Source organism: Centruroides vittatus, unplaced genomic scaffold (genome assembly GCF_030686945.1).
Source record: "Centruroides vittatus isolate TY-2023 unplaced genomic scaffold, ASM3068694v2 contig_3170, whole genome shotgun sequence".
Classification (NCBI taxonomy): Eukaryota; Metazoa; Arthropoda; class Arachnida; order Scorpiones; family Buthidae; genus Centruroides; species Centruroides vittatus.
In genome coordinates this window covers 76,707-148,795 of record NW_027122039.1, presented here as the reverse complement: position 1 = coordinate 148,795, position 72,089 = coordinate 76,707, and the positions used below count along the sequence as shown (strand labels likewise).

General features: G+C 30.0%; 1 protein-coding gene across 4 annotated transcripts; it reads right to left on the bottom strand.

Moving 5' to 3' along the window:
* Nucleotides 1–23,105: 23,105 nt before the first annotated feature.
* On the bottom strand, nucleotides 23,106–53,777 carry LOC136973421 (zinc finger protein PLAGL1-like). 4 transcript variants are annotated; one of them, XM_067268140.1, is made up of 3 exons: nucleotides 53,706–53,777; nucleotides 53,211–53,619; nucleotides 23,106–28,777 (listed from the first exon to the last, which is right to left on the bottom strand). In XM_067268140.1, the coding sequence occupies exon 3, from the start codon at nucleotides 28,598–28,600 to the stop codon at nucleotides 27,350–27,352; it is 1,251 nt and encodes a 416-aa protein (XP_067124241.1). In that variant the 5' UTR covers nucleotides 28,601–28,777; nucleotides 53,211–53,619; nucleotides 53,706–53,777; the 3' UTR covers nucleotides 23,106–27,349. The 4 variants fall into 4 exon arrangements, with proteins under 4 accessions (XP_067124241.1, XP_067124242.1, XP_067124243.1 ...); XM_067268141.1 differs by having other exon boundaries at nucleotides 23,106–28,772; XM_067268142.1 differs by lacking the exon at nucleotides 53,211–53,619 and having other exon boundaries at nucleotides 23,106–28,772; nucleotides 53,706–53,760.
* Between the last annotated feature and the right edge of the window lie 18,312 nt (nucleotides 53,778–72,089).

The window sequence follows — 72,089 nt, the reverse complement described above, 5'->3', positions numbered from 1 at the left end:
ATTTTCATTTCTCTGAAATGTTTAACAATGGAATTTTATAGCACCCGTGTTACTATTATTGATTAAATTGATTTGAATTTTGTATATATTTTTGAAATTTTGTCATTTCGTTCGCCTTCGAATATTGATTTCAAACTCAATTTATTTATTAAAAGAAATATTTTATATATAATTCAGCAGTTATTTCAATTTATAAATACAGTATGATGGCGCTATTTAAATAAATATCTCAGTAGAGAGAAGCCGAACGTTTACAATCTTACAAGCTAAATTATACATAGACTATATAATATATCATCGCTCATTTTCTCAACGAGAACACTAGTGGTCGAGTGGATAAAACCTCCGAACACTGGCAGTTAGTTTCGAGTTCGCACCCCTCCAACGGACTAGCCACGTGGAGTTTTCCGAATTTTCTTAACTTGCCTAATATCTAAATGTGAACCAGTTTTTCATAGAGAGTAGCCTACTCTCGAGAGGCATTCCTCTCCTTTGTGTCACATCATATTCTCCTCTTTGAACATTCCTTTCTGATTCTTAAGCTCATTGCCCCTCTCTCTTTCAAGTATTCATCCATTCGCTTTATCATTTATGGATGTTTATACATCTTTTGTCATCTCCCTATAGTTCATTCTTTCAATGTATCCAATCCAATACAGCACTGATTTCCTTCGTTTCGCACTCCTCCAGTACATCCACATCTCTAATACGATTAAAAATAATGATGATAATTACGTTAATTTGATTATCATCCATATTCTAAGCAAGAATACAAATTTATACACTCTTATAATCATCCCTCCGGGTGATGAATCGGTGTCATTCGATATTATGTAGGATGATAGTTGAAATCTCTGAACGAACTGTTTAATTCTTTGTATTAGAAGGTTTACTTTTTTAGAGAAAAACCAGAGAAAAGTATGATTATATCATTTCCAATTTGACAACGATAACGGCGAATGTGTTACGTTAAGAAAGACGAGCGAAAGTGAAACGAATGAATATTCAACGGGGAATTGTTCGAGGGAGGGAATCAATTGAAAAGAGAACTTTGTAAACAATTCTTTCTTTTCAATTAAATTACAGTAACTATTGTAAATACTTTCATCTGAATAATACATATTTCCTCTGGTCACACAGAGAAATTTTTGACACGAAGCGTAACACGAGATTTATACGAATTTATTTCCTGTTCTAAACAATTGCATTAAAAATATCGTTCACATTTTTTCGAACAGGATATAACTAAATTTTCTGTTAAAATGAAGCACTTCTGTAAAAAAGTATACAGGTATATATAATATTAACAATGATAAGGATAATGTTAAAAAAAATCAAGTTGGAGTTGGATAATTAGGTTTATAAGAATGCTAAAGATGAGGAAATAAATGATCAACGTAATACGAGTGCGATGAATATAGAGATGAATGGTTAAATTAATAAGGATGCTAAGGATGTGGAATATATTGATAAGGATGCTAGGGATGTGAAATATGTTGATAAGGATGCTAGGGATGTGGAATATGTTGATAAGGATGCTTAGGATGTGGAATATGTTGATAAGGATGCTTAGGATGTGGAATATGTTGATAAGGATGCTCAGGATGTGGGATATGTTGATAAGGATGCTAGGGATGTGGAATATGTTGATAAGGATGCTAAGGATAGGTTTATAAGAATGGGAAAGATATACACATGAATAGTTAAGTTAATAAAGATTTGAAGGATAAAGAGGATATATAAAAGGTTAAATTAATAACAATGCCTAAGGATGCTAAGAGGAATATGGATGCTAAGGATGCTTAGGATGTGGAATATGTTGATAAGGATGCTTAGGATGTGGAATATGTTGATAAGGATGCTCAGGATGTGGGATATGTTGATAAGGATGCTAGGGATGTGGAATATGTTGATAAGGATGCTAAGGATAGGTTTATAAGAATGGGAAAGATATACACATGAATAGTTAAGTTAATAAAGATGTGAAGGATAAAGAGGATATATAAATGGTTAAATTAATAACAATGCCTAAGGATGCTAAGAAGATGAAGATGGCATTAAGAAATGATACAGTGGCGATTATTACTGATATGAATACGTCATCAACTTCTTTATAAATATCATCCTTAACTTTATTACAGTATACTGATTATATCATCCTCTACAAAAATTTTTAAATAATATATGTAGAATTTAATTAATTTTTTAAAAAAATTTTAAATGGTTATATGATTAGATTATACGGTTAAATAAACAAATTAAACTAAAATAATATAAATATTAACTAAGTCGAAAGAAGGTTAAGAAAATACATCATTCGTAAAGTAATTTTTTTTTTTTATTATAAAATACTTTCTAGCAAAGTTTCACTTTTATAATATTTTATGCACGAAATAATTTAAGCCACTGAGATTGAATATGCAGACGACCGTATATATTTGGAATTTTTACATTTCGTGTTCAGTATTCAAGATTCTTTGATTTTGAAATCAAACTTAAAATATATATAAAATTTATTATATAACATTTTAAAAACTTCTTTTTTATTTGGGATTTTGTACAAAAAAAGTTTTGAAAAAGTTCAAAAAAACTGAAAAATTTTACGTAAAAATGAAGTTATCATCCTCATTCTTAATTAGGAAAATGTTTTAAATTACAATCTGTATAAATATAAATGTAATAATTTGAACGATTCTCCATTTATTTTCCTTAAAATTACTTCCTATAGATAGTTTTTTTTTAATTTATTGTGAACTTATCGTTACAGTGAGCGATTTTATTGTCCTTGCTATTTTTATAGAGTGTAAACACCAGGCTATATATCACTTCTGCTATGTAATAACTAAATGCAATTGCACTAGAGGGTTTGAAGGGTGAAGGGTGGTTTGGATGTCACGCACTCCAACCCTCCCTTCGTATGGAGGAAATTCTTATTTTGGGTCCTACATAGCTTAAATTAAGTCGTAAAGCGCCTCGACATCTGTGAAAAACATTTTGTCTGATTAAAATACTCAAAAAAGGAAGCAGCTGGACACTGTCAAAAAATGAGTGGTGAGGCTTCTCTGCATGACCCCGCTTGCTGAAGGTCACAAATTGTAAAGAAAGAAGAGTAATGGCATATTTTATTTTGTTTCAAATGAATAGTGTTTTTAATGTGAAATACTACAGTTTCCGAAGCGTGTAAGCATAATAAGCTTCGTAGAAGCTCACTATGAAGCCAGAGTTTCATAGTGTTTCTTCGTAGTGTTCTAGTCGAAGAAAACAATGACGATAACGTATTCAGTTATACGAAATGGTGTTCTCATTTATGAAGAAAGCGGACGAATTGCACGTTAGACATCTCGGAGAAAGCTTTTCCACTGCTCAACAATCGTATACAACAATATTGCGAATCATTCAACGAATAAGAGAACGTGGCAGCTTGTTAGGGCAAGCAAGATCAGGGCATCAAGTTCTGCACGAAGATATTTTGGCTATTACCCCTGTATATCACACGCTGGCACATAAGATGCTTCTACAGAATTAGGGCTTTCACGAATGACAAGTACTGTACCAATGTATCACCATACCATATTATCGTGTTTTGGTATGGTGATACATTGGTATCACTATACCAAAACACGAGTATGGTACACACAAAACTAGTATAGTGAAATTGCGGAGTAGCATTCGAACTTTTTAGTGATAAACTATTTGGATTGAATCTTGGTTTACTCGGAATTTTATGATAAACCGTCGCAACATGTATCACTGGGATGCTCAATACCCAAATGTGACAAGAGATGCCCGTGTCATTAAACAGTTTTCTTATCTAACAACCCGAATATCGAACGAGACGTGTAACACTTACAGACATTTTTCGACGATTAACATGATGACCTACCATTGTGTCGACTGCAAGAAGCGTGGTTTCAACGTAATGGTGCACCAGCTCATGGAATACGAGCCATTCATCACTGGCTTGACGACAGATTTAGAGAAGAATGGATAAGATCTCGAGGATCACCGGAATGGCCTCCTCGCTCGCCGATCATCATCCTTTTTTTTGTGGGGCTATTTAAGGGACATTGTTATTCAGCAGATTAGTACTTTTTTATAACTTGGTTTAGGTTAGTTTTGCGAAAAAATCGTTTGCTATTCCTGCTTATCGTAGCGGCAAGCGGGGTTTAGCGAGCAGCCAATTGCTGAAGCTAATCTTCTCCAATATATGACATCATATATTAGAAAATATTACAAAATTCACATAACAGATTACAGTGGATACAATTCCGCTGTGTTCTTTACTGTGAACTGTTCAGATACATTTTAATATTTTAATATTTGGATCGTACCAAGCGCAATCTTACACCTCTTTACACAGCTTTACGTAACTGTATACAGTTTAAACAACCAAAATACCTTTTAAAATATAAATATTTTAAAGATGTTTCTATTATTATATCCTAATCTTTTATAGAATAACACGATAATAACAAAGGAGCAATGTTTCTTTAACATAATAGGTAATTACAGAGAATTGCCATACATCAAATCACTGATCTGTATACATTTAATTGATTTAAAAAAAATTATAAACAGTTTAATTCCGTGTAAAGTTACTTTTGATAAAAATATTTGCAGAAAGATTATCAAGTAAGAGAAAACAATATCCAATTAATTTGGTGTAGAATATGGAAAAGCCGAGTAATAATGGTGAATATGCTCACATGTCCGGAATATTCATCCTAGTGTATGATTTCGTGCGGTTTTAATTCAATTTTGCTGACTCTGCTCGATAGTTAAAATGAAAAATAAAAAAAAAATATAGAAGAAATTCACTTGAGTCACGATTTTTTCAAAGATAGATACTTTTAAATTTTATTAACCGAAATAAAAGAGAATTTTGAAGAAAGATTTCAAGTTTTTTCGATATCGATTCGGTTTTCCAAGTAAAAAAAGAAGAGAAAAAAGAACTGTAATCATAGTTTTTACCTCAATTAAAAACCATTCAAAATTATAAAAATAACCTTTTTAATATTCTAAATATTAAATTTATTTGGTTAATGTAACCCTTGGTGCCAAGATGGCGACTCGTCTCTGATTCAGCAAGAAAACAGTGGGACGAACGTTCTAACCTAACCTATTCTAATAATTTGGTTGCTAATAATTATGGTAATTTATTAGAATAGGTTAGAACGTTCGTCTCCACTGTTTTCTTGCTGGAATCAGAGACGAGCCGCCATCTTGGCACCAAGGGTTACATTAACCATTTATTTAAATATTATATATTTAAATAGTCTTTTAAAGCTTAAAACATTAACATATGTATAGATATTCACGCTGATTTTATACACTTTTATACTAATTATTATAAAATTTATAAAATGATATTTATTTTCTTACCATTATTATTATTAAAGAAAATTACCTTTCAGTAGAGATTTAGCAACGAAAAATGCCAAATTGAAGCAGTCTATACAACTTAGTAACAAGGAAAATTGTAGTTTATGTAGATTTATTATTAATTCCAGTATCCATTTTTGAATATTCTGAAAGGGAAATGTTTTCTTATCAATAACATGCATGCATCGTTCAGCATAAAACTCAAACAAAAGAAACTCTGGTAGAGATAACAAGTTTCCAGCTTGTAATTATGAGTAATTATCGTGTAATGTAGAGATAATGCAACAAACGATACGAGATGAACTGAATGAAATTTTCTGTTATTTATTATTTTAAAAAGTCATCTGAATTATTCAATCGCCTGTATAAAGGCAATACTTGATATTTTTATTATTAAAAGGTATAAAATTACGAGTATCTTTCTATATAATAAACAAATGTTATCGACTTATAACACTACAATAATATTTATGTTACTGAAATGATTATAGAATAATATTATAACTAGGAAAATGTACATTTTAACAATTTTCAAATCTTATAAAAGTACTTCTTAGCAAAGAAATTATCGACATAAAAAGTTTTGAATTCTTAACAAGAAAAAAAAACCATTCTTCTATCTTTAAACCGGTTTATTTTTTATTTATGATAAATTCGTGAAGGTGTGTAAACATAAAAACACGGTTAAACGAATAGACAAACTGACGCACGTAGCACTAGAAGCTTAAATATAATATATTTTTTTATTTTAAAATTCTCCTCTTATTATCTATTTGCATGCACATTGATGCATATAAATCACGAGGATAGATGCATAACAGAACTATATAAATGTATAGAGATATATCCATAGTATGGTATACATATCTTTCTATACGCATACGTGCTGTATATTATCAGATAATTGCTCGATATTGCACAGTACATTACTTAAAGACTTAAATCTAGCAGAAAAATATATAAATAAATAATAATTCCGATAAACAATTCCACAATAAATCGATCTTAATCCTTTAAATCCAAATTATATTCGCATGGGTAGTTAAATACATGATCCATGACCTAAAGTGGCCCCTTTCTAGTCAAACCACCTCAAAAACAACTTTCGAAATGAGCACCTGTCGAAAACACTTCATATATTTTCAACGATTACAAAATATTCCAAATGTATCTATTGTAGTAACTATTATTAAATTGATTGATTTATATCATGTAAATAATCAAAATATACAAGAAATTTGACTTTTATAACACGCTTCGACTTAAAATGAATCTGTACTCTTACTTATTCTGGCTTAAAAAATATATTTATTATCGTAAATTGAGTGACGAATATTCATTACGTCAGTTGCAAAAGAGTCTTTAGGGCCTCGCGTTACGAGTCTATAGCTAAGGCCTCACATTTTTACACGCATCATTATTTAGTGGAGGGAAAGGGCCTGTTATATTGTTAACATAGGCCATAAGAAATGTCATTTTATAGGAAACTGGATACGTAGGAGATAGAGATTAGGTAACAATAAACAGTATACAAGAGATTAATTGTAGGTCCAAAGTATTCTTAATACTATAAAGAATATATCTTTCTCTATAAGATAATATTACGATTTATATATATAAAACACTGTACACTATACATTCAGTAATTTAATCGGGTAATTTGTACAGTTCTGAGAACATTATATGAATATTAAGCGATCGAAACTTTCGAAGAAGATTAACGACTTCTTTTGTTTTCGTTTGATGTGTAAAGATAATCAATAAAGCGTCTTAAAATTGTGTTACATAGTCTTTCATTCTCAATTTTCTTCTTCGTATCTTATAAAAAATTTAACTAAGAAAAATAAATAATTAAGTTTTATACGACGGATTATGTCGTAAAGTTCATCATCTCCAACCTCTCGACGTTCATACGTCGTTAACGTGACCCTTTCCGGATTAAAAACTCTTCACTTGATGGCGATCAAATGATTTTTAAGTTAATTTTAAATCGTTTTTACTCTTTTCTTTATATATTTATTTAGCTATTTATCTCTACATTATTATAAAACAATAATAAATTACAAACAAGTCCTTATATTGTCATTAAATTAATTATTTCCAGATCAACAACTACTGTATACGTTTAATGTCAATAAAGTGATATTTTTAAGGTATTTTCTATAAATACTTAATTATTATAATTATAACATTAAATTTTTAAAATAACAAAATATATATTTATTAAAAATTAAAAACTTTCAATCGTTTAATATTTAAATTTCAACTAATTTCTTCTAATGATTATTTTTAATTAAATTGTATCTCCTCTTAATTATTATTATTTTCTATTAAATTAATAAATATAAATGCTAAATGATTCCAGTTTTTTTTAAGTGTTAAATTCGATCGATTTATTAAGAAAATATTTTGCCATTTCGAAAATTTAATATTCAAGATATAAATATATTAAAGAATTGGAATTATTTTCTCACTTGTCAACTTATAAATCTTCATTCAATAACATTATAATATATATATTTAAGTTAAAAATTCTGTTAATAACTTAATATTTTCTATAAGATTTTTATAATATTTTATTATTTAATATTTATGCTTTCTATTTGAAATAATTAATTTTATGCAAGATCTTATATAAAATGCCTGGATACATGCTGAACTACAGCATCAGTTCTTGACTTTTATAATACTTAATATGTTTTTTTAAGTAATTAAAATAAAAAACACGTTTTTTTCTGCTTAAAAATCTATAAAATATCCACATAAGAGTAGATACTAATGACTAAGAGAGAGGAATGTAATGAAGACTAAGATAGAAGAGAAGGACTAAGAAATAAAGATATTTCTCAATATTTATTTATTTTTACACTTAACTTCACTAATACTAACTTTTTTATTATTATTTAATATTTATAAAATATATTAGAAATAATTATATTATCTTCTATCCTATATACCAGCATCTTCTCCAAGTGTGCTCGGAGGTATCTTCTTCTATAAGATGCCTCGCAGCATGCTGAATATATCATCGAATTTTAGTTTTTATTATAAGTAAAATATATTTTTTTATTAATTAAAATATATTTTTATCCACTAAAAACGTTCCTTTACTCGAAAATGTTTATAAGAAAAGAATAAAATATGATCTTCTGTGTGACTGCAAAACACAATTAATGGCGGATATTTTGACATTTCTTAAATAATTCTTCACTTTAATACTTAAAATATTACTTTTATTAATTAATATATTTATTGAAAAATCGATTTTAAACGATCTCTTTACTAGAAATAAGTCATTTTATACGGGATATCTTCTATATCATGCCTCGAACCATACTGTGTAGAATCAATTATTAATTTTTTCTAATAATTAAAATATGTTTTTATTAAGGAAAAAAAAAAAAAAAAGAATGTTATTCTGTTCGGAAAAATCCATAAAAATCTCATAAGAGCAGGATAAAAGATGATTGGATCATACCAATAACTAAATAACGCGATTAATTACGAAGAAATTCTTAATATTTCTTCTCTTTGACCTACTTTAAATGTGTTATATCCGTAAATAAATTCGTATTAATTACAATTTACTTAAATTATAGAAAATACCGATTAATTTTAAATGAATTTTAACTTAATTTACAATTAAATTGCTTTAAAAAGTAGCGTTAAAGAGAATTAAACGTATACGTCATAATGCTGATTTATTATTATTATTATTATTATTATTATTATTATATTTTTTTAAAAATTGGATTCTTAAATTTAATAAATTAAAACACGATTTTATTTTATTTTATTTTTTTTAATTTTAAAAATAAAATAACAATTTTGTGTACGGTACATTCACGTAACACGTATAAAATACACTTTAAATTCTTTTAAAATATAGGAAATAATTTATTAAAGTTTCGATTAAATTTATAAATAAAATTCTTTAGATATATTTTTAAATAATTAAAAACTTATTAATAAATTTTATAATTTAAAAATATACAAAGAATTCCATTTTATAACACCGTAAGAGTCAATCTGCGCATAAAAATAAAACGAATAAAATAAATGAACGTAATTTAAATAATAATAATTAAAAAAATGGTTGAAATAATAATAAAAAAAATCATTTAATACCTTTTTTCTCCTCGTTTTCTTCAGAAGAAAATCGAAAGAAGACTTTTTGATCTCATCATCATCCGCCAAAAAAGGATTCTTCTGACAATTTCCATTAACGACGTCACATATAACGGTGTGGCGGCGCAACTATCCATTACTCTACCATTACCATTCACTCGATATATAAATAAAAAATTAGTTTAATATTACAATTTTAAATAAGAATATTTTAGTATTTACTACTTAAATATAACGAATAGATAACACAGTTAATTACAGAAATATTATTTATATAGAATCTTGTGTATGTTGATGTGTGTATATGTGTTATGTGTAGGTAACACTGCTTTAGCAACTGCCTATTAAGTTACGGGTATGCAGGAATTGTTAGGCGTTACGAAGGGGTGGTGGGGGTGTTTACAAAAACGTTACGTAATGCTAGGGTAACAGAAGAATTTATTTTTGTTACTGAAGTGTTGTATACCTATTTGTACGGTATACAATAAAATAACGTAACGTTCTGTACACCGTGAGGTGTGTTATTCTTTAGTGCAATTAAGGACTGGATCGAGGATACGTGTTATGTAATTTGGAGGTGAGTATGTGTGACAGTGTTACGGAGCGTTACGTGTGTGAGATGGTAGTTGAAAAATATCGTTACGTAATTTATGGACGATCCCTTAAAGTAAATGATTTAATTAAAATTTATACTATTTTAGCCATTTTTTTTAAAATATGGTTATTAATTGATGCGTACTTTTTGGGCAGTCCCACTATCGTCCGTCCGCCTGTCTTTCCTTAATCTCGAGAATGGTGTTAGATAAATTAAATTCGAGTGCAGATATGGAAAGATTAGGGGCAGGAAGTCCCGATTAACTATATACGAACTTCCGATGAAAACCGAGTCATGCTATTTCCCTGAAAGATGTTAGATACGTGACCGACACGATTCTATTGTTAAAGGTAAAGTATGTTGTACAGGGGCAAGCCAAAATTAATTTGAGGTGGAAAGCATATAATTTAAATTAAAAATTGCAGGCTGGCATTGTGACAATGTCACAATAAATAATTGCTCGTTATTAATTGTTTTTAAATGATATAAAAGGTTTTCGAGTGAAAGAAGAATACCATTTATATACTTACCGTGCATCTTATTGTGTTATTTGTTAGATTCTCAATCTTTATCTGTGATGAAATTATGAGAGATGACATGGAAAGCGTGACTATCGTCGACTTGTCATTTCGTTTTTTTCTTCCCAACTGCCATTTCTTCCACGTTTCTTTCTTTAAATGTCACTTTTGCAAGACAGAAACGGATAAGTTCCTTTAATTTCGAGTGCCGTTTCGATTAATTCAATTCTTAGAAAATAATTATCTTCCATTAACTTTTTTAATATTTTAGACGTGTTAAAGAAAAATATTCTTATACTGTGAAATTTTATTCTAAATTCGATAATGTTATAATTCTAAATAACGAATTGATTAGAGTTTTGTTTGAAAGGAGAGACGTTTGGATCTAATTAGAATCCTTTATTTACTGTATTTTTATGTATGCAAACGTTTAAATATTCCTGCGTGTGTGCTGTGTGCATTTATTTTATGTATATGTATTGAATGTATTATACCTTATTTGTGTGTGTGTGTGTGTGTGTGTACTGTATACGTTTTTATTCTATTTATACGTATTGAGAAAAGTGTATATACAGGTTGTGTCTGTGTTTTTGTTAAACCTATTCTCAATACCTCCTAATATTTATATTTGAACACACCATTCCACATGCCTATGTTGTGTGTATGTGTATTGTTTATGTATGTATGTTTTTATCGTTTGCTTTAAATCAGATTCTTTGTAACACAAGAGTAGTTCTCGTTTATCTTGTGAGATTATCAATAAAAAATTATTGAATTGAATGATATTCCCTGTATAAGCATTAATGTTACTCAAAAATACTTAAATCAAGTATTTAAATGTAGTTGTGATGCAGCTCACCAGTAAAATTAACACGCAATTTAATATAAAAAAAAATTACGAAAACTTAATTTTATTTTTTATCATCAAACTTTAGCGAATATATTTTGGATACTTATTACATTAATAAATTATAGGCCTACTTTTTAATAAGACCAGGAGAAAAAAACGAATCTCTCACTACATTCAATGCAGCAAGTTGTATTATAGACTTACACATGAATGTTTTATAAGGTAAATTCATAAAACATAACATATTAACTTTTTTTTTTGTCAGTATCTTAAGAAAAATAAGATTTTCCGGAAAGAATCTATCAGAACCATTATTGTTTCATTAACATCTAAAAGGAAATTCGATTAAGTTTGAACATTTTAGTCGAAAATTAAAGAGAAAGCTCCTAATAATTCGCTAAAGGTCATTTCTTAGCGAAATTTTAAAGGAGCTTTCTTAATATTTAATTATTAAATCTATAAATCATATTATCTGAAAATGAATAATGGATATTTATTACGAAATCACTGAATTATTGAGTAAGTGATAAACAACAAAATGAAATCTATGGTCTAAAATATATAAATTATAGATTCTAGCGTGCGATGTGTGTGCGCGCGTGCGCTAAGTGTAGTTTGTATTATTAGCTCAGTGCTGTGTACTATTTGTTTTTTATACTATATATTATGTGATATGTGTTATGTAGCTATATTGCATGCTTTCGTGTTTTATGTGTGTGTGTACACACACAGACACATAAAACACGAAAAGAACACACACACACACATTATATATATGCTTATGTGTACGTATGTATATGCAAAGGGAAAGAAAAGAAACCAAACTTTAGATAGAAATTCGTTAGTTTCAGATTTCTCTGCTAAACACGCCTGGCTTCTATTTTGCATTAAAAAAGTATATATTTATTAACAATTATCTTATTACACTCATCGACATACCCAGATAGAACTGTCCGATCACTGCAAAACTCAGCATATAGCTATGTATCAGATAAACATATACAGTGTATAATTACAGCTGTGGTCCGATTGCTCTCCAGGTAATGCCATCAGAGTGCATTACTGTATAATAGCTACCCAATTATCCTATAAAAAGTCTCAAAGATTCTCACAATATTCAAAATTTTCAAGGAACTTGGTTTGTAAGTCTTCGAATGTCAGGCATGACCCAGATGATGGATGTTAAGGGCAGTGGCTACGTCAGGCCATACACGACGAGCAGGCTCTAAAAAGCATGAACAGCTGCAACGGTCTCTTTGTTCATTTAGAGACACGTGAAAGCCTCGCTACAGACTCCAGTCCTTTCCGGTACCATTGATAGGGTTAACAGAAGTACATTTGAATTCGCATCACAACATCGTCAGCTTCGTTTGTGGTAGTGGCAACCAGTAGTGAAGCATGGTCTATTACGGACTGGCAGCACGAAGAATACCAATTCTGTTTAGGAATGGGGAACCATCGTGTTAAGAGTGTGGAGTACCATTGGTGAGCGCTTCAATCCCGCCTTTACTCTTGAGCAGCACACTACCCATACTATTAGCATGCTGATTTGGGTAGCCATCGCATACTACAATCGGTTATTCCTACTAGTGATACAATGGATTTTGATAGAAAAGCTGTACGTCCTCGTATGTTGCCTTTCAAACAGCTGTTTTCTATCAAAATAGTGCTAGGCCTCACATAGGGTTTCCCAGAATATCTCCGTCACATTGCCACAATTCCTTGGCCTACTGGTATTCAGATTTGTCGCTCATCGAACATTTGTAAAACTGGAGGGAATGTCGGCTTCGACCATTTACGAATGTGAAAAATCTACAGCGGCAGTTACAATATCTGTAGTCAAATCTGTCGCAGGATAGAGTCTTTATATACCTCCATGCCTGCATGTATCCAGGTAAGAGAAGGTCCTGTAAACTAAAGATTGCTTTTATATTGCACCGTTGTTCCACAGGAAATTGTTCTTGGAGATTATTTATTACCATTGTCGTAGTGACAATGATAATGTGATTATACAATTAAAGTTTCAGTCGATTCCAACGCCCCTTCTTGTCGTGTAACAAATTGTTCCTTGAGCAAAGTGATAGACCGGTTGCAAAAAAGCATCAGATGAAGAAGATCGGGATTTGCAATCAGTATTATATCTATCTACTGGTTGTCGCTTAACGCTGAGAAAAATCCATGCCTAGTAAACGAATATCTTGGAACAGTTGTTGACATTACATACAAAGAAGAAAGGAGCAACTAATGGTAAAATTCGATAAGTATATAAGACCAACTATAAGAAATGGAGCATTTCCTCTTCTTCCTATGTAAGAAAAATGGAAGAATAACGATGCAGATTTCACAAGAAGACAATTTCCAATCTCGGTCGCATAATCATTGACCATACTCGTACACAAAGCTCAAGGATTAACACTGGAAAAAGCAGTAATTGACATAGGAAAAAAAAACAAAAAAAAAACGTTGCCGGAGAACGGTCATACATAAATCTAAACAGAGTGCGAAAACTAGAAGATATGATGATAAATTTATCTTTCAATATTAATAGAATAAATAAAATTGAAACTATGAAACAAGTACAATACTAGAAAGAGAACGTTTTTGAATGCATAATTAATAAATAAATTAATTTTTAAACTTTTTGTATTTACATTCAAAATTTTATTATACTTTAAAACTTATGCTCAGACTTAAATGCTTCGCATTCATCTATTAGGACAAGAGTCATAAAAAAGTGAAAAAGACTTATAAGAAGGAACGTTTAACATTGAGTTCTACGATAGGACGGCAGCCATCTTGTGGACAAGATTCGTTTTGATTTCAAACTCATATTTGAAAGAAAATTTTACGGTTTATACAAGGTTCTGAAACAAATTGAAACCAAAAATAAAAGGAGAAAATATCAATAAATCCAACCAAATTAATATATCAATTTTGAACGTTTTGGACAAGAGACTTTTAAATAAACACTTGTATAATATACTATACTAAAAATGATTTTTTATTACAATTTATTCTGAAGTTTCATTAGTGTTAGTAAGAGTTTCATATGATGTATAATAATAAATATTTATTATTATACATCATATGTATTAATAATAAATATTTATTACTTAATGTATTTACAAATAAACAGATGTATTTGTTGCACAATAAACACACATTACTTAGCTGTTACATTATTTTTCAAAGATTGTTTACTAAAAAGAAAATTTGTACATTATCTAATGAGAATATATAAATTAAATTATTCATTATTTAAACTATTTGTAGAGTTTATAAAATCAAAGCGCACTGCAAAGATTCTAAACATATAACATCTAAGAAATTTATATACTGTATTTGAATTATAAATAACTAGCAGGTAGGCAAAAGTAACGATAGCAAAGATTAAGATTATTACGTTATAGTCAACGTTACCCGTTTTCACAGAATGCAAGAATTGGGCCCCCGTTTCCAGACTAATTAGAAAATTTTTAGATGGGTCTAAAAGTATGTTCGATTTCCCGCAAAAACGAAAAAAACTGCATCTGCGTCTTGCACGTCGCTTTCTCTTAACACTTCCATCGTTGATGGAAGTGTTAAGCCTTAATCCTGTCCCTTTCCCCCGTGGGAGGAATTTCGAAAAATTCCTTCTTATTGTGCGTTCTCATGACGTACCCTGTGTACCAAATTTCAACCTTCAACTCCTAACCGTTAGGGCTCTGCGCTGATTATTATTAACTCGTCTCGATTATATATATAGATTAAGATGACTAATGGAAGGCAATACGCATAGCTTCAGAGTCATGCAGGGAAGCCGAATAGAAATCAACATAGACTACTTACACAGAGAAAAATGATCTATATTCCGAATGGGATATTTATTTTGATAAAGTAGTGAAATATAAATAAGGAAATGCATTCGAAAAGCAATTTTCATATTAGTTGCATTGTTAAATTTATATTAGATGTCTCTTTAACTTAGTCGTTAATATATTCAAAATTTTTGTCAAGGCTCAATATGTGCAACAGAACTTGTATAAAAATTAAGTGCGAGCAATTTTTAAATATTAGAAAGCCAAGATATATCTAATTTTAATCTCAAAAGCTCAATAACCTTGTTAATTTTCACCCTACTTGAGTACTAACATTTCTTCCATATCGAAATGACAACTACTTGAAATTTAAATTCACACATATTTTCTATTAGTGCTTTCTCCTTTTCATTTTCCCCCCTCTCTCTTTTACAATTATCAGTAGTATATTTGTACTATTCCAAACCAAGTGTTAAAATTAAGCCAATAGTTATTTCAGAGTATCTTAGTGCCATAACTTTTATTCTTTTCGGATTCATTATCAAAAATTTCATTTATTGGAACCTATCGCTGGTACAGTATTATTATTATTATTTTTATATCTGACGGGAGGGTCGTGTTCAGACCGTTGGTGGAATATGAATCCGCGACCAATTACCAATTCAGTAGTTTTAGCTTCTGGTGAGCCCTGAAAAATCATTATAAGTCCCCGATAACCGTTTTTAGCTTAATTGCTTTAAGGCGGAGTTGAGAAATTCTCTTTCACCATGCCCCGAAGCGATTGTTAAATTTGGGGTCACAGTGTATCCAATGGATCTACATACAAATCATTTACAGAATTTGTCGAGGATTAAGGGCAGAGGAACTAGTGCATGTGCTTCCTATCCAATCATTATTAAATGATTAGACAGGAGGCACGTGTGTGTGTGTGTATTAACACTCAAACACTTTTATATAACTTTATACACTTTTTAAATTGAAAATTGTTCCGTATGTGCAATAGAACTTGTATAAAAATTACGTGCAAGATTTTTATACAGGGACTCCGTTTTATCAATAATGTATAGGTCTTTCAAGATTTTTCTATATAGCATAACACTATGCATACATACAGATACAAATTATATCGTAAAGACATTACTGATGGGTAATATTATTTAATTTTTTTTGACATCTTCCAATAATTTTTTTTTCAACAATCCTTTCTAAACTATTAGAATCATTGGCCATATTTTCTATATTTAAAACTGGTAAAACAAACTATTGTATGTAGAGAAAGTGTATATTTGGAAATTTCGATAAATGTTTCGAACTTTTCACACTACTAATGCGACATTTTGATCAATTTAACGTATCTTATAATCGAAAAATGGTAGATACAGCACAGGAAAAAATTTGAATGTGACAAACGCACGTGACTAGTACACAGGCAACGTTTGAGTTCATTCTTCAGTTACTAATAGCTTCATCCACTGGTTTAGGAGTGAATGTAGGTGCAAGATAGATTTGGCTCTCCCCTAATATCGATTCTAGTTACGTTATTGTCAGAGAAAAACCATAAATGTTAACTTTTACGGTTTTTCTAACCGCATCTACTATCATCAGTGTGTACAGTACGTGAACTTTCTTTTTAAATAATTAAAACATAGAAATCTCTAAAAATTAATGTTTTGATAAAATTACAAAAACTTACGGTTGTTGAGTCAATTTGACACAGTTCTATGTATTTGTAAAGTATAAAAAAGTATTTTATTCCAATTAACTTCAATTATTATTTTGTGTTTGATTCTTATTGGCGTAATTTATAATGTAATAATTAGAAAAAAGAATCAACAATTATCAATCAATAACCATGCTTTATTTATGAAAACAAGCCATTAACAATGACCACCTTCACCTTTTGGCAGGTTTGGTTACAGATTTTGTACTGTGCATATTCAGGTATTAGTGCAAATGAACTCAACTGTATAAAGAATTATTATATAATATCTAAAAAATATCAATTTATCACCAATAAGTGTGGTTAATAGGTAATCATATTAAACCTATCATTAAAAAAAAAAAAAAAAACATATCCTACTCTCTCACACGCTATTCAATTTTTGTAGGACAAATTTTCCATTTATAGTTTAGGTTATACTTTCCTCTAACTCCATTACATGAAATAAAGAACTAGTCCATCTAATAATTGAATATTTTACCATAGAAAAATTCCACTAAAAAAAAAAGGTAAAAAACCACTTTGTGGATGAGAAGCGAAATCTGAACAATTCGGTTGATACCATCCACTAGAGACAGTTGAGATCAAATGTACAATACTTAAGTTTGGGTAAACTACACTGTATCAAGGCACTTAATATTTAATTTACATACTTTTGCTGATCTTATAAGACTATACATCAGACAAATAAGACATCTGTATCTTCTATTAATACTGCATAACATTATGGAGTTTGTACAACAATGGTTCCCATTGTAATATACTTGAAAAAAAAAGATTAAAAAAAATTAACAATAAAGTGATTTACTATCCACATACAATAGGAACAGTTGCATTTGCCGCTGAGAGAAGTTTATGTCCAACAAAATTCCTGATATGCCACATTCTTAAGATATAATGGCTTCAATTTATACCTGTTATGTTGGACATACCTTTCCCTCATTTGCATCGGGAATTAGTGAGACATTGCACATTAATAGTGTATGAATTTATTTATGAATTCAAATTATGTATAAAATAGTTTTTTTTAAATAATTGCGTATTTAAAAAAAAAATAGGAGAAACATTAATGAACGTAAAAAAAAATAATTTCCAAATTACACCAAATTTTAAACTAGTTATAACCTGTAAAAAGGATCTCTTTTATACATTTGCAATGTCTAATTAAAATCCCGATGAGGAACAACATGAAAATATGACGACGAATCTAACAATTCACCTGATTACAGCTGCGAGAACCTTTATCTGAAACGTATCATTCTGACTTCTTGTTTATGTTAATTCATTCTTTTAGCTGTTTTTCTTCTTTTTTTCTTTGTCAAACCTGATTTTGTTGTACCTTACACCCATGTTCTAGGCTTATCCCAAACTAGTAACTCAGCGTATACACACAATACCCTAAAAAATACAACCTATAGCTTCTTAGTAACCATTAAAGTCTAACTACTGCAAACCCTTGACAATACACCAGTAATGGACACCACCAATTCATGTTTACAAAATTGACCAATCACAGGAGCTCTGTCCATCGGGTTTTCTTTGGATAAAAGAAAAAATTTTCGATGCAGAAGTGAATTTGGACATTGCAAACAATTATAACAGAATTTATTTTCTATCAAATATATCAGATTATCAATACAAGTATTTCCCAATTGGCATGCCAAAATTCATTTCTGCCTCAACTCGCCTATCAGTCACCTAAGAGAACAGTAGCCATTCTGCCAAGGTGTCAGAGAAGGACGTGTTGACCCCTCATCATATGAGGAAAAAAATTTAAGCCAAAAATACTTATTATTAACTTTTTGTTTGTTATTTAACATATATAACAAATGTTGCAAGTTTAGATAATATTAAATTTAGCAAATTTTAAAATTTCCATTTTCCTTCCCTCCAAATAATGGCAATAGAGGCTTGAAGCCTTTTTTTTTTTTAAAATGATGCATACACACATCATTTAAAAAACATGGAACTGTTTGATGAACAGAGCTTTTCAAGTTAAATCTCCAAGAGATTATAAAACCCCAATCACCTTTACATTTTCATGATAGTGTTGGAGCATTTATTTATTATATCCCCATCGCACCACATGCCTGCATCACTCTACACACACAGAGTCCATTTTCAATAATGTTCGTTGCATTGCAACAAACGAAGCATCAAGTCCGACTCCCTGTTTTACTATAAGCTTCTTTTTCTTCTTAAAACAAAATATAAATTGTCCACATCAGCAGGATCGCTGCAAACCACTCGACCAATTTCCTCTTTTAATAATCTTTTATATCATTGCATTGTCATAATTCTGTTCTTGGAATGTTGCAGCAACAAACTGCACATTACTTCTCACGTATCATTGTCCATTGTCATAATGTCTTGGCATAAACTTTATGGACCAAATAGGTCAATCTGACATCTTTTCACATCATACAAAACCTCATTTCATAGTGAAGACACATCAGGCTTTTTTTTTTTTAGAAATTTTTATAGGCATAGAAAGCAAAGACAGCGAGATAAATTTTTCTCTTTTTTTTCCAATCTGAAAATATTCTAATAATGAATACAGTTAAAAGGCACTTTGAAATTTACAAAATAGAAAAACAAAATTATTATTAAAACCAAATTCGGCTTCACATTTATCATACCAAACCATGTTTTAACACTGAACACATTCTGACTGACTTTCTTTATAACCAGGTAACAACTGTTTCCATATAAAATAAATGAATTAAAAAAAAAAAAAAAACATTTGACTATACAAATAAAGAGCAATTATCCTAAAGTCTTTCTCTGATATCAAAATCATTCAATATCGCCCGACTTTCAGTAGACTAATTGCTATTTATTCACATAATTCCATTAAAAATACAAAAATATTCATCAGTAAAATAATGGATAACAAAAATATGGCATTCTGTATAAAGGCTTATTAATCTTTAAAAATTCACATAACATATACAAATGTCACTTCTTATTAAGATTTACAAAGTTGTACAGCTCAAAATTCTTGAAGAATTTAAAATTTCCGTAGTTATTATGCATAAAAATCACAGAAGTTTCTTTTCTGAAGAATAAATGCACTTAGAAATGCTAAATAAAAGCATTAACAAATATAAACCCTCTGATATGTAATTTTCATACATCTTTACACACAAATACTTATAAACTATAATGCACATTAATAGCGAAGGAACTGAACAACTCAGGAAGCTCAATAAAAAGTGACAAAAAACATAACAAGAGCTATATCAAAGTGACGCAAGGAAAAAAGTTAAGTCACCAAGACTTCTGAGGTAATTTCTACTATGGTCACCCAGTTAGCAGCTATTGTTATTAGCATATACATATAGTATATTCATGTTGAGGTAGTTGACTATGATAAAATCCAAATATATTTTTCTGATGCACTTTCGATTGCAATGAATATGGCATTGGCACAGAATAGGAACAACAGAAGAGAGCTAACATCAGAAATCTATATAATTAGATGCCTAACAAAAAGAAAACGATGATTCTTATTATTATTTAGTAACAGCTGCCCTTCAATATTTGGAAACGGCAAAAAATATTCGGAATCCTTAAAAAGTCTTCTTTGAGCAAAGTTTAAATCTAATTTTAGTTTTGAAAATTAATGGAATGCAAATTTTGAAAACATCTAATTTGTTCCAAACTATGCTTATTTTGTAGTAGAGAATTACATTATTTTTGAAGTTATAATTTTTTTTATAAAAAGTGGAAGTAAAATTCCCAAAAGATCAAATTTTAGTGTAAAAAAGTGAAAGTATTTCAAGTACAATAAAAATTATTTTTACTGTATATTAATTATTTGAAATGAGTTGTTTCTTAGTATCTGTATATTAACTAAACAATCCACAATGGCACTAACAAACAAATTGTGAAATTCAAATACTAGCAAAAACTTAAAAATGAAACAACCTAAAATTTAATCACTGTTGGATAAGTATATAACTTTTCCGATCTAAATTTAATAACTTCATACATTATGATTGTATCTCTTATTGAAAGATAAGTATTTCGTCTCTCTTCAAATATTTTTGAAATTTATATTTTCTTTTATATGCAGCTGCTGCAATATTTGTTAAAACTGAGAAAAATTGAAATACTAAAATATTTGATAAAATGGAAACTGTTTTTAAAAAGTTGCACACAATAAAATAATTCTAAATTAAATATTCTTAAATTAATTAATTAACACATAACAAATTTTAAATGAATGATAATGTTAAAAATAAAATACACTTTAAGAATCTCTACTGTTAAATAAATGGACATAAAGATAATATATTTTTTCATATTAAGGATGAGAGACATATTTAGTGTTGTGCTATCCATGAATACAAGAGAATAGTGTTTGTATTCCCTTGTGCTTATATGCAATGAATGTACTCAAAATTTGCATACAGTCGAACCTCGGGTTTCGAACTTAATTCGTTCCTAGAAGTTGTTCGAAAACCGATTTCTTCTTAAACCGAAACAAATTTCCCTATAAGAAACAATGTAGAATAGATTAATCCGTTCCTGACACCCAAAATAAAGCCTTTTTTGTTTTACCTTTTTAGCTGTATTTCATGTGTAAAAATTCATACAACTGCAATATAATACTACGTATTATCTATACCTATAGCTTTTCTATATATATATTTAAAGCAAAATGTTCCATCACCGCCAACCGAAACCGAAACCATCACTTTACAAAAAAGTGCTATAAATAAAGACTGGACTACCCGGATGAAATACAGTATAACCAAATGAATCAAGTCAGACAACAAGTACTTTATCCACACTTTTCGATATATTATGTTTCAATTGCTTTGTTTTTAATTTTAATTTATATTACGCAAATGTCAATTAACGCAGCTTTATTAATTAATTTAATTTAAATTAAATTGCGACGCGTACTGAAAAACGGTAGTAGTATCTTACCCACATGCGCATTGAGATCATTTGAATAACAATATCATTGATGGTTTGTGTCCTGACATCTAATGACGCGAGGCGACCTCGACTCCACTAGCTTCTTAATAGGTAGTTCCGTCGTTGGTTGGTTGATTTCTTTAACACAGGAAGTATAGGGAGTTGACCATCTGGGAACGGCTCTTGTGACTCTCTGTGGACTCCAAGTAACTTGTTTAGCAATTGAGTTATCGTATGATAACCGGGGCAAATATGGCATTTGAAATTTTGTTCGTAAAGCGAGGCGTTCGAAACCCAAGGTTTGACTGTATTGGGTAAATACTATAAGGCATTGTTTTGCTACCTTTATGGTAAATCAATGTTACATATTTTTTGCCTTTAATGTAGTTTTAAGAGGGTTCATCATGTCAAAACAAATCACCTTAGTTTAAAAGCTGAATAATGATAAAAAATCTTAAATGGGTTGATTTCTTCGGATATGATTGATATCAACAAATTATGAACTACAAAATCATAGCTAGATTTTTCTGTCAGGAAGAATTCTCTTAAAATAATAGAGATAATGCCACATTTTGTTTAACTTAATAAAACTGTTATGATAAGAATGCATTACTAAAATTCAATTTATAGAAACTCATAAATACTAAAAATTTCTGTGATCTGAAACAAAAGACTGAATTTAATCATTGAATCTGTAATTACATGTAGAAAAATTCAAATTTAACTATAAAGCTTTAATAATTCTATGAAAATTCTGTCTTTAAAACATCTGTGTGACCTAAGCCTGTAACTTGTTTATAGAACTGTCATCGACCGGTTCACAGTCTGTGTCAATGATGTACTGATGCAGGAGAGATCTGTAAGTAATAGAACTAGGGCTCTGCTTTTATCTGCTTTCAGTACAATGATGTATTCTTCAGCCAACCACTTCTTGGTTTTTCATAAATTGTGCCAAAAACTGCTATTTTGGGCCTGTTATTTATGGAACGAATTTTGAAGGCAGCTCTCCATCTATAGCATTCTTTGTAAATATCTTTCATACGAACAAAGAGTCTTTTGATATTAGGCATCACACCTAGAAGTCGAGTTTGAGATCTTCCTTTATCCGCAGAGGGTCTAAGGGAAGGCATTTGTTTATGTGTTTTTGCAATAGCAAACACCTAAAACTGCCCTGCTTAATTTCAACTTCTTGGCAAGGGATGTATGTGTAAACTGTGTGACCTGAGCCTGTAACAGTTTACACATACATTCCTTGCCAAGAAGATGAAATTAAGCAGGGCAGTTGTTGCCTCACCAGACAGACCAAAGTTATTTGCTTTTAACTGTTTAAACTCTGAAAACTTTCTCTTACTATTTAGCTAGAGACTATTGTTTGTACCCCCAGGCTATAAGGGAAACTTCTTTAGCAAAACCAGTCAAACAACTTTTCCCATCGGCTGATTTTGTTTTAAATGGATAAGGCCGATTTTGTGTTTAGAGTTAAAACACTACTTCTGTGTTCATTAATAATTATGAACGGAGATGTATCAAATTATTAAGTCAAATTTTTGAATAATTCTAACAATTTTATTTCATTATATTTATTATTCATTAAAGTTAGCCTTCTTTATTTGTTTTGCTTTGTTAATAATTTCTTTTGTTACAGTATACTCATGACAGTTGCTATCAGTCAGTTTATTGACTTTCACTGCAATTATTAATGACAATGATTTTTCTGATTGCGATTTATTTTCTATCTCTGTCTTACTTTTTCTTTCATTTCAATAATTTAATTGTAGAGTTTCTTAAAGTATATTTTCACTTTCATTTTTGTTTTCTTTTATCTAAAACTCATCATATTTAATTGCACACAAATTAAGATTCATTACTTTTTTCAAGGCAATCATATTCTGCTATGTCAACTTTTAATATCAAAATAACATAATCATTTAACTCTTAAAACATTGTACTCTTATCATTTTATCCTATTTTAATAATCACTTTCACATTCAAAGCTATCATAATCTATTATTTAAACATAAATAAAATGATTTGAGTAGAATGTTCCTTATGAATTAAATCAAAAGTCATTCATGTTATAAATACAGAAAATGAAACGAAATGAAAAATAAAATATAAAATTGTAATCTAATGATAATTTAAATATACATAATTAATCAATTGATGAGTTAGTCTTTCAAGATTATAACTACATTAATCAGAGACAAGACATTCAAGATGTTTCAAAGACATGTGTTAGAATTTTGTCTTCAATTAACAAGTCAATAAAAATTCACAGAGAAGCTCAGAACTAGAACAACACTGACTATTTTTTTCTTTAAAACTGATAAAAAAAAAACTCTGCAGGAGGAAATTATTGTTGTGAAAATTTTACAGTTTTAATAGTTTCCCTTTTTACCCTGTTGTTTTAAATACTTTGTTATTCCAGCAGTCACATATAAATATCATTTCAGTTTTAACAATTGTACAGTATGGACTGAAGAGGGACAAACAGCCTGAAATGCATATCCATTCCATTGTACAAAAGTAAGTCTATTTTATTCATCTAATAGGATTCCTGTGTGATAAGTTCTACTTAGCAATTTTGTGCCTAATCCCACCAAAGGACAGAAAGAATAAGACAACAATCAAGTATTAAAAAATTATTATTGTATATACATTTCACTTCATTTTAACATTTTAAATTTTCCAACAGTGATCAGATTATTGGCTGTTCTAGATTATGAATACTGTAACATTAAATCACTCACTAAATTACTTATATTAGAAAAAGGAATTAATGAAATGAACACAATAACAATGATTACATTATATTTTCATATCATCTCGTGAGATATTTCTTTCAAATAGTACTAAATAATTAATTAGTCTTTGATATATATATTTATATAAAAATCTTTCTGATAGAAAAACATTAAAAACACATGCACAGGAATATATATTACAAATCAGCTCTACAGAAAGTATTTTAATGAATAAGAGAATAACAAAATATAAAGTAGAATTTAAGTAGAACAAAAAAGTAAGATAAGATAGGAATTGTATTTATTAGTGGTTAGATCATTTAGATTGTATGAATACTAAAAATAGAAGTGACTAGGTTTAAAAAAAATTACAAACTAAATGTCTCAAGTGGAGGAAGAATAAGGAAAAACATATGTAATTTAATAATAGATAAAATTGAACAAACTGAATAGGAAATAAGTTAAGATCTTGTGATTCTAAACATAAGAATCACAATTTCTTGCCCCATTTGCTAAAACTGACTAATTTGATCTAAACAATGAGTACAAATACTAAGAAACAATTATTATTCAAATACTGAATAGTATAAAAATGGCAGTGTGTCCACTGATAAAAATATCTATATATATATAAACATATATCTATTTTATATAAATTCATTAAATTTCTCCCTCTATTTAATCTGACTATGGGAGTAAACTAATATTTTTGTACCATCTTTTATATTGTTTAAGCTGTTCTTGGTGTAAAGGACCACGGCTAAGTTTTAAGTTGTACTATTGATATCTTGCATTGAAGACGTACGTAACATTTAAGTTTCAAATCAGACTCAAAAACAAATTAGTTCATGTTCACATACACATTTTCCTCATTCTTTCATACAATCCACACTTTTGCATACACACCCACATATACACACATGCACACATTCAGTCTTGCATTTTTCTTGCATTTGTCGACAAATTCAAAATTACTTAAACAAAACTTATTTTTTACGGAATGAAAGTTTATAGGAAAATCTTACATTTTATATTTTTAAGTTAAAATAACTATCTAAGAATTTACAATTAATAGGATTTATCTAAATTAAATTATATTTCATAAACAAAAAAATTTTCATAGATCAATAATGAGGAAATTACTTATGAAAACAAAACTTTAAAATATTTCTTATTTATCTTATTGACATTTTAAGTATTAATAGCTAACTAAACATAAACAGCAATAACAATTATATAAAATTCTATATGGTAATGAAAATAATCTAAATTTAATTTCATAGATCTATTATAAAGTTGGCAACTAGATTTAAACATATTTTTTAAAGAAACAAATTTTTCAAACAATGAAACAGATCAAAATAATTGGCAGCTTTAGACAATATATATATATTTATCTATTAAGAAACTTATTTAGCTAAAAAATCAAGGAATAGAGAGAAAAAAATGCTTGATGTAACAATCATTACATTAATTAGAAAAAAAAATTCTGCAATAGGTTTAGAACAAAATTTTATAACAAAGATATAAAATTTCTTCATAATTTCTTATAACTGTTCCTTAGTCAGCATGAGTTAAGGAATTTTAAATTTGAAGATCTTTAAGCAATAATTCAAATAAAGTTTAAACATTAAAGTAAAAGTTGGCTGACAGTATTTACATTAAAATACAAAAAATATATATATTGAAAATACAAAATTGTCATCATCTTTCTTTTAATTTTAATTAACTATTGTTGTGAATTATGGTATTGGCATGATCACCAGAGGATGTTTTTATCCATTTCATATTTTTTGTAGAGGTGCAGCTCAAACAAAAGGTTGTTTCTGTAAATGAAAACTGTTTTTGGATTGTTGCTAGTGATTGTAAATGATGAAACAGAAAGATGACAATTTTGTATCATCAATATACGTATTTTTGTATTTTAAAGTTTAAACAATTTTCACTATTATAACTAAAGAAGAAAAATATTTACAGTATTAATCATATTACTATAGTATTAAAAAAATATAGAAATTTTTACCTTTGCTTGTACAGTATAAATCAGTTTTAAACAGCTACATGTTAAATAAATAGAAATTTAAACTATTCTATAATTTACTTGAAGGCATTCATTAGCAAAATTATAGAATATATATTAAATTAATCAATCTGTAAATAAGCAATCAGATCCAATATCATTTTTTTTTTCCAGTAATTGCCAGATCTAAGTACAAAAATTTAGTTTATTCCTAAATTTAGCAATGACTTAAAAGTAAAAAGATGTATTAATATAGTCTATGATTTTGTGACTATAATTTTGTATAACCTTTGGGATAATCAATAACTTAATTACTATCGGTAGTTGATAATGATCAATTACTACTATATATAATATTGGTCCCCCCAAAACTTTGAAATAGAGTCATCTCAATTCTATTAGTAATAAAACTTAAAATTATTAGTAAAACTAGTTAAAACTTGAGTTAAATAACCTGTATAATTGTCTAAAAATCATAATAATTTGGCCAATAAAATGAATAATAATAGGTATTACCATCAGAGATAAAAAAGAATTCTCTCTCTATGAATATATTCATTTAAAGTATATATATAAAATTTTTAGGCTTTTTTTTGTATTTATCATTGAGCAAATTACGTCATAAATAGTAAGAATGATGTGACCTTGACTCTAGAATAGTAAACATCATTGAAAAGCCTGACTAAAATGAGGTAGGGAAGGATTCCCCATGTCTAAAGACACTGGTGGGGAGAAGGATGGAATTGCATTGCTAGTAATTGATGGTAGAACTCCATCAGTAGCCAGGCCAGGCAATAGATTGGAAGAACCTGGCATGGTGGTAAGGTAACAATTGGGGGGGATCAAATGAGGTAGGCTGGTATTAAAGGATGTATTAAGTGGAAGATATTGGGAGATAGGCATAAGACTTGGTGTTATTTCTCCCAGCCTGAGTAACCCATCATTATCGTCGGTGCCAATTGAGCCAGAATTTCCTCCTGACAGCAGCCCATCGGACGATGTAGTGAAACAACTTTCCTGTTTCATTGCTCCATAATTTGCATCTTGCATTAGAGACATCGGAGGCAAACTACATGGTGATTGTGGAACATTACTAGTCACATCTGGGAGAGAGAGAGGAGCTGACATAGGACTTGACTTATCACCATTATCAGGACATAAAGGTCCCCTAGACTCTGTTGTAGCTTCTACTTTCAGTGGACTACCTTGATGAGAAATAACTTGATGGGCACCGTGGCTTTTCTTGATGTGCCGTACTAGATGATCTTTCCGCCCAAAACGCTGGGGACATAATTGACATAAAAAATTTCTGACACCTGTGTGAACTACCATATGGCGCTTAACATCTTTGCGAGTAAAAAAAGATCTGTCACATTGGTCACATTTAAACTTTCTTTCACTTGGCCCCTTTAAGGCCCTAGATCCAGAATGTACTTTCAGATGATACATTATGTCCTCCTGTGCAGCAAATATTTTCCCGCACAGTTTACACGACAGATCTCCTGCTTCTGCAGCATGGAATGCCAAGTGTTTTCGGAACGATAAAAGAGAACTATACTTTTTACTACATTGGTTGCATGAGTGTAGTGCTTTATTAGGATTATGAATTTGGAGATGATTTTTTAAGTGGTCCTTCCGATGAAAACAGCGCTCACATACAGAACACTTGAATCTTCGCTCTCCAGTGTGAATGAGAGCATGCCGCATTAATTTAAATTTAGATGTAAAACTTCTTCCACAACTTGGTTCGGAACAGCAGAACTGCTTCTCAATATCCCCATTGTCCACTAATGTTTGGTGTCCAAGAAGTCCTCTTTGGGTGTTCCTCCCAGATGTGACCACACGACTACAATGTGCAATTGTAGGTATTCTGGCATCGCCACAAGTTGCCGTACATTCGTCGTCTGAATCTCTCATCACAAAAGCATTTCCTCACGCTACTGTGGCATGTAGCAGTGACCTTCTACCCAGATGTCACACTTATTTTTCGACAACACTGCCCCATGGGCTGCTGAACAGTTGTTAATTCCTCCTCCTGATGGGTTGACTGTAAGTTGATGGGATCCCTGAGTATAAGTTCATTCCTGAACTACACTGAAAAGAGAAAATAAAATAATTTTTAAATAAAGATAAAAAATAAGTAAATAATTTATTTATATATAATTTAAATATTGAAAATTTATTATTATAATAATAACTAAAATCATAATGCTTTGCAGTAATTGAAATTTGTATAAAAACAATATTTTCAAACATTGCATATATTGTTATTGTTCTATTCTGTTTATATATTGTACTATGTGATTTATAAAACAAATTAACAAAAGATAATATCACTATTATAGCATCAAACTAATTAACTTCAAAAATATTCTAAAGTATTTAATCCTCTACTTTTAGCAACAACTGTAAACAAATAGCAAACTAGAAACTAATCACTTTCAGACTGAACAATTCTTAATATATGACAGACATTTTATTGATTTATGTATTCTTTTAAAAAAAAGTCATATAAACACCCTTTTCAACACAAAAAACAAAGTATTTTTGAAACCAGATTCCTTAAAAAAACCATTTCTGACTATAAAATATGATATGTAAGATATTAGCTTAAAATATCTGACAGAAGCTTAGTTAATAAACCAATATCCATTACACCATCAGCCATCAAAAGACAGACATCTTATTTCCATCTGAGAAATTTTCAACTATTTTTTTCATAATAACTTCTATTAAGAGGATAGAGTTAGTCTCTCTATCAAACATATCTAACGCATTTAAGTTTGTAACAATAGAGAAATGTACAACTTCTCTACTTTTACAAACTTTTTCTATTTGTTCACATATTTTTGGTTTATCCCAAATCACTCCTTAACTTGATCATTTTCTTTACATTGTAGAAATGATTATTTCAACACTGCTGTTACACCTACAAATATGGATGTCAAATATATATTTCTAATCTATATCATTTAAATTACTTTAAACAACAAAAAATGCCTTTAATTACTTTTTACAATACTGCTATTTGTTCTTTTCCAGATTTTTTTTTAATACACAAAATCAACATTCCACTCTTAGCAATGATTGTTTTCTGACTTAACACTTGGTAAGACTATACATTGAGTTATAACATCTTCTAAGTCATTTGAAACTTTACTTTTTCCATCTGAAACTTTATATTATGTAAACAATATCATACTTTTTCAAGTTAAGCAGAAGACATTCAATAGAAATTATGGTATTTTTTGTTCTAAATTTACTTTTTAATTTTTATAATATTTAGAACAAAGTTTAAGTAAAACTACAACAGAGATATATCATCAATAAGTGACTCTTTTGTTAAAACAGAAGTAAGCAGCATTTAATATGCAAGGCTTACAGCTTACACTGTAAGCTGATTAAGGTGAAAACTGGCCACCTAAGGTTAACATACTTTTTATAATGATGTGTATGGTATAAGTTAATGCATAGTTTACACTTGCTGCTGCTAATAATGCTTCATTTAATGTGCACCAATAAATTACATACAAACATTTCACACTAAGTCTGGAAAACTACCCCATGAAAAGTACAATTTTTCTAAAGAATAAACCATTTACATTAACTATAAACCAGATAGAAAGGCTGTCAAATGTGAGGTAAGGACTATGTCAATATGTAATTTGGATTACTTAAATGCTTCAGGAACAAAATAAATATTGTTTAACTCTTCAAATCTGAAAATATTTAAGTGAATTGAATGTTTAGTTGATTGGATGAAATCAGATTGACCTGTCCATACACATTCAGGTAAACCTGGCCTTAGTAGGTTTAATAAACAGTGTGCAGAATATATGACAGTAGTTGACTCATCAATAACTGAACTTGTACCCTTAAGTCAACTTAAATGGGATTGAAAAAAACTGTTATAAACTGCTCACTTTAATATTTTGTTAGGATTATGAAAGCTTTATGTTATCTCAACTTTTCTCACCCAAAATGTAATGTCAGGTGTCAGAAAAATGCACTTTACAACTGTATTTGGGCTCCTCCGAAGTCCCACTTCAGGTGTTGCAGTTTCTTTGATGGAACACCAATTTAAAATAAAAATTCAAATATTCAAAAAAAATATTGAATCATATCAGTATTCGTTGAGAATGAAATGGATTTAAAAATGGGAGGCATGTCAGAGCATCTGCCTAAACAGTATGAAAAAAATAGAATACAATGCCATAAGACCTACAATAACTAAATACTATAACTCCAGTTTGTAAAGGGCCTGCCAAGCTGCCAAAAGAGAAACTTCCACCTTATAATTGATACACATGTTGGTTTAAACTTGCCTTAAAAATTTCTAGCCTCCAAAAATCTAAGATGGTCAATATGTCGTGTTGTTCTGAGGACATTAGCTTGTAATTGCACCTCTATATCCAGGTTAGAGGTACATATTGACAGGGATGTAGATAGCCATGAATGCTTTATGTCAGCAGCATGCTCTTGCAGTCTTTTCTCCACCGGTGTTTTTGTGGAGCCTATGTATATGAGATCCCTATTAAATCTCGTATCTATCAGAAGCAAGCAACACACCATCCTCGGAAGCTTAAGTAGGGTAGGTGGGTCTTTCACATTCCTAAGGAGTGTGAAAACGATATAAATATAACATACAGGAGATCTTCTGTCTCTTTTCGTGGCTACAGCATTAAACACAGACTTCAGACAGTGGTGGAAAGTTAGCACGTGATGGTCCTCTCTATTGTGTTGATTAAACTTGCCTTAAAAATTTCTAGTCTCCGAAAATCTGTGTGGGATGATGTCTCAATTCCCTCCTTTGTACAAGAGCTGTTATGTAGCACATCTATTTCTGCTGGGGATCACGTTGGTCTCTAGCAACCTTATCTGCTTTCTTACGAACTATTGATACACTGACTAGATTTTTTGTGCACGTCCACTCATCGTGACATAGTGAATTGGATGATGGGGTTGTAGCAAATTAAGTGTGCCAGTTCTAGTACCTGTAAGTGGAGTGTGTCATCATTAACAAGTTGGAACAACCAGTCATGAACGGCACAGAAACAGGAAAAGTTCTATCGACGGGTACAAGGTCTTCAAGTCCAAAATTATTGGGTAGCCTGGAGGATTAGCTAGTCCCATGTTGCATATCTGTTATATCAGTTCATATGGGCTATAATGAACAGTATAAGGGTAATTCTGTAAATGCTGACTGAGAAGTATGCAGAAGTATGCAGATGTACAGTACTTCTTCAACAAGTGGATAGGGGATCTGGTTTTGTCCACTACTGGATGAAGTTGCTGGCCCTATTTGTGGGTTTTGGCAAAGATAAACAACTGTGGGACATCTGGTGAGTCCACTTAACATTACACAAAGGCCAGGACAGCGGCAATGATGATTTAGACACCGAAATTGACATTATATGGAGGGCCGACTCGCTAAAACAAGGGTCAGCAGGTGAGAGGTGAGTTTAGATTGCAACACACGCAATCTGTAACATTATACAAAGGCCCTTATTGCAGCAATAACGATTTAGACACTGAAACTGACATTATATGGCTGTTGACCTAGCTAAAGCCAGCTGTTCAGCTAGTTTAGTACAGGCAAAATGCTTACCTCTAGCTTGTAGCTTATCAATGAATCCATGTTCTATGCTTTTGCAATGTGTCTGTTCTATATACTGTTGCAAACCCTGTACATAGGTGTCCCTTTTCATGACTACGAAGGACTTGCTCTTGTCAGCCCTGATGAGAGTAATGTTCTTTCTTTGTAACCAGAGGATAGTTCTACATAGGTTATCCCTTAGTTTCACCACCTCCGGTGTTTGTTTCTTGTTACCGATCTTCATAGTCACCATCCATCTGTAACATTTCTTCTATGTGACAGAGATTGTTTAAAAGGGTTTCAAGGTCCGGTAAGAAGGATCCAGTATCTTTACTGGAGAGAGGAGGTATGAATATCGGTCCATACTTTAGTACCTCTTGTACAAAGGAGGAAATCGAGACATCATTCCCACACAGATTTTTGGAGACTAGAAATTTTTAAGGCAAGTTTAAACAGCATGTGTATCAATTACAAAGAGGAACTTTTTCTGTTGGCAGCCTGGCAGACCCTTTACAAACCAGAGTAGGACCTATGGCATATACCCGTACTAATGCACAGCATTGTATTCCATTTTTTGTAATGTTTAGGCAGACATTCCAATGCCTTCCATTTTTAAATCCATTCCATTCTCAATGGATACTGACATGATTCAATATTTTTTTAAACATTCACATTTTTGTTTTAAACTGGTGTTCTATCAAAGAAAGGGCAATGTTCACCTGAAGCAGGACTCAGAGGAGACCAAAAACAATTGTGAAGTGCATTTTTCTGACACCAAACATTAGGTTTTGTGTGAGAATTGTTCAACATCTGGTGTAAAGTGTTCTCTATTGTCTCAACTTTATTCCAGATGTTCCTTAGTTTACTGTAATAATTCTGATTTTACTAAATACCGAACCTGTTACCGGTGTAATTTGCGTGAAAAATCTTCTTTCCACAAACGTTTTCGAGCTTTCCAAACAGCTCTTCTTCAGGTAGAGAAAAAAGGTTCCGACGAAATACTTCGAAAAAAGACGAAAAAAGAACGTAGACATTTAAATAAAAACGGAATCTAAAAATAGAATGCAGATGTTTAAACAAAAAATTACGGAACTCGCATATCAAACGAACATTAAGGTGGACATGCGCATTCGTGCGCCGATGTTGCTATTTATAGATCGTTGTTTATGAGGGCCTGCCACGCTATAGAAAGATTAATTTCATCCTTCCGATTTATACATGTGGTCCGATGGTTAGCCCTACAGATGGATATAGCTTCCCGCCATTTTAGTTGGTCCAGGTGGGGCGTAGTGTCGATGATGTCAGCTTTGTCGAACTCCGGTTCTATATCGGGATTAGATGCAAAGGTGGTTAGGGCCGTGGTGTACCGCCCGTGCCGAAGGTCCGCCTGATGTTCTTGCACTCTGGTATTTAAAGATTCGCTTCGGTAAGCCTTTTTTCTCCACCTGAAGAAGAGCTGTTTGGAAAGCTCGAAAACGTTTGTGGAAAGAAGATTTTTCACGCAAATTACACCGGTAACAGGTTCGGTATTTAGTATTTCATCCCCGGTGTCGGAGTGAGGAGTAATTTTACTTATTCTGATTTTAGTATGTTATTAGTAAATTATCACGATACATTCATTATACAGATGAAATTGTCTGGTGTTTGATTTGTACTCCCAATAGGACACCAGACAAGACCCATTAAACTGGAAGGTCGGCAATCCTAGCTGTTACAGATAGATTAGGTTAGTTATATTGATCACTCAAGAATAGACGATGATTTACCGGAGGCATTAAGGGAACAGAGAAAGAGAGAATACATAGCATCCAAGCATTTTTATTTGGATCACAAGTAGCTGATGAATGTAGTTATTTATATGTCAGTTGCATTATTTTTAAGTCAATTACATAGCATGTCCACCAGTGGCCAAACCTGAAGTTTTCTCCAGTAGCCTGAATAGGGGCCAGTTACCCTTAAAAAGTCCTCCGTAAAGGCATCCCCTAGGCAGATCACCCAAGTGTTGCATTGCCATAACTTAACAAAACAAACAAACAATTACATAGCCAATCATGCAGTTAAGGAGAACTGCATTATTGACTATGTATCAATAATTGATTTAGCTTCTTACATATCAAGCAAGCATGTTTGCTAGAACACAATGCCAACAGGATACTAAGCAAGAGAGACTATAATTTTCTTTATTATGTAAATATAAAAACATACTAAATGTACAGTACTTCTATCAATATCAGCAATATATCAGTCAGCAAAATCAGTCTCCATGCCCCCAATGATAAATAACATGGTCATGATTTCTGCCTGACTACTAAAATTAATAGAAGCAACCTAATTTGATCAAAGACAATTTATGTAACTTATTTTTTAATATTTTCATACAACTTTAAATCAGAAATGATAAAAATAAATATTTATATTTAATGAGCAATTATTTATTGAGAGATTGTCACAATGCTAGGCTGCAATTTTTAATCATATTTAATTTAAAATATATGCTCTCAACCTCAAATTAGTAGTGGTTTTCCCCTTGTACATCATACTTTTCCTTTAACAACAGAGTTGTGTCGGTCATCTATCTGGCATCTTTCGGAGAAAATTGAAATAACATTATTTCTGGTTTGCATTGGAATTCTGTATATAGTTAATCGAGCCTTCTGCCCCTAAGGTTTCCATGTCTGGTCTCAAATTTCATCTGTCTAACTCTGTTCTCGAGATTAAGTCAAGACGGTTGGACAGACAGCGGCAGTCGGAATTTATAGGTCTACAATTTTTTAAAATTGCAGCTCAATTAGCAAATACTAAGAAAACCTATTAGCAAAAAGTTAAAACTAAAAAAAAAAAATTGTTATATTAATTAGCTTTTGATCCAGAGTTTCTGTAGTTCTGTGATAATTAGATAACTTCTTCACAAGTCTATCATACAAAAAGGGAAACTACTTTTTAATGGAGAGTCATTTTTGTGTGTTTTATTCATTTTTTTAAATACTAAATTTTACCCTCCATATTGACCAATTCTAATTTTATTTACACCAATTTTTTACATTCTGGTTTTAACAGTTTTGATTTTCAAGTTCATCTAGATTTTATAAATCAATAATAGTGTTTTAAATGTACTCTTCTTTTTATTAAAAATATTGTGAACATCAATCAAAACTGACTGATGATGGATGGTTGCAGCCTGAGCATTTCTGTTGAAAACAATAAAAATGACTCTCTTTTAAAATAGTTTCCCTTTTTGTATGATAGTTCTATGAAGATAATATCCAATTATCAAAGAACTACTTCATATATATTACAAAAAAAAAAAAAAATGTATAAATATACAAAAAAAAAAAAAAATGTATAAAATCTAAAATTTAGAAAAATTGAAATTTATAAAATACCTGACAATGATTAGTTAACAATTTATCATATGTTAGATGATTATATAATCCCAATTAATCAATCACTGTTAACTGGCTAACTTCAGAATCATTCCATCCTTAACAAAAAATAACCTAACTCTCAATTTTAAATGACATGCTTGAGATCTTAAATACTAGTACTGTACTGTCAAGCAAATAAAGCATTTTGAGAGTTCACATCATAACAATGTAATGGTTGCCTAGCTTATGGCATCATTTCAGTAAATTATGCTCTAAATTAAGCAACATGAAATAAACTATCAGCAGCCTCTTCCATCATGTACTCATATTCGTTGCAAAATCTCAATTGTACAACCTCACTTACAATGAATTTCATTCATCAAAAAAACTCAAAATAATTTATAAAGATAAGTGATCATACAAACATATCAGAAACTCATATCTTGGGAAATTATTAAAAAATGTTAACTCGGCATCTGGTATGCCGACAAACCGTTAAGCTGGCATGTCAAGTTCGTCATTAGGGAAGTTATCAGTGCACTAGGCCTGAAACCCCGGGGTTACCAGCATGACGATTAAACTGCAATTAAAAAATAAAAGTTTACACAGCCACTTATAACTGGGTAAACTTGATATAAAAGTCACCAAAACCAAATAACCAGCAGAAAAAAACAGGATATAGACAGTAGCTAGTACATGTATATGATTAGACAATAGCTAGACATTTGTTTTGCTAGAATTGTGAAAATGGGCATTGTTGTACTGGAAAATATAGGCTCTTTTTGTATTTAATGCAAGGTTTGTTCTTATCTCCTTCTTTTAAACATTCTCTCTCAGAAAAAAAAATTAAAAATTAATCAATCTCTTCTATTTAGGTGTGTGTAATAAATTTTATATCCACTTCACTTATCCCTATGATCAATAAGTATCAGGAATAGTTCAATAAAATGCAAGATTTGAATGTATTCATCAAAATTTATTTTGTCCCCTTCAAAGTAATCCCCCCATTGCAATGTGGTTTTGCCAATTTCTTCAATCCTCGAAACATGTTTTAAATTCGTTTTTGTGAAACCCCTTCAGGACTTGCAGTGAATTCTGTTTTATTCATTAATTGACTCAGAACAGTGACCATAAAGTAGAAATTTTAGTCAAGGAAACAGGAAAAAGTCATACGGTGCCATATTAGATGAATACAGAGCTTGTGGAATCACATTTGTTGAGTTTTTGGCCAAAAATTCAAGAAGAGCATTGTGAGCAGATGCATTATCATGGTGCAAAATCCACGAGTTTTCTTGCCACAAATGAGATTGTTTTCTATGAATTGCTTCATGCAAACAATGCAAAAGGCTTAAATGATATTCTTTGTTTACAGTTTTTGCCAATTAGAAGGAATTTGTGATGTGATGCACAACACCACATCAATCAAAGAAACAGTCAATGATCTTGATTTTTGAATGATTTTGATATGGTCTTTTCAGTCTTGTGAGTGCCATTCATTTGATCATTGAGCTGTTTCAGCATCAAAAGCACAGATCCATGTTTCATCACCCATAATGATGCATTTTAAAAACTATTCACCTTGAGAAAGCAATTCTTTGGCTGTTGTTATTTTTAGAAAAAATTTGTTTTTGGGAGGATGACACAAGAAGTGCCATACAGTAAGCCCTAATAATCTTTTAGTGTGATAATTTGCTCTTCTCTTGCTTAATTTTTTAGAATTTAAATGACACTGGAACATCTTCAATAATGCCCCTAATTGTTAAATGACAATAATTGAGCACCAAATCTCTGACTTATGTGTTGTTCATCAGTTGAAGTGGGTGGTCTACCAGTGTGTGATTCATCTTCTGCATGTTCTCCGACTTTCTTGAACATCTTGAACCACTGAAAAAGTCTTGTTTTTGATAGACTATCATCAAAAAGGATTTTTGCAACATTTTCAGTAAGTAATTCCATTGCAAAAACATAATTTAATGCACATTTTTTGCTCTAGAACACTCAACATTTTAAAAAATTGCCAGTGCAAAAATTCTTTACACATAAAACAAGCATTTATTTGTAAATGAAAATAGAGAATGAGAGTCATACCAAATAACATAAGTGCCCCGTTGCATGCCTGCAGTTTAAACAAACCATTCTCGATAATTTTATTTTATCATAGTAGTATTTGTTGAAATTCTATTTTTTTAAAACATTTTATAAACTGCTATTAAGACTAGCAAAAGTTTTAAAAAAAGTATAACAGTAACAATTTAATTTAAAAAATATATTCTATTTACTTGTTTCATTCTTATGATTTTGTAAATATTCCTGAAATAATTTATTCATTACAATCTTAAATACATTAACTACACTGGCATGCAAAACTTAAGTAACAATGTAATTTTTAAGCAGACAGTCATGAAATAGCAGAAAGGACTTGTTGGGATCAATACAATGAACACCCAATTCAGTAGAAAGGTAATTCACACACAGGAAGAAGACACCACAGGTGATGTGAGGGTATGCAAAATACATGCAGTCAGCACACTCAGTGCAAGACTACAATAAAAAGAAGGCCTTGATTCCATACTGTATGCATTCTATTCATTTTTGTACTAGTATGCTTTCTTCATCCTTTCAGTACAAACAACTGTTTCTGTATTCTGAATTTCATGTCTCCCAGGTGATTTCTTGCAAAGTTACGATGAAAAACAATCGTTGCTTAAGTTTTGCACACCAGTGTAGTTTAATCTAAATTTTGTTTAAAACTGTTTAGATATATGGTATGTATATAAATTGTAGTTTTTTTATACTAACTGGCTTTTTAAAATCCTTATGTCTGATATTCACACAATTAAATTCTTTATATTACAATAGATATTGCTAAACAAAACAGTTCCTTCAAATTACTGAAAAACAAAATTTATTTTTATTAATGTAGTGTGATTTAAAAATTTTCATACATAAACAAATACATCATTTTGTCAGTCATAAAATATGATTAATATGGAATATTTAACTGCACAACACTGCACTGGAATGTATATAAAACATACGACTCACCAACCAATTAACAGGTGTGAAGAAGAGACCTGAAGAAGTGCCCAGAAGGGGCGACGAAAACGTTTGTCACTTAAACATTATTCACACTAGTTAACTGGTTGGTGAGTCGTATGTTTTATATGATCCATATGACTCAATTAATTGAAGATACACACACATGCATTCCTCCCACTAATGGCAAATATATGTCAACATGTCTGATGAGTGTATACTTTGTATGGAGATTTTTTCATCACTTTGTAGAAGATAGCAATTGCTATCATTATAATGTAAAAGAAGAAAAGTGATATACCAAAGTGAATTTCTTTGAATTTAAATTTGCTTCTAAAATGTACATATCTTATTTCGGTAATAATTTGATTTGTTGAATAATAATTTAATCTAAATGTAGAGATCTGGTGAAAATATTTTAGCAAGAAGTAATGCATTCTTGTATGCTCATTTTCATTTATACAATTTCTTATATAAGCATAAGAACAAAATCAATAATAAAGCCAAACAGCTGCTGGATTGTATAAGGCTATATTACTCTGCTATTATTAATTAAATACTAGATAAGTTTGTAGTAGAGGCAGACATTAGGTGCCATCTCTTGCTAAATTTAATAATATTAATAACATAATACAAAATAAAGAAAATAATATGGCCATGCTCTTATAATTAAAAGCAAGATGTTCCATCACCAACCAAAACTGAAATCAACACTTTACAAAGGAGTTTTACAAATAAAGACTCAACTCTGACTGCCTGGATGAAATATAACCAAATCAATCAAGACAAACAAGTACTTTATCCACACTTTCTGAAATATTATTTCAATTTTAATTTTACTTTCAGTGTAAAGGCCAGAGTTTTAATTAAACTGGCTATCTAGTAGGAAATAATAATGATCCTTTATATCTTCAATATTAGTAATATTTTGCTTGAAAAGGAAGGTTGTTAATATTCCTGCATGACGAAAAAACAGAGAAAAACAACCTTCATTATTTTAATTAAAAATACCATTTCATAATTATTACAATAAATTGTAATAATTATTTGCTTGTTTTATTTTACATCAGAGCCAAATTAACTCTCTTATTTTCCTGGGTATTGTAGAATATAACGTAAAGAAAATATGTTAAAGTGGTCAAATTTTGACTCTGCTTTTTTTTTATTTCTGCATTCCTGACTTTGAAACACCCTTACAAAATTGTGTGGTGTGTGTTTGTGTATTTTGATTATATCTCAGAACTTGGATAAACCAAAAATTTTAGTCTTTATTGGCATTTATAATTTTTTTAAAACCCACCTCTACCCTCAAAATTAACCATCAAAAGCAAAGATCAAATTGTAACAAATGAGATGGGCCATTTCTAGCACTTGTTTTGGTGTAGTCTGATCTTGAATCAAAGTAAGCAAAAAAATCCCTAAGGGAGCAAAAGGCTGGAGGGAGCTCTACTGAAGGTAAAGGGATTTGAAGAGCTTATATAACAGTAGAATCTACCAAGAGCAGTGAGAAGAACAAGTTCTAAGACATATGAGAGATATTAAATACATGTAATTGCAGCTGGTAATACAAATGAGTGAATGCTGTGACTAGAGGAACATCTGAACAAACACTGGGCTTTTATGGTAAATTATAATACTAAGAGATTGACTGAACTTTATTTGCTTAAAGACCTGTGGATATCTAACTCATTCTTCACAGAGCTTTCCATCAATACTCAGAAAAATTGCACTACAAATCTGAGAAGTATGATAGATTTTTGTAATATATGATGGTGTGTGTTGGAGAACACAAGAATGGTGGAAGAAGGTGAATGTGATGCAGATCATTACTTAGTGATAAAGGGTACAACTGATGAGTAGATGGAGAAAGCTTAACAAAAAAGTAATATGAAGTTTATGAAAACAGAATACATGATGAATAATACAGGCAAAAAGTTAAGGAGCAATTGGAATGTCCAAACAAGTAAGTGATGTGGAAACATTTTAATATATGTATTGTGTAAAAGCAAGAAGATATGTAGGATGCAAGAGGTCAATAGGAAAAAAGTGTATGATAGAATGAAGATGTGGCACAAGCTTTGGCTGCCAAGAAAGACATACTGAATGGCAGTGTGAAAATGGATGAATATAGATTGAAGATGTGTTAGCTGGCACAGTAGTGAGAAAGTGAAGAGAAAGCAGATGAAAAATTGACCCAAAGGTTCTAAGAAACATTTGAAGAAAATAGAAAACTTATTTCTGAAAGAAAATGAAAAGGATATATGCTGAAATAAATGTATCCATAAATTAGAGATGCAAATGGTAAGTTATCATGGGATAAGCATGATGTAACAGTTGGCATAAATACTTTGCATGTTTTTTAGCAAAGAGCAGGACATAGGTAAATGAGAGAGCAGATGAAATATGAAATGATGTGGTTGAGAATGATGGGCATATTCTTTATGATATTATGAGTACTACTAAAAAACTGAAGACAAGTCAGCCGTTATTCCATTCAAATCTGCAAAGATGCTAGTATGAGGAATGTATATGATTCTAGAATACTGGTATAAGACTATGGCACAATCACAGCCTTATTCCAGTACAGTGGAACCTCGGTATACGACCTTAATCCGTTCCTGATGTTTGGACTTATACCGAATAGGACATATACCAAACCAACCTTTCCCATAAGAAGTAATGTAAAAATGATTAATCCATTCTCATGTAAAAAAACCCTCTTGATATGATATATTAATGGGGATGTAAAATAATTTAAACACTGTTTGGTCACATTAATAAAAAAAATAAATTTTATTATAGATTTTTAAAGTTATTACAGTATTATTGTATATATATTTTCTTAAATCAATTAAATCAAACTCTCCTTAATACTAATAATCTGTTTAGAAATTGATTAAACCCCTTTCGCAACGTTAGCAGATTTAATAATGTCTTTATTTTTCATGATTGTCGATATTGTTGTTCTCGGAATACAATATGCAACAGTTAAATCTCGAACACCCATGTCACCCTCATATTTCTCAACAATCTCTTTTTTCAGTTCCATTGTGATTCTAGTCATTTTTTTAGTTTTCTGTTGCTTTTCATTTGCCTTTTTGCAATTCATGATTAATAAAAATAATAAAATTTTACTTACAAATTAAAATCAGAAGAAATTTAACAAAGTTATAAACCGTGGGACCGCGAACGTCTAGTCTGGTATAGTACACAAATAGTGCTACTTGTTCATAGATGACGCGTATAATTGAATTAAGTCGTATACTGAGCAAAATCTGTTTTGTCCAAACAGGACGTATTCTAAAGCAGACGTATACTGAGGTTCCACTGTATTCTAGAACCACACACATTCCTCAAAGGAAAAAGTTCAAGAATTTTTCACTTGTTCTTTCATTTGTAGATAGATTTTGTAAATGCTGGTTGAAAGAATTCAGAGAATAACAGCTGGAAAGTATGGGGTGCAGCATGGGTTTATGAAAGAAAAAGACTAAGTAAACCAGATTTTTACTTATGAAGAAAATGTTTTGATGTGCAAAAAATACAATTGAGTGAGCAGAAGGAATCTATGATAAGTGTTGAAACAGTATAATGTGAGTGGGAAATTACTTGAGCGCATGAAAGTGATGTACAGGTATACCTCGAGTTACATCGTTCCCGATTATACGTCGTTTGTCAAAAAAGTATATAGAAAAATAAAAATCAAACTTTAAGTCATTTTATTCGACTTTAAATCTGTCCGCCACAAATATTGAAGTTGTAATATAACTAGAAAAGCATTAAAAGCACATAAAATCATATTAAAATATGTACATTTACAGTAAATGTTAATATAATCATCATAAATCCTAGAGAACGAAACATGAAAACATCTGTGTTTCTGTGTTGTCTTATTATTTAGCGGTCTTTAAGTGCTCATTATTGGCGTTTAGTTACGATGTAAATCGAAACTACAACTTACATTGTAACTACACAAGTAAATTCGACTTACGTCGTTTTTCGACTTACGTTGTCTCTCCTGGAACCAATTACCGAAGGTATACCTGTATAAGTATAACAGAACATGTGTCTCTTCTTCATACACACCGGGGTATGTATTAAATAATTACAACTGATAGTTCGAATAATTACAACAGATAGTTCGAATGCGTGATCATCACGCATTCGAACTATCATCATTCGAATTCGTTCTTATAAATTCAGAACGGCAGTTTCGTTTAAAAAATAGAATCCAGCGGTTTTAACCTGAAGAAGGACACGGAAGGAGTCCAGAAAACGTTTGTTAGTTTTGAATTGTTTTCACACTGGTCACAGGCACGAGTAAGTTGTAATTATTTAGAACATGTGTGCAGACTGATTGCAAAATATCTGAATAGTTCAGTATTGAAGAGAGTAAGGTGGAACATACAGACAAAACAGTTATGGAAACATCACATTACATAACTGTTTTGTCTGTATATTGATGCATACATGGTAAAACCTGAAAAAGCTGGAATTTAACAGAACTATCTTGTTTTTCTGTGTTTTGCAGCTTTTCTGTCATTGACAGAATAAAGTTTCTGAGCTGTTGAAGACTTGTATTAAGCCCGGATAGAGAAGACTTCTTCAGCCTTTTGTTTTTGAACAAATGTAATATATAGAATGTCTCTATTAATAAAAGTCCTCAAGATTTTATTTTCTGTTAATAAAAATATCATTAATTTTATAGCATTTGGAATCATTATGAGTCCCTCTTTTCTCCAAGCTCAAGAAAAAAAACCCCAGCTCCTTCCTCTTGATAGCCCTGTATAGTCTTACCACTTTTCAACTGTTTTATATTGCCTACACAAATGACTTGAAAATGTTTCTTTTCCCTTTTATGAGATTGGGTGAGAAAATAAGTTTTGCTTTTTTTATTACAGAAATTGTATATATTATAAAGGTTTTACAAACAAATAAATGGACAAAGTTTACTTTTTAATAAAACAATCTATCATCATTTAGTTGTCTTTGGTTTTTAACAAAGTTATTGAAATAAACTGCTAAGTCTGTAGTCTTAAAACAAAATTCTTGGTCTTCTTTAACTTTTCCAAATTCCTTCAAAATCTTTATGTAGCTAAAAACCTGTGTTTGATTTAAAGGCTCATGTTCTTCTATTAGCTGGTTGTTTTCATCTTCATTGTAGCCATCTTAACAAACCCATAATTTCATAGAGGTTGATAATTCTATCAATAATTTCTGTGAAAAACATATACAAGCACAATAATGCAATAGAAAAAAATTAAAGACCGAGTCCTTCAGTATACTTTGAAATTCCATCTAACAAAAATTTATTTCCTGACAGATGGAATTGCATTGATGGAATATAGAACGTAAATTTCTTGCTTTTTGCATCTATACTTTTCTGTATTTGGGTTGAAATAGCATGATTCTCCCATTTCATCCACATATCACAGGTTCCAGCTTTCAGTTCAGATAGCATTAGTGATTGCAAATTTACCGGGTATTACATTACCGGTAAGTTGGTAATTATATTTGGGATTACTGGTAAATTTGTATTAACAAATGATTTAAAACGAGACAGAATTACTGACAAAATTCAGTGTCATTTTAAATCATTTGTTTTCAAGTTTTCTATCAATTTAGACAAACAACATTCTTGTAATAGCAATTATTATGACATAACAGACATTGAAATGATGCTAATAATTAATTATGTTTTTCTTTATTTTGAAAGTAGGCTCTTAAAAAACATAAAATGTTTAGGCTCTCGTCTAATCTAGATCTAAGAGGTACCAATAGAAAATTATTTTCAGCTGTTTAATGAAGTAGAATCAGTAAAAGCATTTTTTTTTTACTTTAGAATAAATTGCATTTTATTATTTTAACATTGTTTTTCATAACTATTATCAAACTCAATAATTTTATTGCATATGACATATATATATATATAAAACAAGTCTGTTTGTCCACAACACTGAATCTGTTTGTATCACCAATCATCAGTAATTAGTAATATACTAAGAAACATCTTAAAGTAGGGAAATCATGAAAATAAAATCTTGCATTACAGGAAGCTTCTATAAAGCAAGATAAGATGTTAAAATTTTCCTACCCAATTACACAATTTTCCTCTATTCCAGATTCAAATGCCACTGATAATATTATATTGCCTTCTAGAAAGTTTTAGAATATCCATTAATAGTTCTATTTATTATTATTAAAAGTTTGCATTGGGATAATTCCTAAAGTAAACTTTTTTGTTAAATATTTTTTGTTTTTGGACTCTCTTGTCCAAAAAGAAAAAAAATATTCATTTAACAAAAATTCTTGTTGCAGAACACTAAATGTGTGAACTTATTTTATTACCTCTCCAAACCTATTAGCCATAATCCACTGCTATAATCCACCCTCTTTGAGAGACAATATACTTGGTAGGGTCAATTTTAAGTCATTTAATTCAAAGAGTGAAATGCAAGAATAGAACTAAGAATATGTTATAGAAATTCTGAAAATGTTTTCCAACAGAATAGTGTGATATTTAGATAGGAAATGGCCTATAAATGAAACACTAATGAATTTAGTCATTTAAACAAAATATTTCACTAATGAAAAGAATAGGAATGTTTCTGAATCAACATATATATACATTTATATGTATGATTAGGATAAACAGGTAAAGCATATAAATGGTGATTCACTGTAATTAAAGAAGTTGACTGATAATTATGATAATGAATCCATAGATCCTTTTTGCAAAATTTTTACTCTCATTTTTTATTGTATTCAGTCAATTCAACATTTAATAAAATAGTTTTCACAATTACAACAATAATATAATAGATTTAAAAAAACAAAGTTTCAAGGCTTCGGTGTCTAAAAGGTTCAAAAGTCTTTAAAAAGATCTCTCAGCTTTGTAAAACTATTATGTCTGCACCATATCATCATCTAACTGTTTAATGAGCATTATATGTTATTTTCATTAAAGAGCTTAAAATTTACCACTGAAACGATATAATCTAATTCCAGTGTGTCTTAAATTAAAACATTTTAATGCATTAAAGTTATTATAGCTTTATTTCCTAAGAATTTTTTTACTCATACCTGAGTGAAAACTCTAGCTTCACATAGTTTAAAACAATAAATTAGGAGTTGCAAATACATCAACCCCTGATTTATTGTTTATTATTCAAAGTAATGTGAACTGGGGTACATCTGATAACATGAAATGTTTAGTTAATTACTAAACAAACAATTCTGACGTGTCAACATATACAATGTATTCTATTTTTAGATTAGACCTATTTATTAAACATAAATAATTTCAAATTATACAATAAAATACTTTTAATTTTATTTACAATGTTTTTAAGATTACAATTAAACTTTCTTTCATCTTTTTAAAAATTGTATTTTCATAATAAGTCAACACAGTACTTCTAGCATTCCTTTTGAGTACCAATATTGCTCAGCAAACAATATTGAAATTAATTATAGTAAGACCCCGCTTAACGTGGGGGATGCATTCCTAGACGACAAAGTGCTAAGCGAAACAGCGTTAAACGAGACCATTTTAACATAGAGTAAATAGGGATAGGGGAACACGCGACCAAAAAATAAGCAAATTTTACTATAATTTTAAGTTATTTTTATGTAAATTTTTGCATAATAATATATGTTAAATAACACAAACATATACACACAGAAATGTAAAGTTAATTTTTGTGACAAAGGTCCTGGCTCTTCTGAAATTCTCGTTTTTTGCAATGAAGTTGTGTAGTTTCATTGGTTGATTTCTTTTTCTTTCCTTACGCAAATGTCGGTAGCAGAAGATTGCATCCAAAACGCCTCGTTTTGCTTTGGCACTCCTATCAAAATCTGGATCATTCTGTACAATTTGATCAATGATTCGGTTATCGTTACCAAACTTTTTCTATGGAAAACTGTAGAGAAATTTTTTGGGTTCTTCATCTTCAGAATCTCTATTTTCCAGTTCTACAGGAATTCCTAGTTCTGCCAGTTCTTGAAGGTTATCATTGGTAAGGCTCTTACCAGAAACCTGCAATAACTCCCCAATATCCTGCTCATCTACATCTCCTATATCGATTAAGTTGACAAAATTGTCAACTTAACGATGCAGCGACAGGCTCTTCTCGATGAGAATTCTTGGATGCCTTCAGCCATAACTTCTTCCCCACTCCGTTCAAGCATTTATCAGTTAATTCTTGCCAAGCAAAGTCAATATATTTCTTATAGCATCACATAACGTTATATTTTTTTCCAAAATTGCACAAAACAAACATAGATTTAAAGGAAGTACAGCGCTGCGACGAATTGCAAAGATTGCTGATTGGTTTGTGTTTGGAAATAATTGTTTTATATACGAAACAATAAAATACCGCATTATATTGAATCAGCGTTAATCGAGGCAGCATTAAGCAGGGTCTTACTGTATATTGTATCAACAAAAATAAAAGAATACAGTACTCTTTTACAATTCACTATGGATAATATAGAATCATGAATAATCAAAATCAAGACTATACTGTACCTCCAGAGAAAAAGGTGATTTACAATACTATTTGTTGTCTTGCAACAAATTCTTGCAAACTATCTAAAGGAACATAGAATTCAGTTTAGCAATAAAATGTTTGAGTCAACTATTACATATCACAGTTTATTCATAATATTTTCTGTTTCTCAGTTACAGAAAAAAAATTTAGGACTTCTTAATTAGATATAGTCTCTGATAATTTCATATAAATCACTATCTTTCATTACAGGATTAATAATACTGCAATTCAAAAACATATTATAGTTAAATTTATATTTTAAATATCTAAATAATAAATTTCACTTCTGAAAAACTTACTAAAAACAAAGTCACAAGAAACTGTAACAACAGTAATATAAATAAACGAAAAACAAAAAATCAAGTATGCAGTCATACTTATATATTATTGAACATTAACTTGGGGAAAAGTAACTTAAATATACTATATTCTGCTTAGCATATAACAACTATAAAAAAAGTCAAAGCAAAAATAAGAAAGAAAACAAAAAAAAACACACAATAAAGTTTGTAAAATAGTGTTAAAGAAAAAAATATATATATACTGAATATATCACATATAGTATAACAAAAAATTGGTCTTCAAATTGATAAAATGTAATACATGAGAAATTTTATCTTTTATCAGAGAAGGCTTCTTTTATTAATAACTTTTCCAAAAACAAATAAGAAAACTTTATGATTTAAAATTTATGTTATATACTCTAAATGTATTTAAGCGCTTAAAAAAGCATAAAAATTTGAATTGTCCCATTGTCTAATATTCACTTACTATAAAACAGGGCAATTCAGGATTACAAAATAATTTAGATAAAAAATAAAAATGTTTTATTACTGTATACTGTTGTTTACACATTGTGATATTATGCTTATGATTCAGGCAAAATTTGTGTTATTTAACCTAGTATATATTTATGCTTATAGCATGTTTTGTTTTTATACTGTATTTTCAGAGATTACTCTTTTGGATGAATATTTTATTCTGCAAACTTCTTATAAATATTACTTTTAATTATAATTAAAATCTTTGGGAAAAATGATTAAAATTATGATGCTGTAAATCATCTTAAACAACAACACTAAATAACTGAATGAGATATCCCTTCACAAACATCAGAAAATCCAGTAAAAATGTAACACAGTTCTTTTTTAATAAGTGTTACAGTTTTGCTGGATTTTCTAGTATTTGCAAAGAGAATCACCTTAAAATCTTATTGTTTAGTACAATAAAACCATCATCATAAGGCCTCTCATAAAACTGTAAAAATGTGTGCTTTTTTATAGTTATTTTGTTTTTAATGTATTATGTAGAAATAATATAATTTGTTTATAGATGCAAGCATAAGTTATATTTATTAGCAAAAAGTTAAACACTAGGAAATGTAAAGACTACTTGCAATCACAACATGTGCTGATGAAATTCAAACTGTCAAAGAATTATGCCAGTGAGAAAAATGCTGAATTAGTATTTGGAATTCCAAGAAGTATCATGTAAGTAAGTAAAAAAGTAAAAAAATAAATATAACAGATCATTCCACTCTGCTGGCCATAGGAGAATAAAAAAATCATAGCTCAATATTTAGTTTCTGTTAAAGAATGAGGACTTCTCTTGACAAGTTATCTGTAATACTTGATTAAAAATTATTTGAATAAAAACATGTCAATATTCCATATACAATAATAATTTACCAGGAAATAACTAGATTAATTGTTTTTAAACTGTAATGAGAAAATTTATTGCTTTGATTTGCTAATAATATTAAAACAAAAATATATGATATATAAAATAATGAAAAAAGTTATTTTATTAATCTAAAAGCAACACCGGGAAATTGTTTTTTAATAACATGTTCAATTATAATGAAAATAACTTATAAGATGATTATTGAAAGATTATTGTAAAACAAGATCAAAGTATGTTGATTTTGTCAGAAACAAAGTCTTGGAACTTCATAGAACTTAATGACAAATAAAAAAAAGAAAACAAAAAAAAAAAACATTGTTTAATTTATTATTGATGGTTTTAAAGTAACCCTTGATGTCAGAATGAAACTGTTCTAGATCATGCCTCCATTTTGCATAATTTTTTGATATCCTTCTCAAAAACTTTTCAAATGATTTATAAACCCAGTATAAGAGCTTTAAGTTTAACTTATTATTTTTTTTTCTTTTTAAACTGTAGACAGTACCAAGATATTTTTTAAAAATGTTAGCTTGTAACAAAGCTGAAGAAATGAAGTTTGGAAAATTTACAGTTAAAGGTTTATTCACACATATCAGTGATGCCTATATACAGATATAGGCGTCACTGATAGATTATGAATATCCACACAGTTTGATCAGTGTCAAGTCAGTGATATTTGAGATAGCAAAGTTCAAAGACACAGAATTAGCAATAATTGTCTATTTTGGACTAGGAGAAAATGCATCAGGGAAAAACAGAAGTGGGTACATGATGCATGGAAGAAAAGAAACAGCAAAAGTATTTTTTATCCTACGCAAAGAATTAATTAGCGAGATTGAGGCTGAAGTTTTCAACGCGAAAATGTGCAAGTCAGATGTTCGGCACCACTTTCCAGTAATCCTAGAAGTTTGGCAATGGTGTTTGGAAAGTCAGTGGAATAATGCTTGACATTCCAAATGCCATTGCCAAACTTCTAGGCTTACAGGAAAGCAGTGCCGAACGTCCAATGTACACGTTTTCGCATTGAAAACTTCAACCTCAACCTCGCTATTGATGATAAAATAAAACTTTTTGGATATTTCAAATGTCATTCATTTTTGTTTTCTATAGTAAACCAGGATTATTGGATTGTCAAACAAAATTCCCTGGTGATGAAAACCCTTTTTAGACATCATCAAAAAGTTATTTAGCTGATTTAGAAAAGTTAAAATATATTATATATATATATATAAATAAAAGTACATGCATGTATAGGTAAATTTTAAACCATGGTCCAGATACTAAAGCTAAAATATGGCAATACTTCAATCAAATTCAAAGTAATGATATTTTTTATCACTGATGTTTATGGAAATAAATGGACATGTTACTAATGCATGAATAGATCTTAATACTATTATCCATGTAATAATTAAATTTAATGTTAAATCATGCAAATTAGTCTTATTAGAATTCATTTTTCAATATTTATTTTTGTTTCCATTTTGAAGTTTGGTTTGTCATATCTTAGTACTTTCCATATTAAATACATGCCAACAACCAAGCTTGAGTTATAATTAATAATATTTTTTATTAGAATAATAAAATTTAATACAAGGTGGCAGCATAACTGCCTAATTACATAATATCCATGAAATTGGTAGCAAAGTTCTAATCAATTAGTAGATCCAAGCTCATCATTTTTTCAGCTTCCTAATTAATATAATTAAGAAGAAAAGTGGAAACTATTCTACAAATTAACAAAATTATAATTGTAACTGAATTTTTAATATAAAATATTTGTTAAGTCAGTAATAATAAAATTATTTTCTACATATAAATTTTATACTTCATATTTTATATAAGTAAAAACGTGTACAAAAGATTAAAATTGTAAAACTGACCAACTATGCCTTTACTGATTATGCTCATCAGATGAAATGATTACATCTTGTAAGTTATCAAGAAATGCAAGAAAAGAAACTATAAAACAGCAAAATGAGTCAGGGTATTTATTTGAATTAAGTGCTTTTCAGATTCTTGATCCCATCTTTAGATCTCATGATGTTCTGACAATTCAAATAGAACAACTTTTTGAATGTAACTGACCAACATTACAAATTGAAATAGTTTTTACACAAATTAACAGATATTTTTAAATTATAAATAGAAAATAATATAATATCACCTGTGCACAAAGAAAAGAAAGAAAGAAAAAAAAAAAAAAAAAGAAAACCACACACATACACAATACAAATAAAACTAAAAGGTATGTAACGGGTGGGCAAGCAAGAGTTCAGTGGGAGCCGAAATGTAGGTTTTGCAAAATGCACGGGAGCCGCAGTTCTGTACTGTCATGGCGGATAGTATGATAAGGCGCACGATTTTATTATGTAATATAAATATAATATAAAACAAATATTGAATTTTTTTTAACAAACATATTTTCACAAAATTATGAAAACAAAATCGTAAAAACAATAATAAAAAACAGAAATTAACGCTTTCAGCAAGAGCCGCATTTGCCCATGTCTGGTATATAAAGTAACACAACAAAAAATGGTGCAAAACAAAAATAACAGTATATAAAAACATATATATGAGTTGTCTTTCCCAGTTTTAAGTTATCAAGAAACTTGGTTATTATTGATTAAAGGTTTTTCTTTTGTTAGAGTTTTTTCCCATATATTATGTTAATTTTGGTTAATTGCATTAATTTTAACTAATCATATTTTATAAAATTTGTAATTAAATAACTAATTAGAGTGTGATTACTTGATTAAAGTTTTGACTTCCTTTTTAATAAACTATAATGCAACATGCCTCTGTTGCATTTTAGATTGATCAATGATACCTTACAAAATCTATAATGCAAGATATGCTATATTGGCATAATAAGAAAGTGTACATTTTCAAATAGCATATAAAGAAGAAATTATTAATTTATCATATTAAAAACAATTTTATATTAAAATCAGTAGTATTCAAAATTATGTCTGAATAATGGAATATCCTTATTTCAGTAAATTAATAGCTGCAAAATTATAATCTCTAGTTTAATTAGGCCTGATTTTCAAAGAATGTTAAAATAAATAATGACTTGTGTAATCAGTTAAAAATTTTTAATTAACAATAAAAATTAAGATCATAATTATTATGCAATTAATTATTTTATATCATATATAGGTCAATATAATCCTAGTGTTAAATAAATAACAGCAGCAAATCCTAAATTGAAAATATAAAATCAATCTACTAAATTCTAAATCCAAATCTGGATTAATAAAACACCTGTCTGAGAGCAATAATGATAAATTCTGGTTCTAAAAGCCAAAAGTACTTGATTGGGGAGTCACAAATCAGATATCATTTACTCTAAAAAAGGCACTAACATGCTTGCAGGTGCCTTTCTGACCTAAATCTTGTAATAACCTTCAGAAATTTTATCTCAAATCCTTTTACAAATGCTTGCATGAACAATAATTAATTTCATTCAAAATTAACAAATAATGAAAAGTACATTGCTTAATGATTTTATGGAAATCTAAAAGATTATTAAAAAAGGCTAATATATTATAAATCAAATCTATTATTCATTTCATTTTGAATGGATATAATTAAAGCATAAATTTCAATTTTATCTTTTAATATATTACAGTATTTAATTTTATTTTAACCGAATATGATAAAGCACTCTTATTCTATCAAATGCAATATATAGGAAAAATTAATGAAAAAGCCTAATATTACTATAAAACAATCAAATAACTTATTTTATTTTAAAAAAAAAAATTCAAATTTTAAAAATCATCTCGGTTATAATTATTATTTTTATAAAATTCTTTACTTCGGTTTTAAATATCGCCTATTTGGCTAATCGGAAACAATTATCAAACCAGTTAAAATGAGTTTTCTCTCATATCAAGTAATATAATCCAAATTTATATTTATTAATAAATTATTATTATACTTAAATTTCTAACAATACTCATTAAATCTGCAGGCTTAACTAAGGTATCTTTACAATAACCATAGACCATTTTAACATTTAGTTTGATTATAATAATAATAACAATAATATAAAGCATTAAATATTTAATAGACACTTGAAAGGTATTTTTTTTTAAAATCAAAATGTTATCACAAAATTCGTTTAAATATTACAATTAAAATTATTCAATTAAATTTAATAATAATTAGAATATTTTTTATATTAAATTTAATAATGTTTTTTTTTTTTAAATAATACATTGAATTATTTTATATATTTAAATATGTAATAATTAGCAGATGGAAATGTTTGAAAAATGTTAGCTCACCATGTAATTGGTCTTCATAAGAGAAATTCGAGTTTGAAATTTTATAAAACTGTGATGAAAAAAAGCATTGAAAGAATTAAATTAGACGCTACCATTTCTGCAACCAGAAAAACAAGAATGGACATTGTCAAGTAGACGATGAGAAAGTAAACCATTATATAAACACTTAAACACTTTCATCTTTTATCAACGACGACGATATGAATGTTATATTACTAAATTTATGCCCATCAATCGATATTTTTAAGTCTAAAAAGTCATCTTTTTAGCGATCTTTCTTTTCCTTGGCAACCATTTGGCGGTCTCCGTTCTTACGTCATTCTTAACCCTAACGAGGCCTCATCGTTAAATTCGCTTTAAACATCAAAATTGCATAAAATGTTGTAATATATTAAGAAATTTCTCCGAACTGATACCAAAAACGTATACATGAATTAAAAATAAGAATTCAAATTGTCTTTTACATGTTTTAAATTGTATTTTTAACTCACTCACTTGTTTACAAAGTCGTTGCCATGTGAAGGACGTGTTTAGGAATGAGGCATCATGGGAGTTCGAGCACTTTTTGTTCTATTCCCATTTACCTTATATTAAAATGAATATATTTTATAAAATTAAGAAATAAATATGCATTTATATTCAACGTAACTAAATAGTTTAATTATATTCTTACTAATAAACGCAATATTTCGTTATATAATAAACAGACCTAATACGGCCATTTAATTTGTTTTAATTAATAATAAGAAATATTCGTATTTTATTACATATTATTATTAATAATTACAAAAAATTTATTTATCTATTATTTCTAATACAATTGATCCTATCAGAATAACATGTGATCATTTTTTAAAACATTTCAAATTATAAATGTAATGATTAAATTGTAAAACTTTTCAATTATTTTGTATGGGTTTTAATATTTTATTATTAAATTTAAGTTATATTTATATAAAATACGTATATAATTGATATTCAGTTTAATGACATTGAAATGTACTGTACATTAAAGGCAGCATGTGAGTGTAATTGACACGAAGCTTTTAAATTGAATACGATATTACTATTACAGTAAAAATAATGCATCCCGAGTTAGAGAAGGAGCGTAGAGCTCACAATGCACTCTCTGCACATCTTAAGATTGAACAAAATAATCCTTGTTTAAAGGTTTTGTATCAATTCTATTTTTAAGTACAGCTTATGATAAATTGTTATCTAATTATGTTTCTTATTAATGTCCTGTCTATGAGAAAGATTAAATGCTTCTCAAAGACAAACATCTGTTATAACCATAACTATATTAACCATAACTAAAAATAAACATTCCAATTAAATGTAATGACATTTAAAATTTTTTTAGTAAATCAAATTATATAAAAGCTAACACATTCTGAAAAATATTTAAAATGCTACTAATCTGCATTAGAATATAAATATAAACAATATATACCTAGAAAATTGTTTAAATGTTTGAATATAACTTAATAAAACTTATTAGCAATACAACTAAAAAGTGCAAAAATGATTCGGTTAATAAAGAATCATCGCACGCCGGAGTAATATACAAATAATCCTTCGAGAAAAACCTTTAACCGGTGTGAGGTATGATTAATTTTCCACGATCCGAAAACGTTAGCGTGGACAATTAATCGTACCTCATGTTGGTTAAAGGTTTTTTTGAAGGATTATTTGATTCAGTTAAATGTTCTTTATTAACGATGATAATTTGGACCTTTGGACGAATATAGCTTTCCTATTAACATTTTTCAAAATATATTTATAAGATGGGAATCTTAAAAATAACGTATCAATGCAATATTAACAGATAATATACAGTATATTAAATTTGTTAATGAAAAGCATTGTTACTGATACAAAGGCTCAATCAATATTATTACTGATATTGGTAGTAAATTACAAAGTTGTTTTTATACAAGCTATTCAAATCCAAATTTTATTTATTTCAACTGTCAGAAACTTTAAATATTATACAATGTTCAGTGTGTATGATTGTATGTAAATACATAAAATATATACATTGACTTACATTCTTCTCTATTCTTGATCTAATGCAATAGTTCCTAACCACACTTGTATGCCATGAAGCCATTCTAAATATGCTATAAGATAGCTAAAAACATTAAAGTGACAAATTTAAAAATTTGTAAAAAAATAATAAAATGTACTTATATATGTTATCAATTATATTTCAGAAGTTTGCACTAGTAAACTATTATAGAAAAAATATTAGAGAGAGCTCAGTTATCAACCCACTGACAGGTCCAGTAATGTTTAATAATAAAAATATATTGCAACTTTCACGTGATTATTTAAGTCTGCCATAAATGTAGAAAGTTGAGAATCACTGGTCTAACAGTACAATTATCTGTATTTCAACTTTCAAAAGTTTCTCCGGCTATATAGACATTTATAGAAAATTTTGAGTTGTAAGATCATATCGTAATGAAACATAGTTAAGGGCTGTCATAAATTACATCTGCATTTTTCTTGTAATTTTTGCTCCCCCTCTCCCCATTGTCCCAGTTTGTCCCAAGTTTCCGTAACCTCCACCACACTTCAGACATCCAACAAAACCGACGATCCCTCTCAAAATCTGTATCACTTTATGAATAATAAAAATTTATAAACTGTAAAATTTAATGAAATAAAATGGATATCCATTGAAGCTCAACCACTCCCTCTGGTCCAACTTTGCATAACTCCCCTCCCTCCCAGTGTGGATGTTATTTATGGACAGCCCTGCCCCTAACTATATCATCATAGAATCTGTTCATTTGGTTAGGATCACTTTTATGTTAATTTGACAACATATTCTACAATGAGTAATTCTAAAGTCTGATATCAAATTTATATAAAAATATGCACCCGAATCTAAAGTCAAAACCAGTGCTGGACTTAGACTTGGAGCCTTAAACTATAATTTTATAACAGGCCTTTTCCCTCCAGTAAATAACTTAATGATACATGAAAAATGTGAGGTTCTAAGCTTACTCAGTTTTGCAAATCTGGCCAAAACACTAATGTAACTTGAAAGTAGTGGAATTTCAATTTAAATAGAGTTATATCTTATATAATAATAAATAAAACAATAAACAAAAGAATATTAATTAAACTCAATACTAATTTTTTTAAAATTTTACATATACACAAAATTAAACACGCATTTAATAGTTTTGAATAACGTATTAATCACTTAGGTGAATTAAAATTTTTTAAACTGAATTATAATTTTTTAATATGATAAAGCATCTCTCTCATTCGTTTTATATTTCTTTGCATTCTTTGGTGATTTTGAAAATACAGGTATACCTTGAGTTACGTCGATTATACATCATTTGTCAAAAAAGTATATGGAAAAATAAAAATCAAGTTTAAGTCATTTTATTCGACTTTACATGTGTCCGTCACAAATATTGAAGTCGTAATATCTCTAGAAAAGTGTTAAAAGCACATAAAATCATATTAAAATATGTACATTTACAGTAAATGTTAATATAATCATCATAAATCCTAGAGAACGAAACATCAAAACATCTGTGTTTCCGTGTTGTCGTCTTATTTAGTGGTCTTTAAGTGCTCGTTATTGGTGTTTTCCACCGTAGTTTCGTCGTAACTACACAAGTAAATTCGACTTAGGTCATTTTTCAACTTACGTCGCCTCTCCTGGAACCAATTACCGACATAAGGTGAGATATACCTGTATATTATTGACTGTAAAATTAGAGCTAAGTCTATGATGAATATGAATTCAAACTAGATCCTTACTGAAGAAAGCCAATAGCTTTTAATTCTTTAAAATAGATCCTTGTAATTTATCTTGGATAGTTCAATTTGGGATAGTGTTTCCAACCTCTCATCTCTGAAGGTCAGATCATGCTCCTTTGTAAAGTATGTATAACTTAAGATTGGTGATACATTCTGTAGTATGATCATATTAAGAAATTAATCAAATTCATATACATTAGTTCTGATTTATATGTTTTTTGGCCAAATTTTAAGTGATTATTAGATTCATTTATCATTGAATTTTTGTTTTTCTACATTGATGTGTGAACTACTGGTGCATATACTTTGTTCAGCATCCAGGATTTGCTCAAGATTTTCAGCAAGTCTAATATCAATTTAGAAAACTTGTGAAACTTTTTAAAATATGATATTACACATTATTACAAGTATTTGGTAAATGCAAACATCATTTAACTTCCAAATAATGCACTTAAAGAAATTTTATAGTGAAGTGTGTAATTTATATTTACTTTCAGTGCTTTAAAAAAAGTAGGGCAAGTCAGACATTTTCTCAAGTACAGTTATATTAAGTGCATAGAAATCAAAATTTTAAAAAATGGAAATGGATTACATGTTCTGAAATTTATATTTTATTTTGAAAACATGTCTGCATTGAATGATATAATTATTTTTCATTTTTTAAGTGTTTAATATGTCTTGCAACCTCCAAAATAATAACAATAATAATAATAATGCTGTGTAAAATATGTATTAAAATTACCTTTGAATTACATGAAATTTTCACACAGGAAAAAAATTATTAAAGTTTGTTGGAAACTGCTTACAACAACAAAAAATAGTACCTTTGAATTGAGTTGAAATTTTAAAGAAAAACTGAATTTAGACCAAACTTCTAACTTAGAAGGTAATTTTTGTTTTTTAAATAAAACATAATACAAAATATTATTGTAAATTTTTATAATAAGATTTTAAAAAGCAAAGATGGTCAACACTCTGATCACTCAGTCTGGTTCTTGTTGTTGTAATGAAAAGTCTTGCTAGCGAGAATGCCCTTTTCAATTCAATCAGTGTGGGTGGAATCATATGTAATGCATTCAAGAGAAGACCGATGTTTTGTGTTTTTTTTACCTGTAGTGCTCCAAAATTTCTAGTTTGTTTTTGAGATGCATTGCAGTACTTGTTTTGCCATCTAGTATTCTTGATTTGTCTACCTTGGTTGTTTTAATAGCGGCATGAAGCTTATAGCTGATAATTCGACAGTTTGTTTGGCTTTAATAATCGGGTTTATGAAGAAGAACTTCATACTTGCAGACTTTGTACTCATTTGTATCCTTGCCCACTTTGCACAACCTGGCATAATGCAGCTATTGAAGCTACTGGGCATGGTTAAAAATTAAGACCGCATTGGTGCAATTATTCAAGACATTACAGGTTCTGACAAGTAAAGAATTTTCAGAGACTTGCTAACAAATAGGCTACATATTGATTATTGAAAATCTGTGACATGACAACAAGCAAAAATTTAAAAAAACTAATAAGTAGGTTTAAAATTAATAAAATACAAATGTATTCTGACAGTTTGAGTTAATTATACTTTCTATTTGCAAAATTTCCTCAATCTTAACACAAAATAAGAAAAAAGTGACCTTTTAAGAAATTTGCGGGATTTCCCGGGTTAAAAAACAGCCGGGATTACCGGGATCCCTTAGAGAAACCCTAGTGATTATCATTTTGAAAATTATAATAATAAAATATTATGACAGTTTTATGTGAGATAGCTTCTATATAATAGCTAATATTACTGTGTATTATGTCACAGTAATTTTTAATCTCTGCTTATTTAAAAAAATGAATAATAATGAATTTTGTTTTTATTTTAGGAACATGACTTATCATTAAATTGTTTGGAACAAAATAATTTTAATAAAAATAAGTGTCAATTGCATTTTGAAAATTATCTTAGTTGCAAAAAATTCTGGGTAAGTTGATATTAAATAAAATTTTCTAGATTTTTCTCTAGGAAAATTGTTTAGGATTAATTCAAGTACTTAAAAAGAATAATTATTAAATTTAATGTTATTATATATGCTTTTATTAATGAAAAAAATTTTAATACATGAGAAAATTACCAAATAATAATTTTTATAATGTATGTGAAAATTAATTGATTTAGTATATAATTATTAAGTTAATTTATAGTTCTGAAAAGAAAATGTATTCTCAAAGTATGATTTGAACTCTCAATCTCCATATACTAGCCAATTTTTTTGTAAAAGTATCTATGTTATTAATTTATCTTTTAATAAATTTTAATAAACATTTCTAATTATCAAAGCTATCAGATAATAACTCTTCAATTTGTTTATTAATTAATGTAGCTTAAAAATAGCCAGGCAAAACTCAAGTTTGATTATCATGTGTTTAATTCATAAAGTAATCTTATACAGCAGCAAAAAATGGTTTATTAAATTGGAAAAAACTAACGTTTTCAGTCATATTTAATAACCTTCATCAGGGTTGATATTCTAAAAGCTTCTGCTATTTGGAGACTTTCTCTTTAGCATGTTAGTCTTTCTCCTACCCTTCGTCGACGGGTTCTGGAACTAGTGAACCTGGTGACATCCTTCCAGTTTGATACAAGCCTGTACTTGTATGTGAGAGGAGTGTCCATGGGCAAGCTCCTATCCAGAACACTTTGTGAGATGGTTTTAAGAACTTCAGAGCATCCTACCAAAATACATCATACACCTCTGGATTTACTCCAGATACACAGATGATGTACCGTACTTACTGTATGGAACAAAACACCTTATATATTAGAATTCATGGTTTATGTCAATATTAACTCTTATGGACTAAAACTTAGAGTGATTGTGAGACCCACTCTTTGGATATTCTTATCATATTTATGAATGGTGGAATCAAAAGTATAGTTTTTTGGAATATCCCAGCCTGTAGATACGTGTGGCATGTAGCTATGTACATGTAGCATTATTTACTGTATTGAAATCTACAGTAGAATCCTGATTAACTAGGGTAATGTACTGTAACAGATACTTTCTTAGATTAGATAACTAAAAACTCAGATAAAATAATGGCCACAGCCATTTTGGATTAAAAATATGAAACACTTCCCCAAAACTGGAATCTTTTTGGAGTAATCACACTTTCCACTCACTTTCCAGCATCAAGAACATTGCAAGTTTGGAATTCTCAGTTAAAACGTTTGATTTTTATAAGTGTTAGAGCTGATGCATGCCCCTAAAAGATGCATTTTAGTAAAGAATTTGTTGCTGGAAAGTGTGTGTAAAGTGTCTTTATTCCATTTTAAAAATTATGAATATAAAATAAGTACTCACAAGCCTTTTTTTTTATCTTAGTATATTTAATCATATATAATAACAACAATTTTTATATCATTTATTATACATCTAATATACATGCAATAGTTTTAAGAATAAAAATGTGTATTATTGTAGTTACATTTTAATGTGAATGGCTTTTCACACAGTGAAATTAAATGATAACTGGTAACAGAAACAAATCATTTTGTAATATATTATTGTTTTAAACTTTTTTTTATGAATTACAGTATAAGAAAAATAGTGTATTCAGATTACAAGTTAGTCTTGGTTAATCAGAGTTGTAGTGTATTATGCATTTATTTTTATTTATTAATTGTATACAAAATGATTGTAATTAAAACATTTCTATTCAAAGCCATCTGAAAACGTATCTAATGGCCAAAACACATTCAAACTTAATAGAAACAGTCTTTGGATTATGTAGGAATGATTTCTGTAAGGAAAAAAAATAGTTTCAAAATCACCATTGTAGAATTTAGTGCTGCAAAGCATTGTAATGGAGAAAAAGAATAATAACTGCATATTTTACAACTTTTATTACTGATTGATGAGTTAAAGAGAGAGAACATTTCATGCCATATTTTCAGGAAGTGAAAACATGATCCTTCTCACCTTGTTTGAAGGTGAAGCTGTATTAGAAAAACTTGCATCATGTCAGTAGTAATAATATTGCTCTTAGTGTGTTTTGAGAATTCCAGAGATATAAGCAGCTATGAAAAAATCTAGCAAAACCATACGCTTTCAGAATAATGATGCTTGATTTAAAAAAACTGGATATTTAGGAGTGCAATCAAGAAGATGAATCAAACTGATTTATTCACGACAGATTGAAAATGTTGTCCCTGTTACTGACTGGATGTTGATCAATGAATAATGTAGTGCAAATGTAATGTTAAGGCAATTACATTTTGTGCAACTGTGTAGAAAATTCTGCATAAATTGTTGATTTTTATCTCATTTGATTTTATCTCATGTTTTATCTCATATGATCAATATCCAACAGTTATTTTCTGGTTACACAGGAAATTTGATATTTATTTCAACATTCTTGTTTGAAAGGATTTGGATTATCTGTGGCTATGGAAGATCATTTGGATACATAAAACTCATTTTCACTTAAATTAGAGCTATGGATAGCTACAACTGCCTTATTTGGGCTAAAATTGCAAATGATTAAAAAATTCTTTCACATTTATCAAAAGTTACTGTACTGGGCAGGGCTGTGGAGTTGGAGTCATGCAGTCTTGGTGTTTTAGTTGTCAAAAATCCTCTGACTCATTTTTACTTTTCCAACTTGTATAAAATGGAAAAGTATTGGAATTGTGTCAAATCTGACCCTTCGAGTTTTTTGCAAATCTACATATTTGGAGACCTCCTGAACCCAAAAAATGTCAAATAAAGCGGAAAAATTTGTGTGTGTGTGTGTGTGTTGGTGTCTAATTTGTTTAATTTCTTTATTTTCTGTTCAGAGATATTAAACAATATCTCAAAATTGGTAAAGTTTAAGAAACGAAATTTGGCACGATAGCTTGTGTATAAAGGGATACTAATGCTATTAAATTTTGGTTCTTAATAAAAGGTTGACAGGATGGAGACATCGAAGGAATTGTGTCATATCTCCAGTATGGTCAAACTTAATGAATATTTTACTCGTTATTAGCAATTTTTTATAAAACTTGTCTCTACTCTTGAAATTAAGCTTTTTGTCATTATATAATAGTACAGTAAAACCTGGTTAAGATGCTTCTGTCTGAGATTTTAGAATGTGTGGAGGCACAATTTAGTTCAACCATTTTGAAGCTTAATAACTCCTGTGTTAAGCTTTCTGACTTTGATTCAAAAACCAGATAAGTTAATAAACTTCAAACAGGATGAACAAAATTGTGCTCCACATATACAGTCTAACGTCCATACATACAGAAAAAAAACCCAAATCTTTTGCATATCTCGACATTTCAAGGTGTCCTGAGTCCAAAAATGTAAAAATATGGGAGGGGACATTTTTTGACTGATTGCTACACTTTCCCTCTGTTATATATAACAGATGGGAAAGTAAAAATTATTGAATTCATATTTATATATTGACTGTCATTACTTAGAGGAGTTTTTTAGTTTGGAATAAAAACGTTTCTATGTTCTGTCTTTATTAATTGTTTTGTCTATGTTCTGTCTCTATTTATTGAAGCTTTTATCCATGACCTCAGATAAAAGCTTTTGGAACATCAAAATTTCTGGGCCTATTTTGGTAACAAGTCCAACTCTGGTTGGAGTTGGTAGACTTACACGACTCCACTGACCTGGTACAGGGTGTACCTACGGTCTGGACACACAAAATGTTCACCTGACCTTAGCCCCTTTGACTTCTTTTTCAAGGGTATGATAAAGGAGAAGGTGTCCTCAATGAAAATCACAGATGTAATACACTTGATTGGACTCATAAAGAGTGAATGATTTGCTAAAATTGGCAGCAATGTGGATTTACATCGAGTTCATGTGGATTTTGCAAAGCGCATCAACCTTTGCATCGCAAATAATGGAAATCATCTTGAAGACGTTATTTAATAATCCAATTGAATAAAATGTTGTTAGTAAATTTCATTTCTTGAAAATATATATTTTTACCTATGTGTCCTGACTTTATGGACACCCTGTATTATATGGCTTTACTGCAATCTTTTATCATCAGTTCACTTCAATAATTTTCTTTAAAAATTATTGAAGTGAACCTGTAATGTGAATATTTGCTATCCTGTAGCTGCAGCTAGAGCATTAGGATGATGATTTTTATAAATCTGTGCATTTTTCTTCATGTTTTAGTTTCTACATCTATGATATTTTATGCATTCTTATTTAGATTTTATCATCATTTCTCTAAATTTTTGCAGGAAGTATTTTATATGGATTTTTTTTAAATATATAAAGGCTCCAGTTACATTAAGTATTTCATATACTGACAAGCTTAAGATAAATTTTTTTATATAAATAAGGCAAATAAACACAATATTAGCAATAAATAGCATAATATCTAAATCATAAAAACAATTTTAAAAAAATTTTTGGAAACAGACCTTTTTCTTTTCTCACTAAATCTAAGATTTTAATGTTTTTTCTTTAAAGTAGGCACTTTACAGCATTTCTTTGGCTTATCAGAGCTACCAGCATCACTATCCTTGTGTTCTGGAGCTATATTTTAAAAATATTTAACATAAATGAAACTAAGAAAAGCATGATATCATATAAAAACAATATGTTACAAGAAAGAACTCCAGACATAGACTGATGTGAGTCCCAGTGTTTAGTACAAAATAAAAGAAATGAGTCATATGCTTTCTTAGAATGAGAACAAGCATGACTAAGTGAGATGACGTGATATGTTGTACACCTTAAAAATTGGCAATTAAGAGTTTTTTCTGGGTTTCCAATAGCATAAACCTGAAATCACATATGGTGAGTTCACCTATGGTGGGATCCAACTGTATATGTATGAGTTATTATAAATGAAATATCACTTTCTTGATGATGCTAATTTTTTGAGACAGGCAATAATATATATATGGTTATTTGAGAAGTAATTTCTTTTTTTTACCAGCAGAGAGATTAGTTATATTTTTACCTGCCAATTTCATTTTAAATCATATTGACATTATATATTTTGACAGCTGACATTTCAAGGCTTATTTGTAAAAAAATTTTGTTTGACTCTTTGCAATTGTTTTTTATTGGTGCTCCATCAAATATGGAAAATCAAAAGCAGCATTTCTGGCATATTTTGCTTTTTTATTACCGAAAAGGTAAGAATGCAGTTCAAGCAAGAAAAAATTGTGATGTGTATATAGACGATGTGTTGACAGAACAACAATGCCAAAACTGATATGTAAAATTTTGCTTTGGCAATTTCAATATTGAAGATGCCCTACATTCTGGAAGGCCAGTTGAAGCTGATGAAGACAAAATAAAGGTATTGATTGAAGCAAACCGCCAAATAACAACACAAGAAATAGCTGAGAGATTAAATTTGTCGAATTTAACTGTTTATGATTACTTGAAACAACTTGATTTTGTTTCAAAGCTTGATATATGGGTTCTGCATGTTCTTAAAGAAAGAGATTTGCTCCATTGCATTGATATCTGTGATTTGCTTCTCAAAAGTCAAGAAAATTATCCATTTTTGAAGTGAATCATAACTGGCAAAAAAAAAAGGATTGTTTATGACAATGTCGAACACAAGCAATCATGGAGTAGAAGAGATGCCAATGGAGCTTCGAAAGCCAATATTCATAAAAAAAAGTGATGCTCTCTGTTTGGTGTATAGATTTCACAATGCACTTTAATGTGGTATTGTGTGAAAATAGGTAGTGTGGTCACCACATGGTATGGAAGACAACAAGAAATGAGGATATTTACAATTAAATTTATGTACAAACAATATATATATACAAAGAGTTCACAAAATACAGCTCTGCACACACTTAGAGCTCTCAATGTCACAAATGCAAGCTTAGGCTTTAAATGCACTGTACTACAGTTTGTCACAAAGTTAAACATAAAAAGAATATCACACAAACACCTAATATATATATATATATATATATTTGGCTGGGATACACAAGTCAGTCAACTGTTCTGTCACGTCTTATTAACAGACCTACAATTAATGTCCCCAAAGGGAACAGATTTCAATTTCGTCTGCTATGCACTCATGACACACAGTCATTAAAAAAAAGGAAAACGCTGAGCAAAACTCACCACTCGACCCTTCTCGACACAAGGGAAAAAAGCCTTGTTCAAATCCTGGTGCACCCTTAAGTACCCTTCTGTGGTTGTGTCAGTGTTGCCAGCTAAAACATGTACACCAACAAAAACAAAACAAAATATATATATATATATATATATATAATTGGAGTAGCCCAAGACATAGCCAATTATTGAAGTTGCACAGGTGGGATTTTAAGGGAATTGTTTTTTTTTGAACTTCTACCAGACAATTCTGCAATTGATTTGGAAGTGTACTGCCATCAACTGGACAAATTGAGCGATACCATCAAACAGAAAAGGCCAGAATTGATAAACAGAAAAGGTGTAGTGTTTCACCATGATAATGCCAGACCTCACACAAGTTGGGTAACTCATCAGAAGCTGTTATAGCTTGGATGGGATGTGCTAAAAATTTAATTTTATTTAACATTATTTAATAAATTAATTTAAAATGTTATAATTTAGAGATTTTAATTGCCTATTAAGCCTTAATTTCCTAAATTTTATAATCTTGACCCCAAAAATCATTAATATGAATTTTCAAATAAAAGAAACTAAAGCAAACTAACTACTGTTCTCCTAGTGATTCATATGAATGCAAGTTGACTGTAATAATAATTATAGATTTATCATCACTATAAGAAGGTACTTTACCTTCATTGGTAAATAAGATCATTTCAAATGTCAAAATCATATATGATTAGGAAACCTGTGAATCATTTTATACATTTTATCTATTTGAATTTATCATGTAATTGCAGAACTCTGCTTTTTATAAGATTTCATTATAAAATATTACTAAACAATAAAACAATTAGGTGTAATAATAATAATAACGGCTAGCTATACAAATGTTCATGTGTGACATGACAAATATTTCTCAAGTGTTGGATTTGAACAATTCTTCAAATTTTTGTAATCCAAATGTTGGTTAATGTTACCCTTGGTGCCAAGATGGCGGCTCATCTCTGATTCCAGCAAAGAAACAGCACGTTTTAACCTAACCTAACCTATTCTAATAAATTACCAGAATTATTAGCAATCAAATTATTAGAATAGGTTAGGTTAGGTTAGAACGTGCATCCCACTGTTTTCTTGCTGGAATTAGAGATGAGCTGCCATCTTGGCACCAAGGATAACCCAAATGTTTTATGTTCCATCAGAAATTTCATTTAACATCTGAAGATGAACTCAGGGGAGTTTGAAAACATTAGTAGTGAACTTTCTCTTTTGTTTTTTTCATTGCACAACGGTCGTCGGTTCATAGAGTACATCTTTTAAATAATAAAAAGTAAGAACAATAAGACCCTGCTTAATGCTGCCTCGCTTAATGCTGAATCGATATAACGTGGTCTGCTCGAAGCCTGAAAAAAGCTCAAAATTTATACCGATTTAAATTATCGTGGCATTTCATTGATTCGTACATACTATGATTATTTGTGAGCACAAACCAATCAGCAAAAGGTGGCAAAAAGGTGTACTTTCTTTAACTCTATGTTTGTTCGGTACAATTTTGGAAAAAACATAATATCATGGATGCTGTAGGCAATATTGGCTTCGCTTGGCAAGAATTAACTGATAAATGCATGAATGGAATGTGGAGAAGTTATTGCTGAAGGTATCCAAGAATTCTCAATGAGAAGAGCTTATCGCTGTATCGATTAGGTTGACCAAATTGTCAATCTAATTGATATAGCAGGACTAGGAGATGTAGAAGAGCAGGATATTCAGGAGTTACTGCAGGTTTCTGGTGAGAGCCTTACCAATGACAACCTTCAAGAACTGGCAGAACAAGGAATTTGTGTAGAACTGGAAAATAAAGATTCTGAAGATGAAGAACCCAAAAAATTTCTCTACAGATTTCCTTAGTAAAAGTTTGGTAACAACAACTGAAATCGTTGATCAAATTGTAGCAAATGATCCAGATTTTGAAAGGAGTGCAAAAGCAAAACGAGGCATTTTGGATGCAATCTTCTGCTACTGACATTTGCTTAAGGAAAGAAAAAGAGCAACAAATGAAACTTCACAACTTTATTGCAAAAGAACAAGAATTTCAGAAAAGTCAGGACCTTTGTCACAAAAATGAACTTTACATTTCTGTGTGCACATGTTTATATGTTATTTAACATATATTATTATGCAAATTAATATAAAAATAACTTAAAATTAAAGTAAAATTTGTTTATTTTTGGTCGCATGTTCCCCTATCCCTATTTACTCTATGTTAAAATGACCTCGTTTAATTCTGTTTCACTTAGTGCTTTGTTGTCTAGGAACGCATCCCCTGCATTAAGCGGGGACTTACTGTATCTGTAAATAACAATAATTTAATAGGTGAATAATAAATATTTGAATGAATAGGAAGAATATAAGAAAATTCCGTCACTGTTTCTTAATAAGAAAAGAGTATTTGTCACTATTTCCTAATTATTATAAAAGTAGCTTTTGTAAATAGTGACAGAATACACAAACGAACCAGACATTCAAAACATAACATCATTCGGCTTAGTTCAAATTTTCATATTTGAGTTTGATCCATTTGATTTACCTGAAGAAGAACCCAGAAGGGGTTAGGAAAACGTTTGTTTTGGATGATTAAATTTTGTATGCACCAGTTAAATGTTTAAGTAGGTCATATTTTGTTTTGTAAATAGTTTTGTCATGAACATGAAGAAAAGCAATGCTAAGATCAGCAAAATAAAATATTGCGTTATAAATGTGCTAATGCAGCGTATATAATACAAATTTATTTTACATTACTTTTTAAATGTTGGGATGTATTAGAATTTTTTCATTTTGTAATGAGATACTTTATTTAAAGAGAAAACAACACCTTTCTTAAATTCCAGCAAAAGTTTAACTATATAAAAACGTTTTCAACTGATTTCATCAGTCTTCTTCAGTTACTCGAATAAAAAACAAATAGAACGAAACCAAATTCAAATTTACAAAATCACGAGAATGGAAAGAATTCTCGTGATAGTTGTTTTTTTTTTTTTTGAGGAATTTGGCAATAGCCACTTTTATACTTAAATCAGGAAATATAGTAAAATCCCAATTATCTGAGCCCTGATTGACAGATGTTCCACATTATCTGAGGCAAATCTGTAAGTAAACATTACTTTTCTTATAAATTATAAAAACTTTACAGTGAATGCACAGAACACACAAATATTGTAGTAGTTTTAACCCTGAATGCCTTGAGCAAGTGATTTAATTAATAAATTCTTTTCACCATGTGGGCATTAAGAGAATCTTTTTTTCTGTGCTCATTGAGGGTTTAGCCCAGGCCTGACCAGCCCGCGGGCCGCACGAGGCCCGTCACGTTAAATTGTGTGGCCCGCTAAGCGATATTATATATCTATTAAAACTTTTGTTTCCCATTATGTGTATACCAAAACAATTAAATAAATGAAAATTTGCATGTGTCATTGTTATTATGCGCAAGTGCGAGTACGTACTCTTGGTATAACAATAAAATCTTACTCATTTTGTATTTGTTTTACTTTTTTAACAGCATGTTTGCCTAAATTGCGGCCCACCGTATAGTTACGTGTGATCAAAGTGCCCCGTGAAACAATTTGGGTTGGCCAGGTTTGGTTTAGCCAAACCTACAGTGAGGGTGGCCAAGTGATGAGGGATGGAGCCTGACATATCCATCATAGACTACCCACAAAAAATGATGCTGAGGTGATTGTGCAGTGGTTGAGTAGGCCATGTCCCACTACTTTGTCTCTGCTAAAAATCAAAGAGCTTAAAATGGAAATCAAGAAACACAACTGTATAGTTATGAAGCATAAACAAGTTGTGGGGAAGTACTCGATCTTTAGAGTATTCCCCGTGCAGGAACAAAACAAAAAGAAACTTCAAAGAAATAAATCACACACTCTATGACTCCAATGCAAGGAACTTAAAGTTTATTTTAGTCCTTCCAATCACTACTCTGTCCCTTCGCTATAACAGACACTAAAACAAAAGAAACAACACACAAAAAAAAAACAATCTCGCGACTCTATCGTCTACACGTCCTCTCTCTCTTTCTTTCTTCCGAAAAAAGTCCCTCTTCTGTTGAGCATGCGCGATCTCCGTCTCTTCCTCCTTGATCCGTGTTTGTTTTTTGTTGTCATCGAAAATGTGGCCCATACTTTCTTTATCCTGCGACCCACCCAAGGATCACGCAATAGAACACGTGATCTTTGGACCACAAAGTTTTATATTTATTTAGATTTTCTATGTGAAAAGAATATAGGGGTTTCAGAGTTTATTAAATTAAATCTATCTATTTATTATCACTTTTAAGACAGCACTTAATGTTTCTTCTATAGTTCTTGCTCTGGAACATTGCAGCAAAGTAAAGAAGAATATGTATTACAAAATGATTTTTTTCTGTTACCTTTTTTCATTTAATTTCAATGTTATAGAAACTATTCATATTAAAATGTAACTACAATAATACACATTTTTATTCTTAAAACTATGTTATGTATTAGTGTGTAATAAATCATGACAAAATGTTTTTCTTACATAGGATTAAATTTAATAAAAAGAGGTTTAAAAGTAATACATAAATCTTTTATAGACCTGTTTGTAATTTTTAATCTGAAAGTGCCCTGTGACCATTCATTTTATCCATGTTTTTGGTTATCTAAAGTAGCATCGGTCCATATTACTTCAGTTAATCGGAATTCTATTGTATATATAAATACTCAGTATTGACATTTTTCTACGTTATGTGACAAAATTTGTTGAGATGCTTTGAGGAAGATAAGCACAATAAGATTTGCAATTTTATATGCTCTCTTATCTGCTCTAAAGAATATTAATATGTCAGTCAATTTTTTAAAATTATCCATTGCTTATTACAAACATAAAAGCTGATTAGTAAATTAACATTCTTAATTACTGATTAATTATTGATCTAGAACAGGACTTGAACTTGCAACTCCTGCATACCATGCAGGTTGTATTGTCAGTTAGAGATCCAGATAGCATAAGTGGCATGCATCTTAAATAAATTTTATTTCTCGTGAAATAAATTTTCAAATTTATTGTGCACTGAGTGTGGCAAAGTTACAAGGTCTATGTTGGGTCTAGATGGCAAAATATATCTTCAGAAAAGATGGGTGCCAATAAGTAACCTGTTGTCAAGAGACCTGGATGAAATGGTGTTATGTCTCTTAGAGGTCAAGATCGTTCTAAGATCACTTAAGTTCCTCTTCCATATTGAAATATACAGAAGATACATTGATGATGTATTTATCATCTGAAAATCTAAGCCTAACATTGCAGAATTTCTTGCTAACATGAATGACAATCCATCAGAAGAAGTAAAGACACACTGAGAGCGATGTTAACAGTTTTTTATTTTTGCTAGACCTTTCAACGAACTTATGTTTATCATCATCAGGTAAATGAAAATTTAAAAATAGAATACAATGTTCTAATGTAATGGAACATACATAATTTAACATTAAAATTAAAAAAACTGTTATGAGCATGCTACAAAGTTTAATTACACTAGATGTTATGACATCATGCAGCACATTCATGGATACACATTAAAGATGTGATAGCAGATGTATATCACTGTTTAACCATTTATATAGGGTAACCCATATGCTGGGCAGGTCAAGTGTGAGTGTTGCAAGGTGGTTGTAAGGAGAGATTTCCTTATAAACACGAGTTTCCGGTTGCTGCAGCATCTCAGTAGTATTGTTTAAGTTCATAATGGATTGTAGTTCTGTTTGAGCACCTTTTTTTGTGAGCTCCGTGGTACACTTTTCTTTCACCGTGTCATCCTGATGCTCAGCTAGGCAGCTAGCAAGCATTCACGTTGTGGCTCCAATGTACCTTGTGTTCATCTCAGTTATGAATTCTCTGACAGTACATCATAGATTCCCAATTTTTCAGAGATGGAGAATTTATCCTGATTGTTGCAGATGAGTCTGTACAAGTTTGGTAGTGGAGATGGGCAGGAGAAAGTTATGTTGCCTGAATATATGGCAAATACATATGGAAATGGATCCAGGTACAGTAATGGTGATTGAACTACAGACATCTCCCCCTTGTTGCATAATGTTGTGTTTGGAAATAGAGATTCCCTAGCCATGCTAAATTCACACATGTGCATAACATGTGAAAAACCAGCTGTGCATGCTGCCAAACTGATGGTATTTAACTCAGTGTGTTATATGGTATTACAATCCATATTGTCTCACTCTTAAATCAGATCAAATGAGTGATAAAAAGCTCACTTTTTGGATCTTAGCATCTCCTTTAACGATATTGACTTTGACACTAGAGTCTACTAAAAACTGGACTTCATTCTGGTGTATATACAAGCCAACTCCAACAATCTGTACAACTATAAGATGGCTACCATTAGAGCCCTTGTTCAAAGGGCTCACACACAAATTGTAACTGCATGCAAAACACAAAGGCAGAACTGAAGCATATTGCAGAGATTGCTAAGGCACTTGACTACACTAAAGGCTTAATATATGAAACGACACAAGAAGGAAGGGGAAATGGCAAGGAAGTCAACTGAGCAACCAGCAGAATAATACTCTGCCAAGAAATGCTTCCCAACAAGACACCACTCTCCATCATAAAGTGATAACCTGAGTGTTATATGCAATCTATATAAGGAAATAGCATCCTATGTTGGTGCAGGCATAAACTCTATACATTCAAGCTGCTATGGAATGAGAAGGACTGAGCTGACAGACGGGAGCACCAGGGGTTTATAAAATTCTACTTAAGGTTAATAGATTTGGTAGGGACTTTCCTTACATCAGATTTATGAGGAGGTCTCTTAAGCAACACCTTCTGGAGCTTAAAGCAGATATAGAAAAAGAGGTGGACCACTACCCTCGCTATACATGTCAGCGACAAGTTTAAGTCAGAACTCCAACAAGCCACCCTGATACAAAAAATGCTCCATACTGATAAACTCAGAAATTTAAAAGTGCTGGAAATATTTAAAATA

Bases quoted from the DNA above. Each gene is read 5' to 3' on its own strand.
- LOC136973421 (XM_067268140.1), bottom strand. From the start codon at position 28,600: ATGAGAGATTCAGACGACGAATGTACGGCAACTTGTGGCGATGCCAGA.